General features: G+C 48.8%; 3 protein-coding genes across 3 annotated transcripts in view; all 3 read right to left on the reverse strand.

Annotated features, from left to right (window-relative positions):
* Positions 1–11,440, reverse strand: part of LOC125531065 (uncharacterized) — a 16,634-nt gene extending 5,194 nt beyond the window's left edge. The window contains exon 1 of the mRNA XM_087534735.1: positions 10,952–11,440. Within this exon, the coding sequence (XP_087390861.1) occupies positions 10,952–11,361 (410 nt within the window). The 5' untranslated portion in view covers positions 11,362–11,440. The remainder of the gene's footprint in view (positions 1–10,951) is intronic.
* A 31,603-nt stretch (positions 11,441–43,043) lies between these two features.
* On the reverse strand, positions 43,044–47,135 carry LOC147957588 (uncharacterized). The gene has a single exon (XM_087536686.1). It carries the CDS (start codon positions 47,133–47,135, stop codon positions 43,362–43,364), a length of 3,774 nt encoding a protein of 1,257 aa, XP_087392812.1. The 3' UTR covers positions 43,044–43,361.
* Positions 47,136–59,887: 12,752 nt separating this feature from the next.
* LOC147957589 (disease resistance protein Pik-2-like) lies at positions 59,888–61,967 on the reverse strand. Its single transcript, XM_087536687.1, has one exon. The coding sequence runs from the start codon at positions 61,581–61,583 to the stop codon at positions 61,161–61,163; it is 423 nt and encodes a 140-aa protein (XP_087392813.1). The 5' UTR covers positions 61,584–61,967; the 3' UTR covers positions 59,888–61,160.
* Positions 61,968–72,089: the final 10,122 nt, after the last annotated feature.

Below are 72,089 nucleotides of genomic sequence, written 5' to 3' on the forward strand. Positions count from 1 at the left end.
GGGCAGCATGTATTTGTAGCAGTATATTAGATATTCTATGAGTAGTATATTAGAATATACCAGATTTACTATTTTTCGTTCAACTGATTTCAATTCATCTTCATTCGAATTTTCTGGCCATCCGACTGCACACTAAAATTCATGCCGCAAAATGTAGTAGGAGGTTTTTGTCCTGAGTTCAGGTCATTATTTTCTCGTGTGTGTGTATATATCTCATGTATTTCATAGTTGATTTCTTTTATGCTGGGTTATATAATTTACCTTATGATTTTAAATTTTTGTATGTTTGGTTATATAAATTTAATTTCATATCTTTCAGAAATTTTCTATGTAGAGTTGTATCATTTCCCTTGTAACCATATAACTGATGTCTCATGTTTATTTTTGGGTTATGTCTATGTTTGGGACCCTTTTTGACTATGTTCTAAATTTACAAAAAAAAATTACCAGTCTTCTAGTCCATGAATTATTTTTGTCAGTCCATAATTTTTACAGTCCTAATGTATAGATATTACAGTTTACATTATGCTGTATTTTTACAGTCCTAAAGTAAAGTTACAACTTTTGTTGCATGTAATTGCCTTGTAGCCGTGTTGTAATTTGTTGCATCTTAGACTGGAACATTGAACTAAGTGAGAACTAGCCCTCTTTCCTCTTGACCCAATGTAAATTGCATCTAATACAATTATATAGTTAGTGTAGTTGATAATTTGCATACAGCTGTGAGGTTGCAGTTGAGCATAAGCTGGACCGGCAAAACACTATATACAACAAATCTTGTTGCTAGATTGATATTTTCTTGGTTATGATTTTTAGCAGTCACAAAACTAGTGGTTTCATGTGTTTTTTTTTTACTTTTTAACATGTTCTTTACGGTAGTATGCTTTTCAGCGAGAGAATGTTATTTTACGATTCTGCCAAGCAGTTTTGACAATTTATAGAGTTATTTGATATCCATGTACATCTCTAAGCTAAGCAAACAATCAATTCTAAGCTGTGAAAATGGTTCAAAATAATAAAATCTATATGTTCTTCCTCGTGGAATCGTTCTTAAAGATGACTTAAGATAGTTATTTCTTAGTCATCATAGGAATAATAAAAAGTTTAATAATTAAACTATGGTGGATAATTGCACCATGACATTTTTTAAACTGCTTTGACATAAAAGTATCCGATGCTTAACTGCTTGGCAACATCAATTACTCCATTAAAGTTTGTATGACCCTACAGGAAAAAAACTTCTATTACGCACTTAGTGTTGGAGCTGTGCGATTCATGTATGCATGTTTTGTAAGTGTTTGTGTGACATATCAGGCAACCAATTAGACAAAAGAATCATTATAACCTAGTTATTATGATGAATTAACTGGATCATCAGGCAATCCGTGAGTCATATTTCTCTAGATATACATTGATTTTCTTGATTTTATGCATGCAACAAATCCTGGGGCATGACATGATATCACGTGTGTTGCGTCATTCACGTCAAACGAATATGCACACAGCAAGGCCCAATCGCCACCATGGCCTAAAGATATATAGCTCTCAATAGAGATACATGCATTGAGCATTGTCTCGAACGCCCAGCCACCAACAGTATCTTAGGCAAATTGTTTGATTGTGCACCCTGTCTAGATATGCACTATATTGGGTTAAGTAGGTCAATCTAATTGTCATAAATATAAGAACCCTCATAAGTGCCACATGTGTGCATGAACACATCACAACTTCGAACATTTTTTATGGCAAGTTTAGTGGTGCAAGGATGACAATTTTAGTTGTCAAGCATGTCAACTTCCTTTTCGGATGGCAAGTTTCAGTTATTTTTGGGGTTTGTTTTTTCTTTTTGGATGACAACTATAGTTGTAAAAAAGTCAGGGCCAGAGTGCTTCGTGTCACATATGTGGCACTTATCATTTGGGGAAAATAAAAGTCGTGGTTCATTTTTTGAAATATAAAAATCTCATGGATATAATTTGTTGATGTATAATTATGTAGTACTAGCGCGTATGGCCTGTTTAGGTACATTTATGCACTAACGGTTGTGGTCTAATAATGAAGAGATGACTCGCTAGCTTAATGGTTGGAAGTTTTGCTTTTTATGGGAATTTTTTGCGCATCTCTCTATTTTTTCCATATTGTTCTTTTGCTATATAATACTCCTACATAATAGAGATAGTTTTTTTATTGAAAACATATAAATTTAATACAACTACCTGATTACTATAAAACTAGTTATATTTTGATGTTTGGCCTCTCGAGAGGTTATTGTTTCCTTCACCCCCGCACATATAATTCCTTGCCCTGCCTATAGCAGCCCGTCCTTGATCACGAGTACATAGGAGGCCCGTCAATGTGGATATTTTAGTCATCTAACTAGGTATTGCAGGCCACCATTATTGGTCATGCTGGAAGCACCTGCTAGTGGTGGCTTGCAATATAAGAACGAAAGCAATGCTCGCAGATGGCCAGTGTTACCGCCACATGCATCACCCCATTTCTTGCTCTCCAAATTCTTGTCCTCGCCCCCCTAGAGATTCCCATCTTCCCTTGCATCCTCTCCTGTACATCCCCTCTCTCTCTTCCATAGATATCCTATCTCCCGAAGACTTGCCATTGCATTGTATGCTCAGCCACACCAGCACGCAACATTACATGCATGCGGTCATCGAGAATATAACCAACGACCTGCACAACCACTGTCATACACCACTCTCATACCATACGCAGTGCACGTATAAAAACCACTCGCGCGCCACCCATGGAAAATCCAGCCACATTCTTCTCCACCTCCAGTCAGAAGAGACGCTACTTCCGCTGCGTTGCTACTGACCACAAGGTGGAACACTGTTGCAACCTGTTCATTGCGCTCGCTGTTGGCAGTCTAGCCATTGCAGCCATGACTGTGGGTCAGTTTGACTTTCTATATTTCCTTAGCTCCCGGATCTTCCGACATGTAACTTTCATTCTCTTCACGCCGCACCTTGGACAATGCCAACGACAACGATATTGGCCATGAGCGAGCTCTGCTCTCCCACAACGCTCGCTCGGCCTCTGGTGTCACCCTCGAGGCCCCCGGGGTTCCAATCGTCACCCACACTGCCGCTCGCATGAGTCGGCCCCCTGCGCCATACCCCTTCACCTGTGCTTGCTGGTGCGGCTGGCGTCTCCACTGATGCCCTCGCGTCAATCTTCGTGGAGCGGCAGATGGGCGTCCTTGCCACACCTGAGTCGCCCCCTCCCAGGCCACCAGCGGCTCGCCAAAAGACCCTGGCCGGTGTCAAGATTTCGACCAGAGGTAGCCTCACCCTGCAGAAGGTCAAGTGGACCGGCACCCCTGCTGTGGCCATGGCGTCTAAGGCTGCAGAGAAGCTCGTTTGCCGGACGATGGGAATCACCAAAAATGGAGAGGGCGTGACTGAAGCCATTCTTGATGAGTTCATGGCCAAGTTCAAGGAGCAGCTAACCCCTGAAGTGATTCTGGCAACGAGAGAGTTATTCCACCTCGACGACTCGGCCGTCAACGACGTCGAAGATGCTCTAATTGATCATGGCGGCGCGGGGGCTCTGGAGTTGGCCCAGGATGCTACAGCTCAGGACAACCAAGTATCGCAGCCGTCAGCGGCTTGAGCGCCATGCTAGTTCGTAAGGGCTGATTTAGTTTCAGATTTTAAGCAAACTACCTTGTATGTGGTTGGATGGTGCTTGTGTCGTCCGTGTAGTGCGTGTGGGTTATGTCTTCAGTACGTGATTATGCTTTTGGGTAGTTTTCCTCCAGTGCTTTCACGCCTCTGTGAGGTGTCTTCACGGCTATGCTGCTTTGCTCTCTTTCGGCTTCTGTACTAAGCAACGTGCTGTTCGTTGTGCTCCATGACAATGCAACCTGTCAACACCCTCAGCTGGAATGTGCGGGGTTTAAATTGCCCGGATAGGAGGGCTACAGTGAGTGCAACAATTGCTACATCATCGTGCCAAATAGTGTGTTTACAAGAGACAAAGCTTGATAATGTAGATATGTTTGTCGCCTCCTCCCTGGGTGGTAACAGACTCAAAAAAATTGCGCAGCGCCCGGCGACGGGAACCAGGGGAGGGATTCTTCTGCTGTAGGATGACAGCATTCTCGAGATCACTGACATCACAATTTCGGCCTTCTGCCTCTCTGCCAAGGTCCGAATCCGCGCAACCGATGTGTACTTCAAGAACAACCGTCTACGGTCCCACTGACTCCACGAGCAAAGATTCCTTCTTCGCCGAGCTTGCCTCCCACAAGCCTATGTCGGGCCTTGCTTGGCTCGCCATTGGGGACTTCAACCAAATCTACCGGGCGTGTGACAAAAACAAGAGAAATGTAAATCGGAGTACAATCAACCGATTCCGCGCAATCCTGCAATCCTGTGAACTCAAGGAAATTCACCTTCAGGACAGGCGCTTCACTTGGAGTAATGAGCGGGACAACCCAACTCTGTGCAAACTAGACTCCTTTTTCTGTAACGCCGAGTGGGACACGACCTTCAACACACATGTGTTGCATGCCTTATCGTCTTCCCTCTCCGACCACTGCCCTCTTCTGCTTGCCGACGCCAAGGGGCCTAGGAGACCACGGTCCTTCAAATTCAAACAAGGGGCGTTAACCAAATCAGTTAGAGTACGGTTCTTTCTTTCGGCCACCCCATTTGACTGAGGTGAATAAGGAGGCGTCCTCTCATGAATTATACCATATTCCGCACAAAAAGCATCAAATTCATTGGAAAAATACTCTCCACCACGGTCGGACCTAAGCCTCTTGATTTTTCGATCAAGTTGGTTTTCCACTTCGGCTTTATAGATCTTGAAAAAGTTCAAAGCCTCATCCTTAGACTTCAGAAGATACACACGGCAATTTCTAGTGGAGTCATCAATTAACGTCATGAAATATTTCTTTCCACCTTTTGTCAACACACCATTCATTTCACATAGATCTGAATGTATGAGCTCTAGTGGTGCAAGATTTCTTATTTCCGCAGTCGTGTGAGACTTACGAGGTTGCTTAGCTTGCACACACACTTGACACTTAGATCCCTTGACGGTGGTGAAACTAGGGATTAAGTTCAACTTCGCTAGTCGCGACATGCAACCAAAGTTAACATGACAAAGACGTGAATGCCACACATCGGATTCACTATTGTTGCAAATATGATTAACAACTTTATTGCAAACGTCTGATAAGGATAAACGAAACAAGCCTCCTGACTCATAGCCTTTACCAACAAAGGTTCCATACTTGGATATTACAAATTTATTCGACTCAAAAACAAGCTTGTAGCCATCTCTACATAGAAGAGATCCGCTAACAAGATTTTTATTGACGGAGGGGACATAATGCACGTTCTTCAACCGCACGATCTTCCCCGAAGTAAACTTCAGATCGACCGTGCCAACACCACGAACAGAAGCACTTGAACCGTTGCCCATCAGCACGGTTGAAGTCCCTGCGGTCTGATAAGACGAAAACATGGAAATATCACCGAGCCTCATGATTTGCAGGACCTTGATGATAGCATCACAGAAGACGAGGTCTGGATTGCCATTAAAGAGATGCCTAGTGATAAGGCGCCTAGACCAAATGGCTTCACAGGGATGTTTTTCAAGAAATGTTGGGGAATCATCAAGCATACAGTCATGAGGGCTGTGCAGTGTTTCGACTCATTGCAGACCTCCAATCTGCAGTTGGTCAACTCCGCCAATGTTATCCTCCTACGGAAAAAGGATGGTGCAGAAGGCATTCCTGACTACAGACCCATTAGCCTTATTCATGCCATCGCCAAAATCATTGCCAAAGTTCTCTCGCTCAGGCTTGCTCCCCACATGGATGAACTTGTGTCCAACGCTCAAAGCGCCTTCATCAAGGGAAGAAGCATCCATGAAAATTTCATGTACGTTCGGAATTTTGCCCGGCGCCTACACAAGAGGAGAACCTCTGCCCTCCTTCTCAAGCTTGACATAAAGAAGGCCTTTGATTCGGTCAAGTGGGGATACTTTCTTGAGGTCCTGCAATGGCTAGGGTTCCCGCCTAAATTTCGGGCATGGATTGCGGCACTTCTTTCGACATCTTCATCGAGAATCATGCTAAACAGGGTGCCCGGCCCTCCGATCAAGCACGGGAGCGGGTTCAGGCAGGGGGACCCCCTTTCCCCCTCCTGTTTGTCCTTGCGATTGACCCTTTTCATAAGATATTGGACCTCGCCACGCGGAAAGGGCTCTTCCATAAGCTTCGTGGCCGGGGAGCTGTGATGAGAAGCTCCCTATATGCGGATGATGCTGTGGTCTTTGTGGCACCCATCAAGAGGGACATTGACAACCTAGCTGCGATCTTACGAGGCTTTGGTGATGTGACGGGCCTCTGCACCAACTTCCAAAAAAGCTTGGTCGTGCCAATTCGTTGGAACCATCTTGACCTTGAGCGCATTCTTCGGAATATGCCTTTGATCCGTGCTTCCTTCTCGGTGAAATACCTAGGATTACCTCTCTAGGTTTGGCAGCTAAAGACGGTGGATTTCCAATACCTGGTGGACAAGGCAGCCGGAAAATTAACCACTTGGGATGGGCAAAACATCACTGCTACCGGACGCACGACTCTCGTCAAGTCCGTCATCTCCTCCCAAGCGGTTTTCTCTATCACGCCTCTAATTGTGCCGCAGGGCATTCTGGATACACTCAACAAGATTGAGAGGGCCTTCATTTGGTTGGGTGCGGAGAAGACCACGGGAGCCAAATGCAAGTTCAACTGGAAAATGGTGTGCAGACCAAAAGATTATGGTGGCCTTGGGGTGCTCGATACCGACAAGTTTGCACGGGCGTTGCGGCTTCGTTGGCTATGGTACGAATGGAAGGAGCCCCGCAGATTATGGGTTGGCTCGGGCAACCCCTGCACTGAATAGGACCTCCAGTTCTTCTATGCATCTACGACTATCACTGTCGGCGACGGCGCCAAAACACCTTTCCGGGACTCCCCTTGGCTCCTGGGGCGCAAGCCCAAGGACATTGCACCACTAATCTACGAGGCATTGAAGAGAAAGAAATGGAAGGTGCGTGAGGTTCTGAAGGGGAACGCTTAGATCCTCAAGATCAAGCATGACACTGCCATCTCCGTCAACCACATTTCGGAATTCTTTAACCTTTGGATGCTAGTGCATGACTTCCACCTTGATGAGCAAGCCGAAGACAACATCATTTGGAAGCATGCGAACAATGGGATCTACACGGCGAGCACCGCCTACAAAGCGCAATTTTTAGGCCTGACTCTGTCCCCCATGGACCGCATGGTGTGGAAGGCTTGGGCGCCTCCAAAGGTTAAATTCTTTGCTTGGTTGGCTTTGCAAGATAGGATTTGGACTGCCGATCGTTTGGAGAAGCGTGGTTGGCCAAACTGTGGCCTTTGCCCGCTTTGCAAAAGAGAACAAGAAACGGGGATACACCTCTTTGTCAAGTGTCGTTACACACTTAGGCTCTGGAGATCAATCATCGAGAAGCTTGGGCTCACGCACATGGACACCTCCGATTGGCAATTAGAAGCAACCGTCACTGAGTGGTGGCAAAAAAGAACCGACGACCGCAACCCTAACCGCCACGCAATGGCTTCCCTCACCATGCTCGTTTCTTGGACCATTTGGAATGAGAGAAACGCCCGCGTATTCCGTCAAAAAAGCGCACCACCGTCGGTCCTCCTAACCAACATTTTAGAAGATGCTAAACTTTGGGTTACTGCTGGCGCAAGAAAGCTAGGGAATATCATATTGTACGAGTAATTGTCATGCCGCTTATTTGTGAGTACGTTGTAAAACTCTAAACTCTACTCTTCCTTATTTAATTGAAGAGGCAAATCTTTTGCCTCCATTTCAAAAAGTATATTGGCCTGGCCGTCCCTCACAAAATCCTCATAGGGTGTCTATCGATAATCATCTCCTGGCCTTTCCCCACGCTCTAAAGGGCCCATCACCGATGCCGGCGGCATCTATCGTCAACTGAACTCCGATTGGATAGACGTGTGCGGTTTCTGCTCCTGTAGCAGACGTGGTGGTGGCTCCAACATCGCCTACTCGTGGCTTCTCCCCCGCCATAACATAGACCATGCATGCTCATCTCCAAGATGTCTTCATGGCATCGCACTATGAGTTTGGTACTCATCCAATGTGGGGACAGACGAGGTGTTGTGCGATGTGCCAGAGGCTTCACTCTTTCCTGCCCTATGGCAGGATGTTACTAATAATCGCACCATCTTGCCTGGTGTGTTGCCCGCATCGCTTCGTCTTCGCGCACATCCTCACCCCCGTCCACAACCCCCATCCAGATGTTAACCAGCAACCCGGGCTTCATCATTGATGGAATCTCGCGAGTAGCATCCTCCCTCATGTTCACATCCTCCCCATGGTCCCCGACGACATCTACCTGCACGGCCCTCTTGAGTTCTAGGGCAACGTAGTCACCCTCGAGCCCGTGGATTACACATACCACTCGATTACTATCTTCACCGACCACGTCGAGGTGGAAGCCACGAAGTGCCCACACGAGCTATCACACGATGAGGGCATCCGCTTCGCTTCCAACTTCGTCGAGGATTTGTGCATCTTCGACCAATTCTACCTTGATGGCGTGGACTACACCTAGGTTCATGCTCTCGTCCTCGCACAGGCAGACAAGCTAACCTCAGATGAAATCGTCATAAAGCTCCCCCATCAATAGGATCAAGGTTGCGAAAGCTACAGAGCTCCCTTACTAGACGCATGGCGAGGGCGCGAACCCGCCCGGCTCTGACTCATCAGACGGTGATTCTGTGACACTGTCCCAATGCATCACATTTGCACTGATGCTTTGACTCCTACAACTTGAGTGTGGCAGACGTGCAAGGCGGATGGCATGCGGATCCAATGTATGGTGGCACGTGCAGTGTTGTACTACCGCACGCCCCCAACAACTCCCCTGCAAGCACACTTGACGACATTGCATCATGTTCCTTCTTCCCACATCCAATGGCAGGGTAAGGAGTAGGTGCATCTGGTGCACCAGTTCGGCCGTTTGACAGTATACGCTCTCAGTTTCACTTATGTCGGAGCTCTCTACCCTCACAGTGGCGGTCGACTCAAGTGGTCTCTGTGGAACTTCTCAGGACAACTCGGCTCCGACAGGGGAGGGGTCCATACTAAGGCTGGGCACAACTTGGACACTCCAAAAGGTACTCGGTCGCAATTCAATTACTTCAGTTCGTAATATGCACATTTCTTTCAACACTAGCAATACTTGGATATCTCTGGCTCGTAACACGAACGAGGTTGCTTTTTCTATCAAACAATGAAACATATGGCGGTAGACTGTTTGACGGTTGTCCTAAAATTTAAATTGGTTTGGCCTCTCTTGATATTTTGCATTGTACTTCGTAGCTGCTTCACGGTTACTGTATGGAAGAGAGGTGCCGATCATGCAAAAGTATGCCCTTCGGATAGTTTCCCAATGTGTATCATCCAACGGCGCAAACGCAATTGGAGTGCATTCTCCTTGGGCCACAAAAAGTTAAGAAACGGGGTGGGTTAGGAAAAATGGGATGATCTTATGTGTGTGAATCAAAGTTTTATTCGGCTGCGAATTTCGGGAACCGCCCGGTTACCGGTTCTTGGCTCATTCCAGGTAAGTTGGACTACTGCCCAATTTTTGTTGTTTAAATTTGAATTTAAAAGCTGTGACTGAACTATATATATAGGGTGCGAACGCCTATGGTAACCCAACATAGGCGTTGGTGCGTTGGAAATGTCTTCTATCACGGTGGGCGAGGTCGCATGTTCTGGGCTCATCTCTGCTAGTATTATTATTATATAATGCTAAACATACAAAGAGTTACACGCAATTACACCCTGACTAGGATTTTTTTTCCATCTACTAACTAATCACAAACTTGCCCCCCCTGATTTTCGGGGGGGTGGGCCGCCTCCCCACCTATTGACAAATCAAATTAACCCTCTTTGTAAAACCTTATAACTCGTGTGTAGCATTACTCATTATTATTTGCGCTCATACTGTTACTGCTTCATTGGCCCAACGGTAAAAAACTGAAATCAAAACGGAACCACTAAGCAGGCAAACTAATGACCTTCCCAACTGAACATGCAGTGATCACTACATACTTCTGGCTTTGCATACTGACTAAGTCCAGTTCAGTCATTGCTTACGAGAAACTAATCAGGCTGCTCATGGACAGCTAAATTTAGTTTTGTTAATAATGTATCTTGTACTTGGGTCGATGAAACCCCTGATTTTATTCTTGGCTGCCCTCTGAACGATGTAAGCTTTTGCTAAGTTTTAATGAACTAAGCCATGATGGAATTTCACTAAAAACAGAGTAGGTACACTATATTGTCCTCAAAAAATTGTTTGAATACATTCGGATGAAAACGTACAAAATTACCAAGATATTTACGAAATCAGTTCTTGCAGTCCGCCCCGGTAAAACACCGAGAATGTGAAAAAAAAACTTGATGTGAATTTCAACCTGAGGGTTCGTATCCAACAAAAAGAGATTGAGCGGAAGGAGAAGGAACTTGATCAGGACTCCATGATGATGGATGTTGCATTGTTTGATGAACATAACCCGATAATGGAATTGCTGAATCATTCAATGAGTGAATCTATCCCACTTTTGGATGAAGAGGATGAACCAACGTAAACTTGTTGTTGATGAAATAAACTTTCTCGGATGAAAATGATGAGCCATGTCAACTTACTGTTGATGAAATAAATAGATGATGTAATTTATGTTACTTTTGATGTTATTTGTACTATCATGACTACTGATGAATAGATCAGAAATTTTTGTTGTAAAAAAAAAGGAACAACTTTGTATCCAAAACGTGGCCAGTGTTTTGACAATGTAGGGTCTAAAATACTTTGAATCCAAAACGTGGTACTTTGAGGATGTAGGTAGTACCTCAATCGCCGCTCACCGATGTCACGCGCCCGTTCCCTGAGCGCACGCAGCTGAATAGCCGCACGATGCTGCGCCACCATCTTGTGCACAAACCAGGGAAGCCACGCGATGTACCGCCGGAGGCCGCCCCTGGCTAGATGGATCTCGGGGTTGCCGCGGTACAGGTACAGATCGATGCAGTTGTTGCTGTCCTGGGCGAGCAGCCGGACCTGGTTCATCCAGGTGCGAATCTGCTCGTCGTGCTCGCCGCCGGCGGGTGCCTTCTTTGACAGGTGAGTCAAGAAGCTCTGCATGCTCTCCATCTCCTCCTGGATGAACTGCACGTCGTGCCGGACGCGGCCCAGCAGCAGCGCCTCGTTGCGGATGACGCCCAGCAGCGAGCTCACGGCGCCTGACGCGAGCTCCGCCATGGCTAGCTCCTCCCTCCGCCCGGCCGGTGGCTTCGTGTCTACTTCAAATCGGTTTTACTCGGGCTACAGGCCGACTGGTGATGTACTAATTCTGTATGCATCCATGTACGTGGCACGTACTTGTTCTTGTTCGCATGCTGAAGGCAAGTATATGTACCTAGCTAGCTTTTTCTCCAAAAGGAAAAGAATACGTACCTTGTGATCAGCATAAGACGTGTGGTTCTATGACACAGATCTACAGGCTAGAAGAACATATGCTCAAGCCGGCTTGTCTTGGCTTAGTTTGTTTTGATCAATTCGAGCCGAGAGCCTCCTAATTTGTAGCTCGTTTTCTTAACAAGTCGAGTCGAAGGTGCATCACCTCTTCCCTGATCGCAGTGAAAGACCACACTACTTGAGCCCGAACCTTAATGCCCTTTGACCATATTTTTTCTAGTCATTTTTTCATTTTTTATCCTTCCACCTTTTTTGCAGGTTATGTTGAGAGCCGCAAGGACATCCATGAATTTCGTGTGCAACCAACGGAAGGTGGCCGAAAGGATTAAATCGGTTTTGACGATGGTCCGGTTATAGGATATATGAGAATGAGTAATATAAATATACTATCTATCAGTTCCCTAAGACCTTTTGTCATTTGTATAACATCTGATTTTTACGCTGCTTTAATAAAAATGGTTGTGTGCATGGACCAATGTAGACACAAAGGGCTACCCTTCTTTTCATTAGAAGAAAACCTGGTGGAGGACCGTTAACAAAAATAGTGATAAATATGTTCTTTGTATGGTTACATGTTCTAATTTTCATATAATAGTTTTGCTCTTTTGAATACTTAAACTCGCCATCATCGCTCATAAAAAGTTAGACCATCCTCACAGGTCACGAGCCAAACGAGCTAAGCTTGAGCCATAAACCGAGCTAGGCTCACAATCCAGCATAATATAAAGTAACTGTGAAGGAAGGACAACCCTGCATGATGACATACGAGGTAGGGGACCCTAAGTCTTTCTTGAAGGAAGTGACAAATCAGAATGGTCCTAGATTAGCATATAGAGAACATCACTCTTTCTCCATCTTTATCTCTTTATCCAACCAACAAAACTCAGGCTAGTGACAGCCTTTAAATTGATTCTTTCTCTTTCATTAAAGTTTTGCTCTCTTGAACTTGTTTGCCACGCACAAGCCACGGGATGCAATACATGGAGGAATGAGGAACATAGCCGAGCAATATTGAAGTGCAAATTGATCGAGGGTTCATCGGCGGTGCTTGCCGTGGAACTTAGCCAATACTACATTCAAATGCGGATATTTCATTTACCTAAAAAGGCTTTCGCCCCGCTTTATATATAAAGCAACGATCCACAAGCACCACGATACAAACTCACGCCACCACCGCACAGGACACACACACCCAAGGCAACATACAAAGGTGCCGAGCACCACCACACCACCCCAACGACTTTCAAGCCACTACATATGTGCGAGGACGAACTGCTTGGAGCCAACGGAGACCTTCAATTCTCCTAGGAGAGATGGGACAGAAAACGGCAGAGCAAGGACTCCAGGATGGTGCCTCCTAGAAGGGAACAACCACTGATAGCCGTCACCATTCGATCCCAAAGATCGAGTTTTCACCCGGAGTGACTCGAAGGAGTAAGGACACCGCGATGAAGCCTTCATGAAGGATATGGTGTCCACGAACGCCGCCGCCTCTGGCCAATACAAGAGTGATGTACCCCGGCACGTCCACCCCTCCGACGCATCCTAGCTCTGCCAACCACCAGCAACCACACACTCGCGTGGCCATGGCCGCTCGCCCTCACCCGAGGCATAAGTTCCGCCCACAAACGCCATGCCTCCTGCCACCAGGACCGCCGCCCTGCATCCAGACACCCCCTAGACCGACCAAAGTGATCGGCTTTGAACCAAAGGACGCACCCAACCAAAGAGACCGCAGCATACGTCCCGCCTCGAACAACACGGAGCCGCGTCAGGCCACACACAGCGGGGAATAGGGGAGGAGGGAGCGGACGCATCCTGGCCGGCACACCCTTGTGCCAGCGACGGGTGGCTAGAGCTCATCGGGGCCTCTCATCCTTACAGCCTGCCTCCCCACCAGACACCTCCTCTGTCGCCCCACCTCGGCGGCGAATGCACGTCCAGACGAGGCCACGAACACACACCTGCCCCGTGGGAAGGAGAGTTCCCAAGTCCTGCCAATCGTTAAGGACGCTCACCGAGGAGCCCATTTGAGCTGCCTGCCGTCGTCCAGCTGCAGTAGCCCCTGGATCCCGGCTGGTCCGCCCACCGGCCAGCCAATGTTGCGTTGCACCACCACCCGCCGTGGCCATGGCAGGGGTAGAGACCTGTAGCCCGCGGTGCCCTACCCTAGATTTGGCCTTGACGCCATCGTCCCTGGCGAGCATGGCGCGCCTGAGGGAGTCCTGGATTAAGGGGTCCTTCGACGTCCGACCTATGTGACGTGGGCCGGACTAATGGGCTATGAAGATACAAGACAGAAGACTTATTCCCGTGTCCGGATGGGACTCTCCTTCGTGTGGAAGGCAAGCTTGGCGTTCGGATATGAAGATTCCTTCCTTTGTAAACCGACTCTGTAAACCTAGGTCCCTGCGGTGTCTATATAAATCGGAGGGATTAGTCCGTAGAGACAATCATAATCAGACAGGCTAGACATCTAGGGTTTTGCCATCACGATCTCGAGGTAGATCAACTCTTGTAAACCCCATATTCATTGAAGATAATCAAGCAGGAAGTAGGGTATTACCTCCATCAAGAGGGCCCGAACCTGGGTAAATATCGTGTCCCTGTCTTTTGTTACCTTCAATCCTCACACGCACAGTTCGGGACCCGCTACCCGAGATATGCCGGTTTTGACACCAACATTGGTCCTTTCATTGGGAGTTCCGCTGTGTCATCGTCAGAAGGTTCGATAGCACCATCAGTCTTCCACAACAATTCTGCCCTGAGGGAGATCTTTCTCCCCGGTCAGATCTTTGTATTCACCGGCTTCACACTGCGGGCCAACTCGCTTGGCCATCTAGAGCAGATCGACGGCTACGCCCCAGGTCACCAGATTAGTTTTGGAAATCTGGATTATGTCGCTGATATGCGAGGAGACTTGGTCTTCCAAGGGTTTGCGGCCCCAACCTTCGCTCTGGCCTTAGATCCGAAGCGCATCACCACGTCCAAAGACGGGATCCTCGAGCCCATCGGACTCTCTGCGGCTATTGAGCCTAGTACGGGAGAGTCGGAGGAAGTAGTGTCACCGTCAATCACCTTGAAACCGGACTCTTCTCCGAACACTGGCTCTGAACCCTCAGAGTCAGCACCGTGTGAGCTCGACCAAGGAGTTTCCTTCCCGCCGTAGTCCACATACTCTCTTCCCCCTGGCCAAACCTCGCCTTTAAGCGAGGTCCTAGACTTAATACGATCCCTCGTCATTATAGAGGGGCAACGTCCGAACTACGCCCATACCGGACTAGGGGCTGAGAGCGGGGAATTTTACGTCCCACCCACCACCCACTTCATAGCCATTGTCGAGGACTTAACCGACATGCTCGATTACGGCTCCGAAGACATCGACGATATGGACGACGATGACGGAGAAGAAGGCCCAAAACCCGCCGTTTACGAGATGCTGGACGGCCACCTCTACGTATGATGTGTACATGGTGGATACACCCAAAGAAGGTAACAGTGATAACGAGGAAAATCCAGTTGAGGATACACCTCCTGAGATACAACCAAAGCGCCGGCGTTAGCGGCGCCGCTCTAAATCACGCCGCGGAAAAGACAGTAATACCGGCACCGGAGACAACAATACTCCGGACGACGCTGAAGACCAAGGAAACCCCGTCGAGCCAACCTTCGAACAGGACGACCGGGAAGATGGGCAAGTTAGCCCCGATGAACAGGCTGTAAACGAAGACTCGGAGGACAGTAATTATTTTCCACTCTCTGAGGATGAGGTGAGCCTCGGCGATGAAGACTTTATCGTGCCTGAGGAACCCCTTGAATAGGAGCCCTTCAAGCGCTGGTTAATAGGCAGTGCAAGGAGCCTGAAAAAGAAGCAGCAGCGGCTTCAAGCTGACCAAGATCTGCTCAATGATAGATGAACTAATGTCCTGGAAGCCGAGGAATACGACCTCGGGCGCCCAACCAAGAGTTACCCGAAGCGTAAGCTGCTACCTCAATTCGACGACGAGGCGCGGGAGCCCGTACCATCAACGCATAACGTGGCCGACCGACCACCTCGTGGTCATGCCAATACGGCAGCTCAAGCCGAACACCAGCCCGTGCTACCTTGCTGTCGGTGTCAAAACCGGCGGATCTCGGGTAGGGGCTCAAGAACTGTGCTTCTAAGGCGGATGGTAGCAGGAGGCGGGGAACACAATGTTTACCTAGGTTCGGGCCCACTCGATGGAGGTAATACCCTACTTCCTGCTTGATTGATCTTGATGATATGAGTATTACAAGAGTTGATCTACCACGAGGTCGTAGAGGCTAAACACTCTGGTTTATATAGACACCGGAGGGGGCTAGGGTTACACAGAGTCGGTTACAAGGGAGGAGATCTACATATACGAATTGCCAAGCTTGCCTTCCATGCAAAGGAGAGTCCCATCCGGACACAGGACGAAGTCTTCAATATTGTATCTTCATAGTCCAACAGTCCGGCCAAAGTATATAGTCCGGCTGTCCGAGGACCCCCTAATCCAGGACTCCCTCAGTAGCCCCTGAACCAGGCTTCAATGACGATAAGTCCGACGCGCAGATTGTCTTCGGCATTGCAAGGCGGGTTCCTCCTCCGAATACTCCATAGAAGATTTTGAACACAAGGATCGTGTCCGGCTCAGCAAAACAAATTCCACATACCACCGTAGAGAGTATAATATTTCCACAAATCTAATCTGCTGACAACTTTTCATAACGTGACATCACACCATGGCCCGGTCATTATTTGAACCGTTTTTCTCAACCTGCTACTGCACATATTGCGAGGTGGTTTTCTTGGCACGTTTTGTCGAAGCAGAGATCGTGTCCCCTTATCACGGGATTCTCATCAATACGGGTGTGGGTAACCCAACCGCGCCATGAATCACGGCGCTTGGGGAATAAGCGAGTTTACCAGGCAAGTGGGGAGGCGCACAGTTTCTACCGCCCTTATAACGGGACGAGGACTCCTCTTTTCCACCCACGCCTTCTTCTTCCCTGCCCATCTATTCTCGCGCACTCGAGCTCCAGCGCCCAAGTTCGCATTTTCTCCGCAAAACCACTCCAAACATGTCCGGAGCGGGAGGCAAGTGGATGGTCTCCTCCGTTACGGAGGAGAACATTACGAAGCTCCGGGAAGCCGGATACCTGGCCGCAGATATCGCGCACCGGCTCCCAGATGCGGGGCAGCTCGTTCCCACCCCCGAACCCCACGAAAGGGTTGTATTCCTTCCCCATTTCGTCAGCGGGCTGGGATTTCCCCTCCACCCATTTGTTCGCATGCTCATGTTCTACTACGGACTGGACTTTCATGATCTGGCCCCCAATTTCATCCTCAACATCTCGGCGTCTATCATCATGTGCGAGGCCTTCCTCCGCATCAAGCCCCACTTTGGCCTGTGGCTGAGGACCTTCAACATTAAACCGAAGGTGGTGGTCGGCCAGCAAGCGGAGTGCAGAGGCGCCATGGTGGGTAAAATGCCCAACGTCACCTGGCTCGAAGGCTCCCCTATGGGGACTGTAAAGGGGTGGTAATCGCGGTGGTTCTACATCACCGAGCCGCGCGACACTAACTGGGTGGCGGCCCCCGAAATTAGATCCGGCATCCCCATGCGGCTCACCTCCTGGAAAGAGAAGGGTCTATCCTAGGGTTCATCGGTGGAGCTGACCGGACTACAGAACTATGTTAAAAACATGATAAGCAAGAAAATCAAGCTTGTCAACATGGTCCAGGTCATGCTCTTCTGCCGGATCCTCCCGTGTCAAAGACGGGCATTCAATTTGTGGGAGTTCGACCCGGCTAAGCACCAGACGCTGCGAGAGCTTTTCGACACGATGCACCAAGATGTCTGGAAGGTGTTGTTCAAGTCCGCCAAGGTACCTCCTCCCCTTATCGAGGATCGCGGACTCAGCACAAAGCGCCCTGCCAATCCGGTAAGCTCCTTATATCTCATAAGATGTTCCTTTCCCAGTATGATCATGCGAGGGATCTGAGCCTCCACACCATTTAACAGGACTGGGTCGCGACAGCAGAGCGGATTGATTGTCCGACCCCACTGCCCGAAGATCCAGCAAGGGATCTCCTGACGGAGATGCTGGTTCCGGCGCCCTATGAGGCGCTAGAGAAGAAGGCCAAGAAGAAGGCTGCGGGGGGAGACAAGAAGAGGAAGGCCGCCCCATCTCGGGAGGCCGAAGGGTCCAAGAAGGGAAGGACCCTCCTTCCGGACTGCTCCACAGCGGCCGCTTTCAGCGACAAGCAGTGGTTACCCAGGGACAAGCCCCTTGCAAAGTCGTAATTATCCGGATACCATAATAGTTCTGGTATATCTCGTTCTATTGCTTCTTAACATGCCAAACACGATCATGCAGTCCATCCAATCCCCATATCGACGTATCCTCTTCGGATGGATCTTTGGGCCCGTCGGCGATGAACAGCGATTCGCTCCCGACAGCCACCTCCCCCCCTGCCCATGGACGACACCGAGGTGCTGTCTCAGAGGATACGGGACCAAGGGGAGATAGTTCTGGAGGCACCCCAAGGCGACATTCCAGGTGCCGGGCGCGTGGGGGGTAAGACTCCCACCGGTTCTGATGAATGGGGCCGCAGCAGGTTTGGCCCTCAGCCGGATACTGCACCGGAACCTCTAGTGGTTCCGAATTCTGACAAGCGACCCCTCGCTAAGGGGGGCGAGCCATCTGTGCCGATGGCCTCTGTCTAACCAGAGGCATCGGACAACTTGCTGGAAGCGCTTCACGGCGCTTCCATCAACGAAGAGCACCGCACTATCATGAGTGCAGTGGTCAAGAAGGTTCTGTCCGCCAAAAGCGGATTGACCGAAGCCTGTGCAGCCTCCTAACAGGCTTTGAGGTAAGTAATCAAATTATGAGAATATATCACAACATAGATAGTAGCCCCTGATGCTCTGTTTGGTGTTCGGAAAGAAAGGCCGAACAGAGGATCAAATAACAATCATAGGAGTCTAATCAGAATATGTCTATGTGAATAAGTAGGCTTCGTTGCTGGCCGCTGCCGCTCGCACGGTAGAGGTCACCGCACTGAAGCGGGACCTTGAGCGATCCGAGGAAGAGCTCGCCTTGCCAAGAGGCAGCTCGAAGAGAACAAAGGTAAATAATACCCCGTCTGTTTATTGGTAAAGAAAAAAGGAAGGTGGTTTGTTAGATCACAGGATCGTCATGAACTTTGCTAGGGGCTACGACCGAAGTGGCGGCCCTGAAGAAGGCGCTGTCCGAGGCCGAAGGCAAGGCGGCCACGGAGCGCGCCGAGCGCGAGAAGCAAGAAGCCCGAGTCAGCGAGGTGCAGCAAGAGATCCAGGACTTTGTCAGGAAGTACGAGTCCTTGGAGCGTGACTCTAAGACGCAAGGGTCCGAGCTTGCGAAGGCCCTCGAGAACGCACAAAATGCCAAAGTCGAAGCCCAAAAGGCCCTCCAGGTAATTGAGGCGGTCAAGAATATAGGGGCGGGTAAGGCATTCATTATGCAAAGCAAGCATGTGAAGGAAACTTTCCTTTTACTTACCCGAATTCGGAGCTCTCCAGGAGCGTTCGCAGATCTACCCAGCAGTCTGTCGGATGCCGCAGAGTTCTACCGGGCCAAGGAAGGGAGCTCGATGGAGAAGTTATTCGGGTCTCAGTATACTGGGACCGAACATCCGATGCCCTTGAGCGACCAGTTGAAGCAACTAGCCGAGCTTCACAAGGCGGCCGAACTGGCCATGAAGGGTCTCATAGTCCGGATGTGGCCTGGCGAGCCCCTGCCTGGCAGCTATTTCGGCCTGGTGAGGCGACTTGTGAACGTCTGCCCATGACTTGAAGTCATAAAGCGGTCCGTCTACATTGAGGGTGCGCGCAGGGCCTTTGCCCGGGCGAAAGTGCACTCGGTAAAGATGGACGCCGAAAAGCTGGTGAAGGAGGTGCCACCAGAGGGCAAGGAGCAACGCCACCCCGAAAAGTATTATGACAGTGTCCTGAAGGGTGCGCGCCTTGTGGCGGAGGAATATGCTAAGGATGTAATATTTGTATGAATGTACTCATGTAATCCTGTAATATGAAACGAGTTCATGTGCGCTATGTAACGCTTGTTAATTTAAAATATTACCTTATGTGCGGCCGTTTATAAAATCTGAGAGTTGGCCAGTCGTCGGCTTCTGCCCCCATTTAACTAGTACTGAGGTGTTCGGGATAAACCTGATCACTCTTTATCCCAGTTTTGGATCCTTCGAAGGAGGTGTTCAGCACAACGAACCAGGCAATCGAACTATAAAGATTTATCACTCTCACTTGGTCATAGAAGTCTACAATTTTAAATTTTGGCGAAGCCCCTAGTATTCGGAAGGCCGAACTTGGGGCGCTATGTACGCCTAAATCGGACAAGGCCGACTCCTGGCCCGAAGCAGAAAAAATCTTTAAGGATTTGAAACCTCTCGAACAGTGACCAGCTCTCGCCGCATCATGATAGTCAGTTTTCGCCTTTCTCTACTGAGGTGCTCGTCCGGAAGAACCTGGACACAATCGCAGTAGTTCTCTCAGTGCTACCTTAGCTGATATAGTGGAATGTAAGGTACCAAAACATGGGAGCCGGGCAAACCCAACTATTGACCCAAGACATGATTCGGAGCTGATGCATATAATGCTATAAGTTCGGGGTGCCGCATTGTCAAAAGTGTTCGGACTTTTCATGCCGTGTTATGGGGTACACTGAAGCCCCTGGCGCACTGGACGTATCAGAATGTACGGGTGCAATTTGTCATAAATAAACAGACAAGGAAAAAAGATGAAGAGATGTAATAATAAGCTAACGCTGTATATTGTTATTTAAATGATACGTCAAAGCGTATGTGTACAAGTAGTGCAATAAGCGAAAAATAGGACTATTTGACATGTCCTATCCAAGGGCAAGCTGCGTGTGGGTATGCAAAACAGGTATAGCGATCGTTATCAGAGACCACCTGGGGATTCCCTTGTACGTCAAAGCTTCTTGCATCCTTGGTGTTTCCTTCCCATGATGGGTCCGATAATCAGACGATCGGAGAGGGCCTTCAGAGAATAGGGGCCTGAAAGGAAGAAAATGTTAATGGTATGCGGGTTCTGAAGCAGTCGAGCCGCATTGTGGTCCGTGTCGTAGCCATGCCTCCGCCTATGCCCATGGTATCTTGAGTGCGTAATTACGTACGTGTGGTGCAAATTTCGCCGCTTGACTGGGACTGAGACGGAGGCCGAATTGCTAGGCGAGCTCTGAACGTGCCTGGTGATCCTTTTGCAGGGTACTCCGGACTCGCTTGAAGGTGTCCGGGGGCTTTTTCGCCAAATTGGTGGTTTGCCTCAGAAGGCTGCTTTGCATTTCTATTGCAAGGGCAGCGGTGTGCTCCTCCGTACGGAGCGAGTGTTCTATGTTTCCATTAACTGTTATAACCCCGCGAGGTCCTGGCATTTTGAGCTTGAGATATGCATAGTGCGGTACCGCATTGAATCTGGCGAATGTGGTTCGTCCGAGCAGTGCGGGATAGCCACTGCGGAAGGGGACGATATCGAAGATTAACTCCTCCCTTCAGAAGTTGTCCGGAGATCCGAATACCACTTCCAGTGTGATTGAGCCCGTGCAACAGGCCTCTACACCTGGTATGACACCTTTAAAGGTGGTTTTTGTGTGTTTGATCCTCGAGGGGTCTATACCCATTTTGCGCACTGTATCCTGATAAAGCAGGTTCAGGCTGCTGCCACCATCCATAAAGACTCAAGTGAGATGAAATCCGTCAATGATGGGGTCAAGGACCAATGCGGCAGAACCACCATGACGGATACTGGTGGGGTGGTCCGTGTGATCGAACGTGATCGGACAAGACGACCATGGGTTGAACTTTGGGGCGACTGGCTCCATCGCATAGATGTCCCTTAGTGCACGCTTTCGTTCCCGCTTGGGAATATGGGTTGTGTATATCATGTTCACCGTTTTCACTTGGGGAGGAAATTTCTTTTGTCCTCCTGTGTTCGGCGGCCGGGGCTCCTCCTCCTCGTCACTATGCAGCCCTTTTCCTTGTTTTCGGCATTCAACTTGCCGGCCTATTTGAACACCCAGCATTCTCTGTTAGTGTGGTTGGCTGGTTTATCGAGGGTGCCGTGAATTTGATACGAGCGATCGAGTATGCGGTCCAAAGTGGACGGGCCCGGATTGCTTCTTTCGAACGGCTTTTTCCGCTGACCGGATTTAGAGCCACTGAATCCGGCATTAACTGCCATGTCTTCGGCGTTGTCGCCGTTGTTGCAGCACTTGTGTCTGTTGCGACGCGGCCTTCTGTTGGTATCTTTGGCATCTGAATTGCCAGGGTTTCTTGATATGTTGTTGCTGCGAGCCAGCCAGCTATCCTCGCTCGCACAAAAGCGGGTCATGAGTGTCATGCGGGCTGCCATAGACTTCGGCTTTTCTTGGCCGAGGTGTCGGGCGAGCCACTCATCGCGGATGTTATGCTTAAATGCCGCTAAGGCCACGGCATCCGGATAGTCGACAATTTGGTTCTTTTTAGTTAGGAACCGCGTCCAGAATTTCCTGGCTGATTCCCCTGGCTGTTGGGTTATGTGACTCAAGTCATCGACATCCGGTTGTCGCACATAAGTGCCCTGGAAGTTGTCAAGGAATGCATCCTCCAAATTCTCCCAACTGCCAGTGGAGTTTGCCGGCAGGCTATTGAGCCAATGCCGAGCAGGTCCTTTGAGTTTTAACGGGAGGTACTTGATGGCATGTAGATCGTCACCGTGGGCCTTGTGGATGTGGAGGAGGAAATCTTCAATCCATACCGCGGGGTCTGTTGTACCGTCATATGATTCAATGGTCACGGGTTTAAAACCTTCTGGGAATTCGTGATCCATTACTTCGTCAGTGAAGCATAGGGGGTGTGCGGTGCCTCTGTGCCGGGCTATGTTACAATGCAGTTCGTACGAGTCCTGTCTGCTGTATTCGGCACTGCCGGATTTGCTTTTAGTATATCCGGCGTGACGGTCGTCGTCACATATTGGGGCGTGCTCCATGATCCGTAGATCGATCTTGAATGTCCTGCTTTGTTTTCCAATACGTCTTGCAGGTCCTGCGTGTTACCCCGTGCCTTGGTATTTTGGTTTAACCGGCGACGGGGTGCGGGCTGGACTTCGGCCTGATATGCCACTTTGTCTTGGCCACGAGGTGGCCAGTCAGCCGCATCATACGCTGGAAGTGTAGGTTTTAATGCTTCCTCCCCGAGTTGGGGTAGCAACCTGCGCTTTGGGTAACTTTTGGTTGGGCACTCGAGTTCGTATTCCTCGGCCCCCAGGACCTCGGTCCATCTATCTGCTAGCAGATCTTGATCATCTTGAAGCTGTTGTTGCTTTTTCTTCAGGCTTTTTGCTGTGGCTATAAGCCAGCGCTTGAAGCGCTCCTGTTCGACGGGATCCTCCGGCACGGTAAACTCTTCGTTGCCGAGGCTCGCCTTGTCTTCGGAGGGAGGCATGTAATTGCCATCCTCTGATTCTCCGTCTGCTTCCTGTTCCTTAGGGCTAGCTTGCCCATCCTCCCGCTCGAAGCCTGGCTGGAGGGGATTGTCTTCGTCTTCGGCACTATCCGCAGTGTTATTGTCTCTTGTGCCGGTATCGCCATTTTGGCTATGGCGGGGCTTAGAGCGGCGTCATTGACGCCGGTGCTTAGATTGCTTCTCGAGGGGATAATCCTCTGTTGCCTTATAGCCATCGCTTTCTTTGGGGGTGTCCACCATGTATATATCATATGATGAGTTGGCAGTCCCGCCCTATGTGGGCGGTGGTTCCTGTTCTTCTCCTCATCGTCGTCCATACCGTCGATGTCTTCGAAGTCGAAATCGAGCATGTCGGTTAAGTCGTCAACAGTGCCTATTAAGTGGGTGGTGGGTGGGGAACGAATTTCTTCGTCGTCCGCTTCCCACTCGAGCCGGACATAGTTAGGCCAAGGGCCTCCTGACAAGGAGAGAGACCTTAATGAATTCAGCATGTCACCCAGGGGCGAGTGCTGAAAGATATCTGCGGATCGGCGCCCAATCAGATTCGATAGGCACGGACGCAGGCGGTTCGGAGCCCGTGGCCGGGGACGAATCCAAGGGTCCGGCAACACAGGCCTCGTAGGAGGTGAAGTCAGTATTCGGCTCTATCGCCGCTGAGTGTGCGGCCTCTGTGGTGGGGTCCATCCACCCATCCTCGGACGGCGTGATCTGCTCCGGATCGAGGGCCGGAGTTGCCACAGGGGTGATCTCACGAACACTGTCTGGCAGCAGAGCTAAGTCATGCTCGTCGTGACTATGCGGCGCACCTGACCCGGGCTCGAATCCGTCGAAGATCAAGTCTCCGCGGATGTTGGCAGTATAGTTTAAGTTTCCAAACCTGACCTGATGGCCAGGGGTGTAGCTCTCGATCTGCTCCAGATGGCCAAGCGAGTTGGCCCGCAGTGCGAAGCCGCCTAATACGAAGATCTGTCCGGGGGGAAAACCTCTCCCTGGATCGCATCGTTGCCAATGATCGAAGGAGCCATCAAGTCTCATGGAGACGGCACAGTGGAACTCTCAATGAAAGCACCAATGTCGGTGTCATAACCGACGGATCTTGGGTAGGGGGTCCCGAACTGTGCGTCTAAGGCGGATGGTAACAGGAGGCAGGGGACACAATGTTTACCCAGGTTCAGGCCCTCTCGATGGAGGTAATACCCTACTTCTTGCTTGATTGATCTTAATGATATGAGTATTACAAGAGTTGATCTACCACGAGATCGTAGAGGCTAAACCGTAGAAGCTAGCACTACAAGAAACCTGTTAATCCATGACGGATTTCTGATGACGTTCTCGGAATCTGTCACAGATCGACCAGCTGAGCCTAAACTTTTTTTTCTAAACCATCCAGACCGTCACGGACTGCTCGTGCTGACGTGTCCTGCTTCCCTCGATCATGTGTGTTGCCGAAGCTGTTTTTTGATTGGTTGATACGACTCTCCCACGGATCACGCATAAGCACCGTCCATTCCCCGGGATCCAACGGTAGGGACAACCGCCTCTCTCTCTCTCCTTGCTTCTCCACCCCGAGCCGCCGGCTGCTCTTCCACCTAGAGGAACGAAGCCCCCCGGCCCCCCCGGTTTTCTCTCCCACCTTCCGTGATCTCCGCCGTCCCACCTCCCACGATTCATTTGCAGGTCGAGGAAAGGACGTCGCCCCACCGCACCTGCCGGATCTACTGAGCCAGCGGCCGGATCCACCGAGCCAGTGGCCGGATCCGCCGAGGCAGTGGTCAGATCTCGATCTTCTAGTCCTCCCTGCCTACTCCTCCGTCGGCGGCAGGCAGCAGAAAGGCGTGCGCGACTGCTCCGGCCAGAGGAAGGCACGAGGTGAGACGCGACGACGCGTGTTCGAGCCGGGCATGACACGGGCGGGCACCACCTCACCGGGGCGCGAACACGGCAGCCAACATCGGCGCCCAAATCGCATCCACCGAACCCAAGCGTGGGCTCCGGTGGGCATGCCGTTCTGCGTTCAACAGGAGAGCGTGCGCGAGAAAGAGCGCTGCTAGCGTCTTCCAGCGAACCCCAAAGAGAGCAGAGGAGGGGATGACCAAGGGCGAGGTTCCGTTGATCGGCATCGACCTTGGGACGACCTACTCCTACCGTCCTACGTCAGTGTGTGGCAGCAGGTCGAGATCATGGCCAACGACCAGAGCAATCGCATACCACACCACGCCCTCCTACATCGCCTGAACCAGCTCGCAATGAACCCCACCAACACTGTCTCCGGTACGTGCATCCATCTGGAATTTCTTCTAGTGGGTGCAGTCGTTGTTCTATTCCCATGCACTGGATATGATTAGTTGGGGTTGGAACTATGGTTATTTGATAAACCAACGGTAGCTGTTGTCAAATCCCCTGTTTCTAAGATTTACTACAGATTTATTAGTAGTTCGTATCTGCATCCCTACTCTCTGTTCTGAGATTTGTTTTGCTATGTTATGTTGTCAAATTAGATACTTCAGAATTAAGTTGGGATGCTTCCTTAGGATTGAAATAATGATGTAGTATTTGATTCTGCCGTTTCAGATTGAAGTTGAACATAGATTAGTTTGGCAGCACCGTTTCTGAAAAACCATAGTAATCTGAAACCTCAGTTTTTAAATGTGTGGGAAATGAATACTTAAGTTTCTAAAAACCATATTTTCCCTCAGTTTTGATAAAACCACCTATGTGTTTGGCAAGTGTTGTTTTGACTTGCTGCGCCTTGCTCAACTATACTAATGGAGCTGATCTGCATGTAGAAACGACGCCCAATGCATGTAGCATGTCATGCACGTCAAATCCCCTCCTAGCTAGCCGGGGCAAAAAAAAATTGTGCGTGTACGGGCGCATAGCCTATATGCGTGTAGAATTGATTGGGTAGGTAGCTTTTAGCCTACTGCATACAAGTGCTCCAACGACCAATGGATATACTCCAGGAGCAACTTTGTTTAAATCATGCGCTACTTGTGTAATTTGCAGCCATCATTCCAATAGAAGCATGCAAGATCGTTAGAAGAATGTAACAGGCGCGCCGTCTCTGTAGAGAAACGAACTACCAAACCTAAAGCGCCTAATAATCAGGAGCACTTCATTGAAAAGACAATATATAGAGGGATCAGAGGCGGCAATCGCATTTTATCAACTTTGGATGTAGACGAGCCGACGAGTTCTCTCAGTTCAGTTTAGAAAAAAGAGGTCCCGACCTCTTTTTTAAATATCGCAAAAAAACAACAGTATGATAGATACCTTGTTATGTGAAAGTACAGTATTTGTTTTATCCAAACACCTCAAAAGTATTTAATACCAAAGTTATTCAGAAACAACATTATTTTAAAAAAAATGCAAAAATGCTTTGCATCCAATCACAGTATGTGAAATTACCTTAGGATCAGAATTACGCTATTGAATGATCCATATTTCGAATTGAACATTAGTTTCAATGCATTTCTAGGTTTAATATTCCCAAATTATTTCCAACTTAGATATCAGGTAAGCACATGGACAAGATTGTGGTTTGAAGACAAATCTAGTGCCCTCCAACTTTTTGTCTGAAATATTTTTTCGGAAACTGTACTTCAAAACTAAAAGTGATTGATAACTTGATTTGATGCACAAATCACAGTACAAAGTTAAGCTGCCAACGAGGTATCCCTTTCCATCCATCATCCCTGGTTTACACATTTGGTCCAGGATTGGACTCGCCTACTCTGAACAATTGTTTTCTGTTCTGAATTTCATCAGCCCCCTGAATTTTTGGCTTGTGGAATTTCAATCTGAATTCTTGTTCCACTGATAATTTTGGTTTCTATTTAGGTTTAGTGGGGTTATATTCAATACGCATGCTACTGAACAACTTGCCTAGGATGTTACTTAGAATTTTGGCATGGTACTGTGGTAATTTGCAGGTTGGTTGTTTTACTTACCATGGCTTCTTGCTACAGCTTAACTAGAATTGTATAAATGGATAAGAACCGAAATTACCATACTAGACTTGAGTTGTGATTTGCCACAGTAAAGTGTTTATACTGCTAGTTCTTTATTGTAGTTTTAAATAGACATGTATATTGAGTGTATCTGTATTGCCTCTGTTCGTAGTGATCTACTTCACTTACATTGCCTCTAAATGCTGGAATAGTGAATGTTTGGTAGGAGTGGTAAATACTAATGAATTTATTTTGTTGAGTCAAGTGTAGTCATATTTGTGAATGTGCCTTCTATGAGGTTTGCGAATTTGCAAAAAAAAAACTACTTTTATTCTGCAGTGTGATCTTTCATTTATGTACTTAACATCAAATAGGAAAATACATATTGCATTAGAATTATATATTTTTGAATAGAAAATAGGTCTTCTCACAATTGTAAACTCGGTTTGTCTACAAAATAGTAATACAAGTGAGACGTGTGATGCACATTCTCTTTGAGGCACAATTGTTTCCTTTCCTCCATAATATGTATTGTACTGTGCATATAATGGTCATTTCCTATTTCCTTATTCCATATCAGCTAGAAACCCATTGGTGTAGTATTTTAACAGCTGCACAGGAGCTGCCTGAACCAAAGCAAGAATGACATCATCGACTTCTACCTGCTTCATCTCAAGGACAAATCTCATGCAACCCATGGTGCTGCATTTGACACGCACATTTGTAATTTGTTAGTGATTATTGTGTGTAATGTCTGATGTTTTGGACATTTTTTGTAAATGATGGCAATGTGGCTTCAGCAATGTACCTCTGATGGTTATTGTAATTGAATGAAACAATTTAATGTAAATTTGTGGGCTCGGCAAAATTATGTGTTTTGCTGATGGAGAAATTTTTGGCTGTGAAAACTTACTTGTATTATATGTATTGGGCTTTGCAAGTTGGGTGATTTGAATGGGCTGTGCTATTTGGGCCGTATTGGAATTATTGGGTTGAAATCTTAATTATAGCCAAATGTAGTGGACCAAAATTTTAACTGGGCCGGTGACCAAATTGGCTGCCACCTCAGATTCATGGAGGCCGCCACGTTAGATGATGGTGTGGAATGCATCTTAACGTCGTTATGAGCGCGTCCGTTAAATATTCACATGTGACGGAAAAAATCCGTCATGGATCCATGACGGCCAATATTCGTCATGGACTGCGTGGTGGATAAATTATGACGCGATATACATGACGGATTTCAAATCCGTCATGGGCGCCCTTCCATGATGGTTTTGAGCATATCCGTGACGGTCTGAATCTGTCATGTATTAACAAGTTTCTTGTAGTCTAGCCTATGATTATGATTGTTGTTGTCCTACGGACTAAGCCCTCCGGTTTATATAGACACCGGAGGGGCTAGGGTTACACAGAGTCGGTTACAAGGGAGGAGATCTACATATTTGAATTGCCAAGCTTGCCTTCCACGCAAAGGAGAGTCCCATCCGGACACGGGACGAAGTCTTCAATCTTGTATCTTCATAGTCCAACAGTCCGGCTGTCCGAGGACCCCCTAATTCAGGACTCCCTCACTCGCCGTAAAAGTAGAGACACAACAGCTCGGGATATACGTACGACCTACGGCAGGACTTGGGCGCGAGGATGGCTATCTAGCCAGGCGCGACAAGCATAACCACATCCGGGCCGAAAACCGCAGACGGACTCCATCCGAACTGCATCGCAACTTGGCCTGATATAGAGGCGCCGCACACCCCCTCTGCTTCACTGATGAAGTAATGGAGCACGAATTCCCAGAAGGGTTTAAACCCATGAATATCGAATCATATGATGGAACAACAGCTCCCGCAGTATGGATTGAGGACTTTCTTCTCCATATTCATATGGCTTGCGGCGATGATCTTCACGCCATCAAATACCTCCCGCTAAAATTCAAGGGACCAGCTCGACACTGGTTAAACAGCCTGCCAAAAAACTCTATTGGCAGCTGGGAGGACTTGGAAGACGCCTTCCGCGAGAACTTCCAGGGTATATACGATCGACCTCCGGATGAGGATGGCTTAAGTTACATAGTTCAACAGCTCGGAGAGTCAGCCAGGAAATTCTGGACTAGGTTGTTAACTAAAAAGAAACAGATCGTCGTTTGTCCGGATGCTGAAGCCCTAGCGGCCTTTAAGCATAGCATTCGTGACGAATGGCTCGCCCGACACCTTGGCCAAGAAAAGCCGAAGTCCATGGCAGCCCTCACGGCACTTATGACCCGCCTTTGCATGGGAGAAGATAGTTGGCTAGCCCGTAGCAACAACAGCGCAAGCAAACCTGGCACCTCTGAAGCCAGAAATAGCAACGACAAGCCCCGACGCAATAGGCACAAGCGTCGTAACAACGATGACAATATCGATGACACGGAGGTCAATGCCGGATTCAGCGGCTCCAAGTCCGGCCAGCGGAAGAAGCCATTTAAAAGAAACAATCCGGGCTCATCCAGCTTGGACCGAATCCTTGATCAACCATGTCAGATCCATGGCACCCCGAATAAACCCGCCAATCATACCAACAGAAGCTGTTGGGTCTTTAAACATGCCGGTAAGTTAAATACCGAGAATAAGGAGAAGGGGTCGCCAAGTGAGGACGATGACGAGGAGCCCCATCCACAGAACATAGGGGGACAGAAGAAATCCCCCCCCCAAGTCAAAACGGTGAACATGATATACGTTACTTATATTCCCAAGAGGGAGCGCAAACGCGCGCTCAAGGACGTCTATGCAATAGAGCCACTCGCCCCAAAATTGAACCCATGGTCATCCTTCCCGATCACCTTCGATCGCAGGGACCATCCGACCAGTATGCATCATGGCGGTTCAGCCCCACTGATCCTCGACCCAATCATTGATGGATTCCACCTCACGCGAGTCCTCATGGACGGTGGCAGCAGCCTTAACCTGCTCTATCAGGACATAGTCCGCAAGATGGGCATCGATCCGTCAAGGATCAAGCCCACAAAAACTACCTTTAAAGGAGTAATACCAGGTGTAGAGGCCCGTTGCATGGGCTCAATCACATTGGAAGTTGTCTTCGGATCGCCGGACAACTTCCGAAGCGAAGACTTGATCTTCGACATCGTCCCCTTCCGCAGTGGCTATCACGCACTGCTTGGATGAACCGCATTTGCATGCTTCAATGCGGTGCCACACTATGCCTATCTCAAACTCAAGAGGCCCGGACCACGCGGTGTCATAACAGTCAACGGAAACATGGAACGCTCCCTCCGTACCGAGGAGCACACCACGGTCCTGGCAGCGGAAGTATAGGGCGGCCTTCTCAAGCAGAATATCAATTCGGCGGCCAAGCCCCCAGACACTATCAAACGAGTCCGGACTACTCCGCAGCACGACAGTCCATCTCGTCAGGAGTTGGACTAGCAATTCAGCCTCTGTCTCAGTCTCGACCGAATTGCGGCGTACTTATCGCGCATACATAACTACGCCCTAAAAATACCATGGGCAAAGACGGAGGCATAACTCGATCATGGTCCACAATACGGCTCGACCTTATCTGGGCACTCATACTTTCCCTTTTCTTTGTATCCTTTTTAGGTTTCTTTTCCACCGGCCCCTCACGACGGCCTGATCGTCGATCCTTTCGAAGGATAAACATACCAAGAAGGCAAGCAGCATAGACGTGTGGCAGATTATCTAGATGATCTTTTTGACGATCACTTTACCTGTTTTCAGGACCCGCACGCAGCTTTCCCTTAGGTCTCGCCATGTTAAATAGCCTTGTTGCTTATTGCATTATTTGTACAAATACGCTTTGACGTATCAATCCGATTATAATGGAAACAATTTGCGGCCCAACATATGTGGCACGGGATTAATCCTTCATTATATTTCGCTATTCTTATCGATTGCACCAGTACACTTTGGTACGACTTAACTCGCCAGGGGCTCCATTGCGCTCCATACGATGGAAACAAGTCTGACCACTTCCTACAGTATAGTTTGGTGCCCCGAATATAGCATTATATGCATCGGCTCTGAATCTTGTCTTTGGTCAATAGTTGGGTTGCCCGGCTCCTGTGCTTGCTACCTTACGTTCCGTTCCATCGGCTAGGGTAGTAAAGGGAGAACTACTGCGATTGTGTTTCTGGTTTATCCGGATAAACAACTCAGTAGAGAAAGCCGAAAACTGACTGTCATGATGCGGCGAGAGCTGGTCAGCTATTTGGTGGCTAAACATAAATCTGTTGTGATTTTTTCCGCATTATGCGACGGATCGGGCTCCACCTAATTAGGTGTCCACAGCACCCTAGTCCGGAAAAACAAATACTAACTAGGGGCTGCGCCTACACTCCTATTGTCAAACTCCTATGGCTAAGTGAGGGTGATAAAACCACATAGTCCGATTGCCTGGTTCGCTGCACTAAACACCTCCTTCAAGGACCAATCTCTTGGGTCAAGTGTGTTTAGGTTCCAACCCGAAAACCCCCGTACTACCTACGTGGGGGCTGAAGCCAACGACTGGCCAACTCTCAGATTTAATAAACGGCCACACGGGAGGGAATATTTTCACACAACAACAAGCAACATATTACATATAGGCTTTGTTCCATAATACAGGACTGGATAACATGAATACATTCACTCAAAGATAGTGTCCTTCGAACACTGGCCCTCTACAATGTGGGATCCTTCTAGGACATCATCAAAATACCGCTCGGGCGTGCGGTGCTCTTTGCCCGCAAGCGGTCCCTCAGTTGCGAGCTTGACGGAATTCATCTTCGCCCACTGCACCTTGACACGAGCGAAGGACATCCGTGCAACTTTGATGCAGACCGGCCGCTTTATGGCATCAAGCCGAGGGCAAGCTTTGACCAGCCGCCTCACCAGCCCGAAGTAGCTGCTGGGCATGGCTTCAGCCGGCCATAGACGGGTTATCAAATTCTTCATGGCCAATTCGGCCACCCTGTGTAGTTCAGTCAGCTGTTTCAGCTGATCGTTGAGGGGCACCGGATGCTCTAGCGCAAGGTATTGCGACCAGAACAGCTTCTCCGTTGAGCTCCCCTCTTTGGCTCAGAAGAACTCCGCAGCGTCAGCCACACTGCGCGACCAGAACAGTTTAGTCATCTGTTTCAGCTGATCGTTGAGGGGCACCGGATGGTCTGGCGCAAGGTATTGCGACCAAAACAGCTTCTCCGTTGAGCTCCCCTCTTCGGCTCGGAAGAACTTCGCAGCATCAGCCACACTGCGCGATAGATCCACAAACGCTCCTGGAGAACTCCAAATCCGGGTTAGTAAGAGGTACCTTTCCTTCACAAATTGGCTTTGCATAATAAAGGCCTTACCTGGGCCTCTTGTGCGCTTTGGCGGGCCTTAGCAAGTTCAGACTCTTGGTCCGTAATCTTGCGCTCCAAGGACTCGCATTTCTTAATGGCGTCCTTGAGCTCCTGCTGAACCTCACTGAAGCTTGACTCGTGTTTTTGCGGGCGGATTGTTCCTTCTCCGCTTTCTTCTGGGCCTCGGCCAGCGCGTTCTTGAGGGACTCCACCTCGGCCGCAGCTCCTGTGAAACATCATAATAACATGATCACCACAAACAATTCATATTATTTTAGATCTGAATAGGCCATTGCATACCTTGCTTTCCCTTTAGCTGTTTTTTAACACGGCCGAGCTCTTCATCGGCCTGCTCCAGACTCTGCTTCAGTTTGGAGACTTCGGCAGCATGGGAGGTCGCAGCCAGCATCGACGCCTGCTTATTCACATAGACACATATGATTAGTCTCCTACGAAAATTATTCAATCCTCTGTCCGGCCTTTATTTTCGAACACCGGACAGAGTCTCAGGGGCTACTGTCTATACTACGACATTCTTTTTGTGTAATTATGTCACATACCTCAAAGCCTGTTAGAAGGCTGGCGCAGGCTTCGGTCAGTCCGCTCTTAGCAGACTGAACCCTCTCAACCACCGTACCCATAATGATACGGTGTTCCTCAACAATGGAAGCACTTTGCAGCGCTTCCAATAGAGTATCCGGTGCCTCTGAATGTACAGTGGTCACCGACGGAATAGGTCCACCTCCTTCTTTTGAAGGAGGCTGCTTACCTGATTCTGGAGCCGTATGGGCCTCCGGAATAGTATTCAGCTGGGGGCCGAATTGGGTATGACCCCCATCGCCAGTTTCCAGGGGGATCTGCTGCCCCATGTGTCCAGCGGCCGAGGTATCACCCTCCGGCGCTACCCTGACGGCCTCCTATACCTCTCCCTGGCCTGGGATGGTCCTTCGCGACAACACTTCGGCGTCGTCCTAGTCTTCGGGGAGGAGGCCGGCGGAAGTGACCCGCTGTCCATCACATTTGGATCCAGCAAATTCCCCGAAGATGAGGATCGCTGGGGGCGGGCGTGAGCCGGACTGCAGCGCATGATTCAACATATTAAAATCACGAAATAAAGAAGCTGGATATATATGTATAAGTGCCTTTGAGTACTTACGATTTGGCCAGGGGCTTCTCCCTGGGACGCCACTCGGAGCTGCTATCGGTGTCCAACACAGATTATCCGCAAGGGAGACCCTGCCCTTCTTGGACGCCTCTGCCTCCAGATCCGTGGAGGCCATCCTTTTATTCCCCCCCCCCTCAGGGGGAGAATTGCTTTCGTCCTCCTCGTCGTCGTCCTCGGCGGGGGAGGAGTGGGTTTCGACGTCTTCGGACGTTGCGTCTGAAGTGCCTTTACGGCGAAGGCCGCTTCTTGCCGCCTGGCCCTTCTTCTTGGCCTTCTTCTCCGGCTCCTGGTAGGGTGCCGGAACCAGCATCTTCGTTAGAAGTGGGATAGCTGGGTTTTCGGGCAACGGAGCCGGACACTGGATCCGCTCCGCCTTCTTTGTCCAGCCCTGAAAGGATAAATGGAGAATCTTAGACATCTTCCCTGAATACACAGGTAGAGGATATACCTGGAAATACGAAAAAAATTACCGGACTGGCTGGATGGGTCAGGTTATACCCACAGTCCTCGGTCGTCTTCTGCCACGTCTGATTGGTCTTGAAAAGCACCTTCCAGATGCCTTCGTGCATGGAGCCGAAGAACTATTGCAAGGTCTGGTGCTTGGCCGGATTGAATTCCCACAAGTAGCAAGTCCGGCTTTGGTAAGGAAGGATCCGGCGAAAAAGCATCACCTGGATCACATTGACAAGCTTGATGTTCTTGTCCACCATGCTCTTGATGCGCGTCTGCAGCGTTGTCACCTCATCCGACGATGCCCAGTCCAGGCCCTTTTTTAGCCAGGAGGCAAGCCGCATTGGGGGCCCAGACTTTAATTCGGGAGCCGCGGGCCAGGTGGTGTCACGGGGCTCTGTGACGTTGGACCATTGTTGTTGCCACCCTTTGACGGTCTCCACAAAGGTGCCTGTGGGCCATGTGATGTTGGACAGTTTACACACCATGGCGCCTCCGCACTCTGCATTGACCATCCACCACTTTCGGCTTTACATTGAAGATCTTCAGCCATAATCCGAAGTGGCGTGGGATGCGGAGGAAGGCCTCACACACGACAATGAATGCCGAGATGTTGAGGAAAGAGTTTGGGGTAGATCATGGAAATGTAGCCCGTAGTAGAACATGAGTCCGCGGACGAAGGGGTGGCGAGGGAATCCTAACGCGCGGATGAAGTGGGGGATGAATACCACCCTCTCGTGGGGCTCCGGGGTGGGGACGATCTGCCCCTTGATCGGAAGCTGATGGGTGATTTCCTGGGCCAAGTACCCTGCCTCCCGGAGCTCCGTGATGTTCTCCTCCGTGACGGAGGAGGCCATCCACTTGCCCTGCACTCCAGATCCGGACATGGTCGGAGTGCTTTTTGAGGCGGAAAGGATGGAAGCTTGGGCGCTGTAGCTCGAGAACGGATGGGCGGAGAGGAAGAATGCGTGGGTGAAAGAGTGAATCCTTATCCTCTTATAAAGGCAGCGAATATCAAGCGCCTCCCCACTCGCCTTAAAACTCGCCTATTCCCTAAGGGTCGTGCAGACGGCACGGTTGGATTACCCACATCCGTATTGATGAGAATCCCGCGATAAGGAGACACGATCTCTGCTTCAACAAGACGTGCTAATGAAAACCACATCTTGAAATATGGAGTGGGAGGCTAAAAAAAGGTTCGAAATAATAACCGAGCAGGGACGTAACGTCTCGCTACAAAAGTTGTCAGTAGATGGGACTTGTTAAATATTATACTCTTCGCGGCTGTGTGTGGTGCCTGTTTTGCAGAGCCGGACACGTTTTCTGTGTTCGAGGACTAGTTTGAAGTATTCGGAGGAGGAACCCCCCTTGCAATGCGGAAGACAAATCTGCGCGCCGGACATGTCATCATTGAAGCCTGGTTCAGGGGCTACTGAGGGAGTCCTAGATTAAGGGGTCCTTGGGCTTCCGAGCTATGTGACATGGGTCGGACTAATGGGCTATGAAGATACAAGACAGAAGACTTCTTCGCGTGTCCGGATGGGACTCTCCTTCACGTGGAAGGCAAGCTTAGCATTCGGATATGAAGATTCCTTCCTCTGTAAACTGACTCTGTAACCCTAGGTCCCTCCGGTGTCTATATAAACCGGAGGGATTAGTCCGTAGAGATATTCATAATCAGGCAGGCTAGACATCTAGGCTTTAGCCATCACAATCTCGAGGTAGATTAACTCTTGTAAACCTCATATTCATCCAAGATAATCAAGCAGGAAGTAGGGTATTACCTCCATCAAAAGGGCCCAAACCTCGGTAAACATCGTGTCCCTCTCCTGTTACCTTCGATTATCAGACGCACAGTTCGGGACCCCCTACCCGAGATCTGCCGGCTTTGACACCGACAGCGCCCGCCACCGCCGCGCTGCCCAACACACCACCGCCACGCCGCCGCCGTCGACTAGCCCCGACGGCCGTCGTGCTGCCGCGCCCGGCACCCAGTGCGACACCGAGGCTCAGGTGAGCCTCCCTGCGTCACGCCAACCGTGCGAGGGGAAGAAGAGCACCCCGCCGCCGTCGCCGGCCGTCGCGCTCCCTGGCGGCAGCGAGGGAGGGCAGAAGGTGCGCCCTGCCGGCGGCTAGGGTTAGCCTCCCATGCGCCCGCGGGGGCCTCGCAGGAGGAGGATCGGAGGGGTCCTAGTTGGCTATATATTATTTTAATAGTGTATGTCGTCTAGTGTGCCCAAAGCCCCTCCGGATATTTCATTTCGGCTCTCACGTTCAGATAGTCTTGATATCATCAACGACCTGCTGCTTCGTGATTCATGTGATTTGTTGTATCCCGACATGTATTTCCAATTCTTGGAGCAAAGATAATATAATCAACTTCTATCTGTATCCTATATATTGTCGTTTCATCCATAACCAATATAGTCCACTTCTGATTATAATAGATCGGCATATAGACAACATTACTATTTCCCTATCTTTGATCCTTTATTGAACCCAAAAATTCACACCAAGGACAACCTTTAATCAGATTCATTGTCTTTCGTTAAAGTTTGCTCTCGAAACTTCTCTGTCACGCAAAAGTCAGGGGTGCAGTACTGGGAGGAATCGGGGACGTAGCTAAACACAGAAGTAATCATGCACAATGGGAAGTCATGGAAGTTACTTGCCAATACATTGAAGTTTGCATGCACCTAAGGTCGTAGTAATAATCTGCAAGGTAGGTGATCATTTTTTTTATCAGTTTTTGATGAGATTTTCTTTCGAGCCGGTCAATTCTCTTGTACATATGAAAATTCAGAGCTTTTGCCGATTGCCAAAAATAAAGCTACGTGGTGCCTGGTGGTACTTATATATACGCACCCCCTTGCGCATGAACCCACCTCTCTCTATAAATATACTAGTCGCCAACCCGTGCATTCGCACGGGCTAGTTAATTAATATTGCATTTGAATGTATATTGAGGTAGTTGGACGTACCAACCTTAATTAATAAAGTGGAACCTAAAAATAGTTTACGTTAAGATAACATAATAAAAGCCCATTATAAGTATGAGGAAGGAAGATTGCTTTTTTTTATCTCATCTCTGTAGCATGTAAAGTTGACACGCTTAGCAAATCTTATGTTTTCCTTAGTGATAAATGATTGCTTCCTTTATAAATTTAATCCAGGAAAAGCAATAAATAGAACATTGTTAGTTACTTCGTATGTTTGCATTGCCTCTTCATATATCCTTCATATAAATTGGGTTAGGAAAACATTTGGTAAACAAAGAACACACCATATTCACGTGAGATATGTAGCTAAGAAACCGTACAACAAATAAGTTGAAAATGAACAAAGAACACAGTTTATTCCATCTGGAATTTCAAGAACGCTACAACCTCTAGAAAGCTTTTGTTGAACATCATACCAAAGATCCTTACATATAATGATTTTTATTAGATGCACTTGAACCACATATTTGCGTATATGTAGAATTTAAATTTGGGACATAGATAGTATACATGTACAACAGCGATGATGGACTTACGTGAAAATGTGCTTCATAGTTTAATTACAGAGCACATCACACGCTATTGTTAATTTTTTTTAAATGGCCGTGGATGGTCGCTCCAGATTTTCCTCTTGTATAACTCGCCATACTTTGCTTAGTTATAAGCGGGACTTCAAATGGTTTGGTCATTGTCATCATGTTTTTTGCGGCAGTACATAATACAAATCCAAATTAAAACAATTGAATAATGGGAGAGCATTGGACTTGTACGTCTACTGATAGTCATATGCATGCATTTTTCAAAGACCATCTCAAATAAGAGAAATTATTCAGTCTACTATTCATCTAGTGCTGTGAGAACGAAGAATTACTAAAACATGGAATACTTATTTGCTCATTTATAATTAATTACAAACTCATACCTTATCGAGCATCGATCCTCACCGTGTGTAATCATCCTTGGTCATGACAGACCGCAAGCAACAACCTTGTGTCCGCCATCACCCATGCATGCTGAATATGGAGGACCAAAATTAAGGAGATACTGGAAATATGTGGATTTATAGCACATTTGGCCACATCAATATGATTAGCATCGTCCAACGTAAAACTGCTAATTACATGTCTGTTGTCAACTTTTGATTAAGTATGTACAGTTGCACACATGGGCTTTGAGTCTTTACCCGTGTACGCATAACGCCACTGCAGGCGTTGATTGTTCGACACTGGTGACTCGGGCGAATGTCCAAACCTAGATCACCGGTTGACTTCTTGTGCAGAACCCACATGAATATAAACTGAAAAGAGAGAGCGTGAACAAATTTAATATTTTATATATAAAGGATGTGAGATTTAATTACCACCAGGGTTGCTTGCATCAATATGGAAAAATAAAAAAAAACAGAAGCTTCCATGAGAAGCACCGGATTATATGGAGAGCAGCCGGAAAAAAATGGATCAAAAATTTTAAGTCGTAGTGCAACACACCACTGATTCGTTTTTCCTCATGACAGACACAATGCCTATGTTGGAGACACCAATTCATATGTTATGGGGGATGGGTCGGCGGACGGATAGAGAAAGAACGATTTAGCTGCGTAGTCATTCTCTCACCATCAGCCTTCCATTGACATCATTGTTTGTTTTTCCTTATTCTGGTTGGTCTCCATGCAGCCATTGTTGCCGCCATAGCTAGTACGAATGGCTTCCTCCTCGTCGACCAAATTTCTCTCTCTTGGCGGTTCTCTTTCTAGCCACAGTTTTCTCCTCGAGCTGGTGCTGTAATCGTGGCTATACTCCATTGTTTTCTCATCTCGAATCAGTGGTGATACTTCCGAACAATATCTCTCCCTATCCGTTTATGCATTTTCAGTTCAAGGGAAAATTGTATAAAGCGATCTAAAACATTGACAGAACCTTTTTGAATAGAAAACATTGACAACACACATAATGTAACAACAGAAAGGTAAGACAATATACGTTTCCACCAAATTTTTCTGCTTATTTTAGTTCTTTCACTTTTCAAATCATGAACAAACACTGTCTAGCATTGCATATGCAAAGCAGCACAATTGACTTCTTGCTTTCTTACAGGTTTCGGTTACTTCTTGCCTTCTTCTACCATGTCTATATGGTAACCCCTTGTATTAATTTATAATTGGGGACATATTTGTATTGGGATGGCAGGGAAAGATACAGGGGTTGTGGTTACAAATCAAACCCATTTTAGATGTATTAAAAACTCATTTTATTTATAACAGTTTTTGCATGCACTATATATCTGCACTTACATAATCTGGGACTGCAAAGATGAAAAAGAAATTGTGCAATGAATCTGGGAAGTACCTATTAAAAACCGTGGATTTTAAGACTCCAAAAAACGACATGGACTGAAAGTTGTCGTGAACATAGAAGGCAATATATCTAACATCAGGTTTGAGGACGGATTGTAATCACCTAGTTCAAACCTGCATTACTCATAGCATTGAGTGGCAGAGAGGAATGAACTGCATCGCAGTACTTTGCTGTAGCATTTCTCCATAAAGGTGTCAGAGGACTTCAAATAAAAGCTTGAATATATGGCATGGGTGCACGAATCTCTAACAAAGATGGACGCCTCAGCCATGCACTGGATATCCCGTGCATGGTAGAATCACTTTTCTCATACCCACGGTAGCAATTTCCTTTGCATGGGAGGGTGGTGTAGCAAGAGCGGGCCCCCTCTCTGATCGACGCGGTGTAGTACTCCACACCTGCTTTTCTCCATGCATACCATGAAACCTAGTGGGGGGGAGAGGGGGTACTCATCACAAACATCTTCTTGCAGAAAATTGTCACTATTACATATACGACAATCTTCATCAACAAACTATCATGTAAGTTGCACTCATATGTGATGGTTTCCTTCTGGCCCGACCTTATGTCAATCATCCCACACGACTAATTTAATTTATTATATCATCGTGGGTGGGTGTCATTTGTGACACAAGACCGTGAACCACCGCTGATGAGATATCATTGTGATCCAATATACACTAGTTTCAGTTAAATTTCGCCTTTGGAGTGTCTAGAATTCAGTTGCATGAATGTTGGCATGCACCCTACGGCTAAGCCTTTAAGTGAAATCCTGGCATTTGTGACTTTTGGCAATTAGGAAAACAAGTACTTTTTCTAACAACCTGATTAGATCTGTAAAGAATGATTTACCTATACAGCCTTAGAAATATCAGCTGTTGGGTAGTTCCATTCATCGTTGATTGAATACCTTGTGAGACATGTGAAGCTCAAGCTCATCCATATTTTCTAGTGCCTTGGAGTTCCTTCCATTTTCGTTCTTATTTTGCGTTGGGAGTTATGGATCGACAAAAGAAAAGCCAGCATCACCACTCGGGGCATTGTCAAAAGCTGGTCACGACAAATGGTGAAGTTGGTGACGTCCCTATATTTTTATGAGAGAAGTCCACGTTTCAACCCTCAAATAATCACCCCTCTTAAAATTCAATCCTGAATTACAAAACCAGTTGATCTACAACCCGAACTAACCATGTGGTTCACAAATCAACCTTCTCACCGGTTTTGACTCAGTCAAGCAGTTACGGCCGCGTTGACTGCTGGGGGGAGCTCGTTGGAGGGGCATTACCCGATCTAGGAAAGCTGACTTGGCATTGCATAGTCAGCAGTCAAAACCGCTTGACTAAATCAAAACTGAGAAGAGGGTTGATTCCTGAACTACATGGTTAGTTTAGGATCTAGACTTGACTATTTCTTGCTGGAACGCAGCGGCGGTGATGTGGCAACAAGGAGATGTCGCGACTAGGATTTGTGTCGATCTATGTATTTTAGATTGTGGCATTAGTGAGAATGTATTAACATCCAAGGTATAGTATTTGTAATATCTAATGCATAATTTGACTTATTGAACTTATTGTTACATCTTTTGTTTTATTTAGTTTGTTTAGAATGTTTCTCTTCTTCCGGCAATGCATTTTGAGTACATGTATGGATTTTCAAGTTTATCTAGTCAAGCTGAAAGCTACATATGGAAATGCATTCGAGAGTAAAGACAAATTCATGGGCAATGCAAGTACTGCTATCATTGATTCATAGACCATTTCCCCATGAAGTTGTACTAGACAACTATGGCTAGCCGGGTAATATAAATGGTATTGCTTCTAACCATGTTTCAAATGGCACTACAAATGTTGCCTCTATAAACATGTTCGTGTAAGAGTATCTTGATACATATGTAGTGGGACTGGTGGATACTGGGAAAATTGTACAAGGTAAAAACTCTCCTATGTACCTCGCACCAGGTGTCTTCATCTTCTGTGCGAGGCAACCATGCCTTCTACCTATCATCTGATGCACCTCTATCAACATCCTTTCTATCGACAAAATTGGTTACATTCTTTTATGGCCAATGGGTAGTTCCAAGTTTACTTAGTTTAATATGTAGGTACACATTCACCACTGATAATAACTACACCATAATGGCACAACAATTATTTAGCTTGTCAGAGAATTACACACTATGTTTGGCTAGATAAAAAAGTGGCAACAAAACAGGTAGTAGGTCGCACAAATGAACTGTTCCTTTTTTCTGTGAGAGGAAAATAAAATCAAAACTCGCAAGCGTGCAAATGAATTGTGATCAGATAGCATCATTCAAATGAAAATAAATTCGAAGTAAAAAAACATGCTAAGGAATTGCCATTAACCAGCCTCTTTCGAATGTAACTGCTTCAAGGACATGTCTGTACGAAATTTTACAGGACTTGAGCTTTGGTCGCGTGCTTTGTGCAAACGGCAGATGGAAACATGCATGTCTCGGAAGACACTGCCGAATCTGAACGAGTTGTATGATTGTATCGCCATTCACTATACGATGCAAGCTAGTGCATACCCAGATTTCTAGGATCCATATTTCCTCAAATATTCCTCTGTGTGCGAGGGTGGTGCAGCAAGACCGGGCCCCTCTTTGATCGACGTGGTGCAATATTCCACACCTGCTTCGCTTCCCTAAGAAAGTCAGGAATTTTAGCTTTGGTGGCTTGGTTGGTACGGCTGCGGTCAGAGCTTCTTGTTTCGCTCTATCTGCTATGTAGGCAAGTCATAGACATATTTATTGTTGCAACCATTGGTTGATGGATGCCACGCCATCTTAATATTTTTCTGCTTGCTACATAATCGAGGACGAATGTCTGCTCGTCATTGGTTGTGAAAAGAGGTTCAGTGGAGGAGATGCTATAGGCGATGGAGCCAGAGCCTGCCAAATTCTGTTATTGCCAGGAAGAATGACACTCGGTTTGCCAACCAATATCTTTCATATCACTCGATATTTCAGAAGTTGAGTTACTATGTCCCATCAAAAAAAAAGAGGGAGAGATACTCGATTGGATCTATTAATGAAACATGACGTTTAAATTGAACAAAATCTAGACGTAAATGTAGTTGAACAAAAATGGGACGAGTGTTTTGCAACGTCCAAAGCTTGGTTTTGCTGTTTTGGATAGGGAGGAATCAGTAGTACAGAGTGAACACCCGAAACTGAAAACACCACCCTGTCCTGACCGGTGCCTGGAAGTGCACAGTTGCAAAAAAGACAGGTTACTCGTGAGTAGACCGCGAGAAAATTAAGGGCGACACGGCCGGTCGGCGGCACTCCAGCGCCAGCGGCTCTCGACCGGAAGCGAGATTCCGGCTCTGAAAGGTATGAATTCTGGTGCTTGGGGTAGCGGGCTATGTTGATGTCTGCCCAGTAGATCCGATCCGTATGGGATTGAGATGTTAAGAGAAAGTAGGTTTATCTTGAGTGGGAAGGGAGTCGATCTTGATCGATTCGAGACGCGTTGCAAGGAACGCAGCGACGGGGATCTGATTCATTTGGTCCCTTTGCCTAGATCTCTAGTAGAGTCTGCGGGAACTAAAAAATCAGAGAGCACTCTTGGATGAACAACTCGGCAACCTGGAGACGAGGGGATTAATCCTCAAACCTTCTGATCGTTCATTCATGCAGACAGTAGAGACCTCCAAATCCATGGGCACAAACGGCACACCATTACATTTGCTCAATCTTAATTAGTTACAGGGCACACCATTACATTTGCTCCTTCTTAGTTACAGGGCACACATGTACACACCATCACATATGCTCATTCTTATTTACAGGACACATATGTAGAATAAGTAGCAGGGACATACACTCACTCAATCCACATATATAGATACATAATATATCTGCCCACGCATGCGCGGCAGACAGTAACACACAACGGCAAACCAAAGAGCACACACAAACCACACCATGGGATGGGAGCCGATGAAGATGAACGGATGATGGAACGGCACATCCGGCATCAATCCTCTTTCTTCCTCAATAATGAGAATCTTGGAGGATCTTTCTTTTCTAGTATGTTTCCGGCTTCCTGGTATTGGTTTTCCGGTTTGTTGTATGTAAACTTGGGTTTGTTCTTGTGTTTCTTCAATGCTTCTTCGACCTCCCCGGGGACAAAATCACCATTGAGCTCGAGCTCCTTCAGGTTTGGAAGGATGTCAATGCAAGAGATGGAGAGAGTACCCACCGTGTCCTTTGTGAAGGACCAGATGATTTTCTCGAGCTTAGGAGCTGATCCGTCGGTAATGATAATCTTGGGGGTGACAGAGAAGTCGAGTGTAAGAAGGTTGAGCTTTGGGAAGTCACCTTTGTATAAGATAAGCTGGCTTTGTACACAAAATATGTCCTTGAGTACTAGGTTGCGCATGTTAGGCATCTTGGCGAGAATCTCTACCTCATATTGACTCACAGAGGTATGACAAAGAGTCACCTTGGATATGTTTTTGGCCTTGTCAAACAATAATAACTTATTGCAGTTCTTCAACTCGACCTCCTTCAGTTCCAGAAGGTCTTCAACTCCAGAAATTGACAATCCTTCAGTGGAGCACAGAACGATTTTCTCTAGTTTATGTGCTCCACCTCCAAAGTTGAGGACAGTTATGTTGGAACCCTCAATAAGAAAGCACTTGAGATTTTCGAATTCATCCTCGATGAAGTTGAGGTTGCTATCAATGTATGCGTTGTCTCGGAGCCTGAGACATATTAATTTGGGCAGCTTGGCAAGGACCTTCAGATCAGCCTGACTCAGCCGGGTACCAGATAGAGTTACCTTACCAAGTTGCAGTTGGCCATTATCTCTGGTCAACAACCGAATAAATTGCACCGTTTGTGTGGTTCCGGTAATGCTTAGGCTCTCAAGAAGCTTGGGAGTGTTTTTATAGTGTTCAAGAACATAGGGTGTGAATTCTTTGCTGCCCTCTGTACTGGAAAGAGTAATTGACAGAGACTTGAGGCACTCATGCAGATCACTGATAGCTCGAAGAAAATTTCTGAGGTGTGGCTCCTTGTTTTCAATAACCACACCAAGCTTCCTCAGCTGCCACAACTTTCCAATATCTTCCAAATCTTGTCTGGTCCGTCCCTTGACATTGGACAATACCTCCATGTTTATCATTTTTTCGACCTTATCAGGAATCACAACACTAGATAGTTCAGTACTACTTGCCCCTGAACTCAAAACAATGCGACCAGCCAACAAACGCTTCAACTTCAGGAGTAAGACATTTACTGTTGCATATGGAGGCACATTGGTCTCTCTGATATCCAATACTTCCAGCTCACGGAGGTTGTTGATTTCAGTGGGCAGCTGGGTAACATCTGTTCTCCTTAGGCTCAGATACTTGAGCAGTAACATCTTGCTACATATGTCCATGAGGTAGCTTTGGTTCTTCCCTACAAAGCATTGGCAACCTTCAAGATCTAGCACCTTGATCAGGGATACTCGAGATGATTCTTCATAGAGCTTTTCAAAGAATCTGTCTATTTTATCTGAACCACGGAGTCGAAGGTCATTGAAAATGGAGAAGCGGAGAGCCAAGTGATGTGACAGGCGTGTTTCCACAATGCGCCGTTTTCTTGCGACCCTGGTAATGAATGCATGAACTAGATCGCCAATCACACAGCTCTTTATCTTTCCTGTAGCACCAATATCAGCTGGATAAATAAGCCACCGATTGACGAGCACATCAAAACATCGATTGGCATGACGCACAGAACTGGCCCAGTCTTCCTTGGTAATCAGCCCTTCTACAACCCAACGTCCAATTAAGGTTGACCGCCTGATGGGTTGTCGCCGAGGGAAAATAGCTAGGTACAGCAAGCAGGACTTGTATTCATTAGGTAGATCACTATAACAGAACTTGAACATCTTGTTAGCAACGTTGTCCAATGAGTTGTCTGGAAGCTGCTGCAGAGTGCTGTCCAATTTGCTTAGCTCTTCCTTGCTCCTCTTGGGGTTGGCGTTCAAAGCATGAACGAAGATCTTCATGCAGAATTCATATTTCTTACACTTCTCCAAGATGTCAAGAAGAATCTGGGTGCTATCTTGTTTCATGTGTTGATTTGTAAGCTCGAGTGCAATATCACGGTAGAGGCAAATAACAGAATAATCTATAGGCTCCTGAGGCGGGCAACAGTATTCTTTGGCTTCATCTCTGTTTTCTTCGAAGGTCAACATCAGTGCACCGGCTATGCAACCAAGCATGCTGAAAGCATTTTTTGTCTCCTCCCATCCGGATACCCAGTCATTATCTAGTTTGAGTATAACCAGGATCTGATGGTGTCTCTCCAAAAAGTTACTGAATCTATCCATGATCCCTTTGATAACCAAAAGCTGCTGTTCAATCTTCCAATGGATTTCTTCGATCTTCTGTATGGTTTCTTCAATAAGAAAATCCGGGATACAATCCTGGCTTTGTTTACCATCAGATATATCTAGTTTGCTGATGGAGTTGTCTTCCTGCACCTCCTGCATTATTTTGCGGATTATTTCTTTGAATGGCTCCTCAACCAATATACTAGTGCCTGTTGGGGTGGCTTGCTTTGAGTCTTGCTCCCGGTTCACCGGCCGAGGGAACACCTCCATTAGAATGTCTGCATAATGGCCTTCCTCGAGACGAATTTGCTTTGGGGATGCTTGTTCTTCCATGTCCTCTTCAGGCTTCAGTTTTTCCTCTTCTTCCATATGCTCTTTAGGCCTTAGTTTGTCATCTTCTTCCATGTGCTCTTTAGGCCTCGATTTTTCATCTGCATCTTTTTCCATATGACCTTTAAGCTTCTTGGCTGTTTCCTTGATGATATCATCGTGTGTATGTGTGGCCTTCTTCCTCTCTGAACGTGTGGGTTCCTTCTTTTCTGAACGTGTGGCTTTCTTATTTTCATGGCTTTGCTTGGTAGCAGGCGCACCATTAGCTTCCATGGGATTGAGCTGCCACAAGGCTTGGAGGAGTACGCCTAAGGGTTCATCTTTAACAGACTCCAGCAGGCCCAGCTGGTATTCATTCATTTGGTTGAGCTGCAGCTGGCCTTCTTTCATTTGTTCAATAGTTTTCTTGATTTTTGAAATCTTGTCGGAAATATTCATTCCTTCAATTTTTTCAGTAATTTCAGTAAGCAACTTCTCTTTTCCTGATCTAATGGCACTTTTTATTTCGTAAGCGTCCAATTTTTCCTCTCCCATGACTTGACCTTTCTGTGGTTGGTGTTGGAGTTCAACAGACTGCAGCTCCCGCAGGATGTAGTAGACAATGTCCTCGGCTTCTAGAAAATCAGAATAAAAGTGCACTGCTGGTATGTCGATCAAGGCGACACTGCGGGTGCCATGATGTTCTTCCCATAAAGCCGATGCTTCAGCTGCAATAGCACTGGTTTCTTGCTCATCCGGTGCCACAATTGCGATGGATGGTATTGGTTTCACCGCAGTAGTGTTGCGTTGTGCAACATTGTTTATCCATTTAGCCAGGTTCAGCCTAACATTGTCCTCCGGCCTACGGGGCTCGAAAAATGCCCCTCGTAAAACAGAATGATCGGTTGCTGCCATTGCCACCACGAGTTGTTCGCGACCGTCTTCTTCTTCATCTCCGGAAGCAGCAGACCACGTGGGCACATGCCCCAATGATGATGATGTCGCTGCTGGCGTGAGCCCAGCCCCTCCAGGTGGCTGCTCTGCGCCCGCCCCTTTAGATGGGACTTCAACGCCGTACCTGTACCATGAAGGAAATAATTTAATCTCCGCCATTATTCAGATAAAAAGATATTGTCACTACCAGAATAACTCGCGATGCCGACGGCCGAACCTATGCCGACGGGCCCCATCGGCATAGATTGGCCTATCCCGAAGGCCCAGCCCAGGCCGTCGGCATAGAAAAGCCGTCAGCGTATATCAATCTATGCCGACGGCCCCCGTCGGCAAAGCTCACCCGTCGGCGTCGATAGAAATATGCCTACGGTGGCCGTCGGCATAGAGAAGGCCGTCGGCATAGCTCGTGGGCCCGGCTACCCGGACGGAGACGGCCTTTTGACGGCGTCAATCTACGCCGACGGGCTAACGGCGGCCGTCGGCATAGACGCCACGTCATCGATCCGCGTCGCTCCCCACGTCATCGATCCGCGTCGCTCGCCTGTCCGTGGGGTGGCAAATCTATGCCGACGGCCTGGCCGTCGGCATAGCTCTGGCCCATGGATGTTGCCACATCACCGATCCGCGCCCTTAGGCACGTCATCGATCCGTGGCCATGTGCGCAGGTATGCCGACGGCCTTGCCGTCGGCATATCTCTATTTTTTTATTTATTTTTATTTTTTTACTTATTTTTATTTACTTTTCCCTGTTTTTTTCACAACATAAATGTGCCTTGTCTAACACAAAAAAACATACCCAGATGGTATATCGATTGCCCCCCTCACGGACGTTGCTGCCGTCGCGCCGTGCCCCATAGCGACGCCGGAGATGGGGGGCACACCCCGGAGCTGCGTGCCGGGTGCCTGCGCTAGCCACCACGCTTTCACAACCGTAGGAGGGCCCAAAGCAGCACCTAGCGGCATTGCTACCCCCCAGGTACACCCTCCTGTCTAACCGGGCCCTCATACATGCGGGGCGGTGTGGTGCCATGTCTGAAGAGGCAGGACGGGGGCCCTGGGGGATAGCAATACCACCGGAGCGTCGCACCGGGCCCTCATACATGCGGGGTGGTGTGGTGCCATGTCCAAATTAGAGGCGGCACGCGTCTCCGGGTTGTACCCCCGCTCATGGACGGCGCCGCCGCCGGCACCTGAAGGGGGGAAACGGACGCGTCGGGTCTACACGGAGGGGATCTTACTGTGGGTTTGGCCCGGATGTTGCTCTAAAGTGTTCGTATGGGCTGACCTAACACGACCGGGTGGATAGTTCCACTGGTCAAAACCCATCCGTGCAAAGTCAAAGGGCTAGATCCCGTGGTCAAACGCTACAGGGTTAGGCGGGACGGGGGCCGTGGGGGTAGCAATGCCACCCGAGCATCGCACCGGGCCCTTATACATGCGGGGTGGTGTGCTGGCATGTCCGAAGAGGCGGCACACGTCTCCGGGGTGTGCCCCCGCACACGAACGGCGTAGCCGCCGGCACCTAAAGGGGGAAACGGCCGCGTCGGGTCTACACAGAGCGGATCTTATTGTGGGTTTGGCCCGGATGTTGCTCTAAAGTGTTCGTATGGGCTGACCTAACACGACCGGGTGGATAGTTCCACTGGTCAAAACCCGTCCGTGCAAAGTCAAAGGGCTAGATCCCGTGGTCAAACGCTACAGGGTTAGGCGGGACGGGGGCCGTGGGGGGGTAGCAATGCCACCCGAGCGTCGCACCGGGCCCTCATACATGCGGGGTGGTGTGCTGGCATGTCCGAAGAGGTGGCACGCGTCTCCGGGGTGTGCCCCCTCACACGGACGGCGCAGCCGCCGGCACCTGGAGGGGGGAAACGGACGCGTCGGGTCTACACGGAGGGGATCTTACTGTGGGTTTGGCCCGGATGTTGCTCTAAAGTGTTCGTATGGGCTGACCTAACATGAGCGGGTGGATAGTTCCACTGGTCAAAACCCGTCCGTGCAAAGTCAAAGGGCTAGATCCCGTGGTCAAACGCTACAGGGTTAGGCGGGACGGGGGCCGTAGGGGGTAGCAATGCCACTGGAGCATCGCACAGGGACCTCATACATGCCGTATAGTGCCCTGGCATGTCCAAAGAGGCGGCACGCGTCTCCGGGGTGTGCCCCCTCACACGGACGGCGCCGCCACCGGCACCTGGAGGGGGGAAACGGACGCGTCGGGTCTACACGGAGGGGATCTTACTGTGGGTTTGGCCCGGATGTTCCTCTAAAGTGTTCGTATGGGCTGACCTAACACGACCGGCTGGATAGTTCCACTAGTCAAAACCCGTCCGTGCAAAGTCAAAGGGCTAGATCCCGTGGTCAAACGCTACAGGGTTAGGCGGGACGGGGGCCCTGGGGGGTAGCAATGCCACCCGAGCGTCGCATCGGGCCCTCATACATGCGGGGTGGTGTGCTGGCATGTCCGAAGCGTATCTGGAGTTACATCCTGACACACCTGACCCCATTGCGGCGCCTCTGGACGACATGGCGGTGGTGAGGATGGGGCCCAAGGAGCACGGTCGGGAGGCGGTTCTCGATGCTGTGATCACTCCTAGTATCTCCTACACACAGCTTCGTCGGATCGACCCGAGCCTGAGCCAGCGCACGAGCCAGCCAGTGACGAGTGCACAGTCCCTCTTTCAGGAGCAACAATCTGTAAGTATTTTCCCTCTTATCTTCATTTCTCACTTCATTTTCCGCATTTAGTAGTTTTATGAGTTCCATCATGTCATACCGTAGGCCTACATGGAGTACACACGCCAGGAGACCATGGCGTGGCATCAGAGGCTTTATGAACACCAAGTGCAGAGGGATAGCCAGATGCAGCAGGCTTTTCAGGATATGGCGGCCGGCAGGTGTCCTCAGTTCCCTACAGCACAATGCCCTCCAGCACAACCAGTGCTGATGAGCTTTGAGGAGTTTGTGGCACAGAACGCTGGCCCCTCGCCGGTTAGTTCATCCCCAATCTATTCACCCAAAGCATGTCATGCCTTTCAACATAGTCATAGATCTCGTGCATATGTCTTTTCAACATGCAGGGAACAGGTGGATCTACCGTTGGCGGTGGTCTTCGCAGCACTCCGGAGACACGGAGCCCGACCACTCCGATCCACGGAGGCGGAGGAGGAGGCGGTCTTGGCGGTAGCGCTGCCGCTAGCACTGATGACCTGGACTTTGGCCGTCTTGGCGGTGACGACCTCCGCGGTGCTCGATGATGCTTGAGATGTGATGATGATGCTTGACATGACTTGTGTGTGCTGATGATCATTTAGCTGACTTGTGTGATGATGCTTATGCTTACATTCGTTGATATGCTTTATGCTTGTGTGATGATGATCTATTGTTGTGATGATGCTTATGCTTACGTTTGTTGATATGTGCTGATATGTGCTGCTGATATGTGCTGTTATATAAGTGATGTTATTTGAATTGAACTGATCTGAAAACAAACAGAAAAAAGAAAAAAAAAAGCAAAAGCAAACTATGCCGACGGCTAGGCCGTCAGCATAGGGCTAGCGTGAGCTCCCAGTAGCTGACACGTGGGAGCCTATGCCGACGGCCTAGCCGTCGGCTTAGTTCAAAAACTGTGCCGACGGGTAGGCCGTCGGCATAGGCGGCCACGTGTCAGCTACTGGGAGCTCTGTATGAAGGACTATGCCGACGGCCTGGCCGTCGGCTTAGTTTCAAATTATGCCGACGGCCAGGCCGTCGGCATAGCCCTGGGCCTAGAGCAGCGGCTGGTCGCCACGTTGCACACCTATGCCGACGGTCGGGGCGTCGGCATAGTGGTGCCACGTGACGACCGTTCATTGGGCAGACTTGACGGCGGCCGCCGTTAGGCGTGGTAGTTGCCGACAGCCAGGGCCATCGGCATAGATGTACGTCCCCCGTCGGCGTACCATATATGCCGACGGCCTTTCTATGCCGACGGCGTCCCTGGCTGTGCCGACGCATATGTTGCCGACGGCCCTATGCCGACGGGGACCGTCGGCATAGGCCTATCCCGACGGGACTCAGGCCTATGCCGACGGCCCTAGCCGTCGGCATAGGGGGCGATTCCGGTAGTGTGTGTTTGTTCTCTTAGTAAAATATAAATGTATATCTTGCATACAACCAAATCTCGTTGGAAAGCATTGCTACAAGCTCCCACCGTAATTATCTCTGTGTCATCTAGTTTTAAAGAAAAGTTCGACCATAAGTAGAGAGACCCTTGTTGCGTTTATCTTGTCAAAAACTGGCAAAATGGCATGGTGGTTTATTTTGTTGAGAGTCTGGACGAGGTAGTAGGTACAACTTTAAACCATTTACTTTCAGATTTTGTATGAAAAAAATAACCAAAATAAAGGCCAGCTCTGCCAAACTCCCGCATCCAGTACCCGTCTGGCACTGCATTAGGCCACCCGTCGGACCATGTAGTCCTATGTAACATGCACAACATATTTGCTCTCTCTTTTTCACGTGAAATATCCATTTATCTGCTAGATCAATTTTGTTTAATTCTGTAGATATAGGGTGAGTTTGATATATTTGATGACAAGTTGCGCTGGGAGCCTGGGACAACAACGGACTGGAGCCATGGATTAATTAGTCCTATCATAATATATTTTTTGTTAATTTTGAAGTGCTGGTCCATTACATACAAACAACATGTAAATGTGCATTGCTTGGACATTATTCATGTGACTTCTATTTATCTGCTTTTTAGATGAAACGTGCGGTCTCGCATTTGTAATTTAATAAAGCCACAAACGTGTACAAGGTGCTCGTAAAACAGCTTAGAAGCAACAAAACAACAAGCACACAACAATCCCTCAAAAAGAAAAACAAGCACATACAACAAAATGAAAAAAGGAAAATTAATATTGATGCACCACTGCTCGGGCGGAAGCATGATCTAGAAGTCCAGACACAACCAACAGAATGAAACGTGCCGATATCTACTCCAGGGGAGGTGAGCCGCCGCCATCGCTCACGGGAGACACTCCCCACCCTCTGCGTCAGCTCGTTCGCGACCCAGGGTTAATACTAGCCTCCACCGCCCCCTCCTCCTCTACCACCTCCCTTGCCGCCGCCTGAGGGTGTGGAGGGGAGAAGCCCGGTCATCGCCAACAACATCGGGGATCTGTTCGTCTCCTAGCACGGAGGCCTTCGCGTAGGCCGAAGCGGACATTCTAGGACACGATGCTTGGTGGCGGGCATGGCGGTGTTGAGCTTGTAATCCTTTGCCTGTTAGGATAGTTTGTTTTTTCAGTTAGCACAATAACAGGCTCTGTCTCGTGTGCATGTACACGCAGAAGCTGTTTTCGTTTTCAGTTAGTAGCTAGCTAGATTAGTGCGGCCGTTGAGAGCGCATGGGATGGCATGCAGCGTAGGACTCGGCTCGCGCTCACCTCGCGCACGACGGGCGACGTGGGATGGCACGTCCGGTAGGCTCGGCAGCGTGGAGGTCTTTTTCGGTTTCTCAGTTGTTGTACAAATAAGCTGGAGATTAATGAGAAAAGCTGCAGACTGTGCGCAGCACAAAAACTCCCGTGTCTTCGTCTACCTCTGGTTCTCCTCGCGATAGTGATCTAGGCCTCGCTGGTGTTCTAGGTTCCAACAAGTGGCATCAGAGCCGCGTTGTTCCTCGGTGACCATGGCCGGCTCGACCTCTCCGGCGAACTCGGCAGCGGCGCGCACAGCAGCCCACCAGGGCGATGGCAGCGGCAGCGGTGGCGCGCGCTCACCGACCCCCGATCGCGGTCGTAGCCGCGGTCGCAGCCGCACACGCCGGTACGGCAAGGAGGTCGTCGTCCACGAGCGCACGGTCCAGGAGCGCCTTGTCCCGAGCGGCACCACGGTGTGGCCGATGCTCACGCCGACAAATTACTTCGAGTGGTCTATGCTGATGCAGATCAACATGGAGGCAAACATGATGTGGGACGCGGTGGAAGGAAACCCGTCGAGCGTCCCCAACGACAAGTCGGCGCTGGCGGCCATCCTGCGATCCATTCCGCCGGAGATGGTGGGCACGATCGTGGTGAAGAAGACCGCGAAGGAGGCATGGGATACGATCAAAACCATGCGGATGGGAGTCGCGCGCGTGCGAGAGGCCACGGCGCAACGGCTGCGCTCCGAGTTCGAGGGGACCACGTTCCGCGATGGCGAGACGCTCGACGCGTTCGGCATGCGGATCACCTTGCTCGTCAACAATCTGCGCTCGCTCGGCGACACCATGGACGAGGTGAGAGTGGTACAGAAGTTTCTACGCGTCGTCCCGCCCCGCTACATGCAGATCGCCCTCGCCATCGAGACGATGCTCGACCTCAACACGCTCTCAGTTAAGGAGCTCGTCGGCCGTCTGCGCTCCGCGGAGGAGCGCTATCTCACCAACGATCAAGGTGGAGGCAGCGGGCCCCAGCTCCTGATGACGGAGGCGCAGTGGAACGCGCGCAAGAACCAGCGCATCCAAGGCCAGGGCGGCAGCCAGAGCGGCGGCCATGGTGGCTCCGGCGGGCCAGGCGGGTCCGGTGGACAAGGCGGCGGCTCGAATCGTCGTCGCGGCAAGCCTCGTCGGGGCGGCGGTCAGGGCGGCGGCGGAAACGGCGGCCGCGACGGCGCGCCGAACGGGGAACGCGACATGTCTCAGGTGAAGTGCTACAATTGCAACAAACCTGGGCATTTCTCGAAGCACTGCACCGAGCCGCGTCGTGAACGCAAGGATCAGGCGAACTTTGCGGTCGCGGGCAACCAGGACGACGAGGCGGCACTTCTGCTCGCCACGCTCACCGCGCTCACTGTCACCACCGAGCGCCCGGTTGAGCGGATTCTTCTCAACGAAGAACGCTCCCAGGCGCGCGCTGCACAGGAAGGCGGCAACTGCGACACCTCCTGGTATTTGGACACCGGGGCAAGCAACCACATGTCCGGTCGCCGCGATATCTTCTCCGAGCTCGACGAGGGGGCGCGGGGGACTGTGAAGCTCGGCGACGTGTCCGGTGTGCAGATCGAGGGGAGAGGAACGATCCTCTTCGAGTGTCGCAGCGGTGAACATCTAATGCTCTCTGAGGTATATTACATACCACGTCTGTGCAGCAATATTTTTAGCATTGGTCAGATGGATGAGCTCGGCTGCGAGACGGTGATCCACGACGGGGTCCTTCGCCTCCGGAATCCGGATGGGCGGCTCCTCGCTCGCGTGACGCGCAACGCCGGGCGGCTCTACGTCCTCTCGCTGGCACTGACGAAGCCGGTGTGCCTGCTGGCGAGTGGCGACGATACGGCGTGGCTTTGGCACTTGCGCTACGGTCATGTGAACTTCAGGGCGCTGCGCGATCTCGTGCGCCTGGAGATGGTAAACGGCGTCCCCCTCATCGACCGCGTCGACCAGTACTACGATGGATGCGCACTGGGGAAGCAGCACCGGCTCCCGTTCCCGCAGGCCTCGACGTACCACGTGGAGCACGCGCTCGAGCTCGTCCACACGGACCTCTGCGGTCCGATCAAGCCGGCGACAACCGAAGGTAATCGGTATTTCCTGCTGGTTGTTGATGATCACTCACGTTACATGTGGCTGGAGGTGATCAAATCCAAAGACGAGGCATTTCAACGTTTCAAGACGATCAAGGCCCTTGCAAAGGCTGAATCTGGACGCCGGCTCATGGCTTTCCGCTCTGATCGGGGCGGCGAGTTCAATTCCACTGAATTCCGTCTGTACTGCGAGGATGGAGGGATCAAGCACTGCACCACCGCGCCATACACGCCGCAGCAAAACGGCGTGGTCGAGAGGCGCAACCAGACCGTGGTGGAGATGGCGCGGTGTCTGCTCAAGAGCATGGCCGTGCCCGCCATGTTCTGGGGCGATGCGGTCAAGACCGCGGTGTACCTGCTCAATCGATCTCCCACGCGCAGCGTCGACGAGAAGACGCCGTACGAAGCATGGCACAAGAAGAAGCCGGCGGTCCATCACCTGCGCACCTTCGGGTGCACCGCACACGTCAAGCAGATCGGCCCCGGCATCGATAAACTGGCCGACCGCTCGACACCGATGATTTTCATCGGGTACGCTGAAGGAGCCAAGGCGTATAGGGTGTTTGATCCAGCCACGAACAAGGTGCACGTCACGCGCGATGTCGTCTTTGAAGAACGGAGGAAGTGGGACTGGACGCCGGCTCCAGGTGCTGCGGCGAACCCCATGGACGAACATCTTGTGGTCGTCTCGTCGACGTGCAGTCTGCCTTGTCGAGCTCAGGCAGCTCGTCCACGGCATCCTCTTCATCGAGCTCTTCCGCGCCAAGGGGCTGTCCACCTACACCAACAACGCCAGCGCGTTCTCCAGTCCCAGATGACGACGGCTGGGCTACGCCGCCCAGTGACGACTGGGAGCGGCACGACCTCGACCATACGCTAGCGCGCTACCGCAAGATGACACATGTACTGGCCGAGGTGGAAGCAGCAAGAGAGGACCAAGTTGGTCTCTGTCTCATTGCTGCTGAAGAGCCCGGCGGGGTGGATGAAGCGCTGGAGGAGGCGTGTTGGATGCGCGCCATGGACGCCGAGCTGGTCGCGATCCGCGAGAACAAGACCTGGGAGCTCGCCGCGCTCCCGCCCAGGCACCGTGCGATAGGGCTCAAATGGGTTTTCAAGGTTAAGAGGGATGGCGCCGGCAAGATCGTGAAGCACAAGGCGCGCTTGATGGCAAAGGGCTACTCGCAGCGGCAAGGCGTGGACTATGATGAAGTGTTCGCGCCGGTGGCCCGCATGGAAACAGTACGGCTGCTGCTGGCTTTGGCGGCGCGGCAAGGGTGGCAAGTCCATCACATGGACGTCAAGTCGGCGTTCTTGAACAGCGACCTGATCGAGGAGGTCTACGTGCACCAGCCGCCGGGTTTTGTCATCGCCGGCGAGGAGGGAAAGGTACTGCGTCTTCGGAAGGCCTTGTACGGCCTGAAACAGGCGCCCCGAGCGTGGTACGCCAAGCTTGACGCGTCGCTCCCGTCGCTTGGTTTCGAGCGCAGCCCCTCGAGCATGCGGTGTACAGGAGGAGCACCGGCGCAGGGACACTGCTGGTCGGCGTGTACGTGGACGATCTGATCATCACCGGCGGCAGCATCGACGACATCAAGGCATTCAAGGAGCAGATGCGCAGTGTGTTCGACATGAGCGATCTCGGACTCCTGAGCTATTACCTTGGAATTGAGGTACGTCAGAAAGGCGGAGAGATCACTCTCTGTCAGAGCTCCTACGCCATGAAGATCCTCGAAGCTGCTGGGATGAGGGGGTGCAACGCTAGCGACACCCCGATGCAGAATCGTCTCCAGCTGTCCAAGACTGGGGCTGGCGACGCCATGGATGCCACTCGGTTCAGAAGCGTGGTCGGCAGCCTTCGATACCTCTGCAACACTTGACCCGACATCACCTACGCCGTCGGCATCGTCAGCAGGTATCTGGAGGCGCCTGCAGAAACGCATTGGAATGCGGTGAAGCAGATTCTCCGTTATGTTAGCGGGACTTTGGAGTACGGTTGCTGCTACAAGCGGGGAAGTAATTCAGCGCCGGAGGTGATCCGCTACAGCGACAGTGATCACGCCGGCAACGTTGATGATCGCCGGAGCACGACTGGTGTGGTATTCTTCCTCGACTCCAGCGCGATCATGTGGATATCTCAGAAGCAAAAGGTCGTCGCCATCTCATCTTGCGAGGCTGAGTACATGGCGGCGGCATCCGCAGCATGCCAGGGCGTGTGGCTGTGCAGGCTCCTTGGTGAGCTCACCGGCGACGCGCCAACGACGGCGAAGCTGCGCGTCGACAACAAGTCGGCGATCGAGCTCAGCAAGAACCTAGTGCATCACGAAAGAAGTAAGCATATTGACATACGATATCATTTCATTCGTGAATGCATTGAAGATGGCAAGGTGGATGTCGACCATGTCGGCACTGACGGACAGCTTGCCGATGTTCTCACCAAGGCGCTGGGTAGAATCAAGTTCATTGAGCTGCGACAGAAGCTCGGCGTCGTTAACGTGGTCTCTGGGCATAAGGATTAGGGAGTGAATTGTTGAGCTTGTAATCCTTTGCCTGTTAGGATAGTTTGTTTTTTCAGTTAGCACAATAACAGGCTCTGTCTCGTGTGCATGTACACGCAGAAGCTGTTTTCGTTTTCAGTTAATAGCTAGCTAGATTAGTGCGGCTGTTGGGAGCGCATGGGATGGCATGCAGCGTAGGACTCGGCTCGCGCTCATCTTGCGCACGACGGGCGACGTGGGATGGCACGTCCGGTAGGCTCGGCAGCGTGGAGGTCTTTTTCGGTTTCTCAGTTGTTGTACAAATAAGCTGGAGATTAATGAGAAAAGCTGTAGACTGTGCGCAGCACAAAAATTCCCGTGTCTTCGTCTACCTCTGGTTCTCCTCGCGATAGTGATCTAGGCCTCGCTGGTGTTCTAGGTTCCAACAGGCGGCACGTTGATGCAGAGGTGTGGCGGCCGGTGGCGGCGGCGCGACAAGCAGCGCGATGGTGGCGCACGTGAGATAGACAGGGAAATCATTAGTAACTGACTTCGCTGATGACGCTTGGATCTGAAAAGTGCGTGGTGTGGATTGCGGGCGACCTCGGCTATGGGTGGCAGCCCCCTGCCATGGCAGTCTGCTGGTGGTGATGGCGGCACAATAGTGCTGGTGACCCCTTCCTCCCCTTCTAGGGTGATTGGTGCGTTGACCGATGGTGGCGTCTATTTGGTATTGTCGGGCTCTCAACACGGGGTGCGTCAACATCCAGTCCATGGTTACACGGGTGATCCGGGGAGGGAGGCAAGAAGCCTTGGGCCTAGCCGTCGGCAAAATCTAGAGGATCCAGATGGGTCGTGGTGGTGATGCTAGTCCCCGGTGGTGTGGTGTGGTGCGGTGGCCGCGGCATGGTCGGCTTCCCACCAATGCATGCGGTTTGGGTTGCAGCACCTTTTTGCCTTCACCGGTCGGCGGAGTCTATGTGCAGTGGTCATGGCAGTGTGGTAGTCTAGCCTTGTTGGCCAGGCGGCGGCCTTGGTGGTGGCAGCCGCGGGCGGAGCTAACGGGTCAGGTGCAGGCGGTTGCCATGGTCAAGTGGGGGGCGTGGTGGCCTATGCTTGGCTTTTGGTGAGGTGATGTGACATGTGTCCACGTGGCTGTTCACACCACATTCCGGAGGCAGAGCATTCTTGCTAGGGTCAATCCTTGGCTGGCTTTGGCCAGGCGAACGGCGGCAGCGTCCGTGGGCGTCGTCGCCTTCTTGAATGCAGCATCGTGACTACTCTTTGTCCTTTGGGTGAAGACCTAGATCCTTTGGATCCGGCTGTGACAACAATACGGTACCGTACCCTTTTTGTAGGAACTTCCTTGGAGTTCCTAGTGTGTCGGGCGCGGCTCCATTTCTTTGTGATGTTCAGTCATGGTGGAGGACCCCGATGACTTTCTTGCTCATTTCTTGACGTTGCTTGGAGTTGTTTGGGGTGGTGTAGCCATTCTTCTACACCGTTGTATCTTGCCTTGGGTGCGTGTCATGTGGTGTCGACTTGTATGTGTTGGGTTCTGTGGTAACTTCTCTATCTATAAAGCAAGGCGTGTGTCTTACTTCGGAGGTGAGACGCTGGCAGATTGAGTTTGTTTTGAATCTGTAGAGGCCCCTTGCCTTGGCTCGAAGGACGCCTTGCTGTCTAAAGAGAGAATTGCTCACTCAAAATCTTTGTTGGGTTCCAACCCCGGGCCACCAGGGAGATTCTTGGCACGGCCACACTCCTATGTGGAGCTCGCCTTGAGAAAAGCCTTGTAATAACTCATGGTTACATCCACAAAAAGAAGCAGATGATGACAAGGATGTTTGAGAAGAATATCCAGGTAGTTGGGCTGCCCCATCCGTTGCTGGGAGCAAATGCAAGTCTGTAGTGATCAGTATCGTCCTTTTGCCAGCCCACCATAGATCTGCAGCTAGGGAGGGGAACCCTGCCCAAACAAGGGCACCGGCGAGAAAACCCACACGGGCCGAGCAGAGAATGACCATATTGCATTGCGGTTGAGACCAAAACCTACTGAGACACGACACCAAGATAATAGCTCGAACCACGCCACCACTGAATGCCTAAGAAGCAGACCACATGGCGTTTGCAGACCCTCACGCCCAAAAGGGTACCTCCAAGAAGGTGATGATGCACGTCGCGTTGGTGCTACTAATCCCAGGAAGTATTAGGGTTTTTACCTGGGGAATTAGGATATTTTCAATCGGTTTGGATGGCGGTCATGTAATAGGATAGGCATGTAGTTTACCTATCTAGTTTCAGCCAGCCGGTTGTGGCATTTATTCATGGCTAGTGGGTGTTTCTAGCCCCCTATGGCTCTGTGTGAGCTTTTTTCCCTTCTTTTATTATTACTTTTGAAGACCTTGGTACCATGTTGGCACTGCGTTATTTGGTTAATAAGATGGCCGTATGCATCTTTCTGATGCAGAGGCCGGGGATTTTCCCCTTTTCGAGAAAACCTGGGGAATTAGGAGGGGAGGGGAGGTACCTCGACAACTCTTCCAACAAGGTGATGACGCACTCTGGTGTTGACACTCAAGATGGCAATGGGGAGGAAACCCACCGGGTTTTACCTGCCTTAACCCATCCCCATGAGAAAATTGTAAACCCGTTCCCGTCTCCGTCACCATGCGCGGGGCTAGTTTTTTTCCCGGCCCCTAAACCCGTCTGGTTTTCTAAACCCACGGCGAAATCGTCATATTTAAGCAAACATTGTAGCGACAGAGAATAGCATTTCAGCAGCAAAAGGAGCATATTTCAGCAGCATAACTTGGGAAAATGTCAGAACAATACAATATTACATGGTTCAGGAGCTACAATGGGCAGATGTCAACAACATAACCTGGGCAAAAAGAGCAATAACAACAGCTACAAGGAGCTTTTTTCAGCACAATACAATACCCCATTTTAGCAACAAAGATAAGCATACTTCAGCAATAAACATGGGTGTATTTCAGCCATACATGGTTCAACAATGAGGAAGATGGCTATCTATGATCATCATCACTCTCAAGATTGTACTCCTCCAACAATGTGCATATCTTGGCCAGGTATTGTCGGGTTTCCGGTTCAGGGATTACCGTAACAGGTGTAAACCCACAAAAAATGCCGGGTTGTATAATCTGCCAAGCAACAGCCCCGCGGGGATGAAAAGAGGCCCATCCCCATTCCCTAATTGGGAAAAACACGTGGGGACCCGGGTTTCGGGGGCCCATTGCCATCTTGAGTTGACACCATCATGGTCAGCAAAGCCATCCAAGGGTTTCCCATTGACTGAGACTGAACCACCCCTCCAGCATGTTGACTGGTATGTCGACCTTGACCAATGCTAGATCAACTGTTGGCCACCGATCACCGCGAAGGACATTCGGAGGGGGCGAAAATAGTGGGGGTGATGGTCTAAAGGGGAATGACCTGTAGATCAGGAATAACCAACCGACGACATAGACAGCACATTAGGCCATCGATCGACGTTGCCTCACCACCCTAGGCCGTCGCCTCAGCCTACAAAGCTCTGCGCAGGCGAGATGACAGGACGCGGGCGGCAGGCGGCGGCGTTAATGCGAGCAGACGTGTGCTGCAAGCGAGGCTACAGCGCAGCAGCCGAGAAGGTAGCAATCGACCGCTGGCAGGCGAGGCGACACATGGCTGCCGGCTGCGGTGCACGCCATTAATGGCGGCGGGAAAGACGACGGGACGTGGGCGGCAGGCATAGGTGTTAATGCAAGCCGCCGCACGCGGCAGCAAGGCAGCTGGACCGGTCAGCGAGGCGGCGGCAGGGACGCAGGTCGCAACGGCATTAACGCCGACAGGACAGAAACCTCCTGCATGTGGCGTGATTCACGGGATGTCTCGTGCCGCACGTCTTTCCACGCCGAACAAAAAAAGTCCATATCCGTATATATACACGCCTAGGGCGCGCGGGCACTTCTTTGAAATGTGCACATCGCGCTCCTCGTTATCAAGGGGTATGCGGTAATCTTAGCCCTCTTTGTATTTCGGGGTGTATTAAAACAAAAGTGTATTGAAAACACTTGAAAATACTTTGTATGCAAACGTGGACAGTGTTTTGAAAATGAAGGGTAAAATACCATGCAAAAAAATGAAGTGAAAAATACAGAGCTTATATACTGTACCTCAATCGCCGTTCACCGATGTCACGGGCTCGTTCCCTGAGCGTCCGCAGCTGGGTGGCCGCCCGACGCTGGGCGATCATCTTGTGCACGAACCAGGGAAGCCACGCGACGTAGCGCCGGAGGCCGCCCCTGGCGAGATGAAGGTCGGGGTTGCCGCGGTACAGATACAGATCGATGCAGTTGTTGCTGTCCTGGGCGAGCAGCCGGACCTGGTTCATCCAGGTGCGGATCTGCTCGTCGTGCTCGCCACCGGCAGGCGCCTTCTTTGACAAATGTGTCAAGAAGCTCTGCATGCTCTCCATCTCCTCCCGGATGAACTGCACGTCGTGCCGGACGCGGCCCAGCAGCAGCGCCTCATTGCGGATGACGCCCAGTAGCGAGCTCACCGCACCCGACGCGAGCTCCGCCATGGCTACCCCCTCCCTCCGCCGGCCGGTGGCTTCGTGGGATCTAGTTATCCTCGCGTCTGTATCGAAGATGCACTGGTTGCACCACAACGGTGCCGGCCGGTGGCTTCGTGTCTAGTTCAAATAATTTTACTCGGGCTAGAGGCCGACTGGTGATGTACTAATTCTGTATGCATCCATGTACTTGTTCTTGTTTGCATGCTGAAGGCAAGTATATGTACCTAGCTAGCTTTTCCTTCCCCCAAAAAGAAAAGAATACACACCTTGTGATAGCATAAGACGTGTGGTTCTATGACACGGATCTACAGGCTGGAAGAACATATTCTCAAGCCGGCTTGTCTTGGCTTAGTTTGTTTTGATCAATTTGAGCCGAGACTCCTATTTTGTAGTTCCTTTTCATAGCAAGTCCAAGGTGCATCACCTCTTCCTTGGTCGCTGTGAATAACCACATTACTTGTAGCTCAAACCTTATTGCCCTTTGACCATTTCATTTTCCTAATAGAAAGTTTGTCCAGTCATATTTTTTTGTCCTTCTAACTTTCTTGCAGGTTATCTTGAGAGATAGAAACTGGGTGTGGTGTTTGCGCCACAACAGTGCCGGCCGGCGGCTTAGTTTGTTGGGTTTTTATCAGTTATGCCACCGGTTGTGTCCCACTACTCAGTTTTGCCACTAGAAATTTCAACTGCTCAAAAATGCCATCGCTTTATTAGACACATGCTCAAAAATGCCACTAAACATCATTATTGTGATCTCAAATCTCTGTTGCCATGTTATAATGACATAAATACCTATGAACCAACATGCCAGCTCTCCCTCTATCTCACTACAATAAAGTATGGGGCCCACTTGATCCCAACAGCGTTCTTATTTTCCCGTAAAATTATTTGCTTGGTTACTCTTGACAAGTGGGGCCACACATATCATTGTGAGATAGAGAGAACTGACATGTGGGTCTAGACTTATTTTTGTCATAGAACATGGTCAACGGGTTTGACGTAAAAATAACAATGTCTAATGGCATTTTTGAGCAAACATCTAATAGAACGATGGCATTTTTGAGCAAGCATCTCATGGATTGATGGCATTTTTAAGCAGTTGTAACTTTTAATGGCAAAACTGAGTAGTGGGATACAACTAGTGGCATAAATGATAAAAACCCTTTTTGTTGTTTTGATCAATTTGAGCCGAGCCTCCTATTCTAAAAAATCTAAACGAAGTTGTTCATTTTAGCTGTGCAACTGCAGCACTGATTTCAGCCAACCGTCGCCACATAGACTATTAAGTACTAAAACTTCTCGTAAGACTCGTAAAAACTAATGGCACTGCTCATGTCAGAAATCCACAGGCTGGCCTCGTTTGCTTTGTTCGAGCCGTGCGAACCGAGTCCTGATTAGTTCTTTTTCGTAGCAAGCCTCATAGGGGACCTCGTCCCTATTTCGTGGTGTACCACCCAAAACTTCTGCTAGGTTCCTAAAAAACTCTTTCAGTGGTATCCTGTCTAGTCTATTTTAGCTACCCCATAGTGCTTTCATATAACGGTTTTGTTGGTCACCGTTTTGCATATTTGAACCTAACACCGTGACGAACAAAACTGTTATATGAGTGCCGATGCGTGTATATTGTATATTCTGTCGGACCTAAGGGTTGGATCATATTTATGGATATATATTTGTAATTTTCAATTTACAGTTTCGTTCCTGACCGGTTTGGATATTAGAACTCACCCATCAACGCACATAAAGTAAAACCATTCTCACAGATCAGCCAAAGTAGCTAGCTCGAGTATAGGCTCCATAATCCTATCAATCACGGTATAAGTAACCTTCAGGAGGCAGCACGACCCATCATGATGACATACGAGGTAGGGGACCCTGGGTCTTTCTTAAAGGAAGTAGTAACCAGACTGGCCCAAGATTAGCATATAGGCAACATCACTCTTCCTCCATCTTTGATTGTTTATCGAACTGACAAAAATCAGGCCAGGGACAGCTTTGATTTCGATCCTTTGTCTTTCGTTGAAGTTTTGCTGTCTTGAACTTGTATGCCACGAACAAGTCACATGGCAGGAATCAGGAACGTAGCCAACACATTGAAGTGTACATGGACCACGGGAGGAACCTCAAACCCATCGCCATAATGCATTAATGCTGCAAACTGGTCCAGGGCTCACTAGCAATGCTTGGCGTGGAACTTTGCCAATTCACTGAAGTGCACATGCACCTTAATTGGAGGTAACAGTCTGTAAGGTAGATGAGTTTCAATGGTATTTTATTCGATGTTTTTACTAACCAGTTAACTCTTTTGTACATAATGAAAATGCAGGGCTCCTGTCCGTTGCTAGAAAACCTTCCTGGTAGTACTATATACTAGATCATTGATGGCGCGCGTTGCCGCGCCCATTTATTTTGACAATAAAATGGTATGTATTTATGTATTTATATATATGTGTGTGTGGGGAGGGGGGGACAGTTGTACTCATAGCTCATAGAACAAAATGAATTTTAATTAAACCAAGCTACAAAACATGAATATTAAATTTGAATAAACTTACCCATAATTGCGTAGTAATTTTTTTAAATAATTAAACAAATAAAAAGAGACACATGTGATGCGCTCAAGTAAACATTCTTTTAATTTTACATTTTGTTTCTGTCACAACATTACGAAAAGGTATAAGAACTGAAAAAAGGTACCCTTTACGAAGGGAGTAGTCCACAGATTATGTCCAATAGCATAATGATGGCAACCTCTATATAGCTACAATTGATATTAGATGCAGTAGCATGAATAGCTGGAGCTCAGAGAAAGGCAAGCATGATCAATACGCCCAAAGAAATTCCCATTGTCTTTCGTGTCATATGAGCAAAAACAATCTAGTTTTCAGACTTTATTGCATCTGATTCTGCTGCAAATGAATGCCACAAGGAGTAACACATCACTGTATGACCAATTATCAAGCACGGATGCCTTGCATAGCCATATCCTCATCAAAATAGCATGAATAAATAAACACAGTGTGATGGAAGTATATTAAATTGACAAAATATACCACTTTTATAAAATATATCCAAGTGCCTTGTTGTAATTGATCCCAGATAACCCAGAGTACATGGATAATATACATGTGCAAGCGATCACGGAGCTTTGGCAGCCAAGAAATATTTCAGTGCTCTGCAATCAGCTCCTTTCTCCCTGTTTGCCGAAACAATACGTGCGAAATTTTGGAATATATATTCAAGAAACAGAATACATTATAAAATAAGACAATCTACAGTAATAATCTGAGATTGCTATACAAGACTACAGTTTCAGATTTCCTAGTTCGAAACCATTTTTTCACTTATGAAGTACATATTGCAAACGTGTGATTCTTTCTTGGATCAATCTCCTAAAAAATACGAATACAAGTTTGAGAATGACTCATCACGTTATTACTCTAATCTGCAAGACAAATAAAAAGTGAGGCATCACTCAGTACAAAACTGATGTGTTATTTCATATAGACCACCAGTTTATCTTTAGGTTTAAGTTTTCCAACTGAAGAAATTATACACTGAAATTGATGAGCAATTAAATAGTACAATCAAACCTTCTTTTCGACACTACTCTATTTCTAGCTATAGGGTTTGACATGGATGAACTTGATTGGACGATGGTAAGAGTAGTAGCAGGAAGCTATAAACCATATCAAGAGCAATTATACAGTCCAAAATGGTCATCATCAACATGCAAAAAATAGGGAATTTAAAAAAAATGGAGCTCAAATTTGAGAAGGACTTTCAGTTGTGGCCCAGTCCCTACCACCGGAAGAGGTACAGGACCAGCTAACCCCACATATGGACGCAACGGTCAACAGCAAGACCGCCCAGACACACAGTTACTTCAACAGAACCATCTCACATCTGAAGTTCGTCGTCTCCAACAGTAGAATGCCAAGATGTCTGACTGCCTACTTGGGCTTGGAGTCACAGGGAGTGCCTAATTTTTATGTATCTAGCTTAATTCACTTTTTTAAGGTTCTAGCTCCCAACTAAGTAATCTAATGCAGAATGTTGATTAGTATGTTGCTCATAGGATTTTTCACATCTAATAAATCTTCTATGTTTTTATGTTAGATTCAGATGAACCAGATTTTTACATAATGCTAATTTTTGGGATACTGCATCACATGATTCTTTTGAAGATGCAAGGCACACGGAGCACCTTTGCCTTGCCACGGTGCTCAAGAACTGCTGATGGTGCTCCAATCTGCAACACCTCACTACCACCCTGTGGAAAAAATGCCTCTACTCCTCTAGCTAGAACGAATCTTCCTAATTAAAATTCTCTTATAGAAATATTGACTGGAGGGGATGGGGATCAATATAACACAACTTGATTCAGATCCAAAAGAAGAGGTGGACAAACCACTGGCGGAGGAGCCCAGTGGGCAAGGTGTGGCAGCCGCCACACCTTGATTTGACACCATATATATATATATATATATATATATATATATATATATATATATATATATATATATAAGCATATACTTTTCTTCATGTAAATATCTAAACATATACTGCTTGTTAGTTTTAGACCAAGCTAGATCGATCCACCCAAACAAAGCTAGATGAAGCATATAAGTTACTTCCTCCATTCCAAAATATAGTGTGCCCGCGCTTTCTGAGATCTAACTTTGACCATAAATTTAACTATCAAGACTGATTGCGGCGGGATCAAAAATTATATCAGTGAATTCGTATTCGAAAGATGTTTTCAATTATATAATTTTTTGTCCCGCCGCAGTTGGTCTCATTGGTTAAATTTATGATCAAAGTTAGATCTTAGAAAGCGCGGGTGCACTATATTTTGAAATGGAGGAAGTAGATTGGAAGCACACAAGCAGGCAGCTTGATTGGTCTGCTGCCCAACACATACCCATCTCACTACGTAGACGTACCAGCTCGCTTCCGCTGCACAACGATCAGATCGATTCTCTCCACGACTTGCTCCTGATGGAACTTGTGACTAGGCGATCCAAAAGATAAAATTTTTGATGCGCGCAACTTGTATTTTTTTTTACTACCAACACGACGCGACCCAATGTTAGGTTTAAGAGCATCTTCAAGTGAAGATGTATATGCAAAAATAAATATCTCTGAGGCCAAAAACACCTCCCCAACAGATGGTGTTGATGCAAAAAAATTGTATATTCACCTTCCGGAAATGTAAACTACAACACCTCGCGGTGCAAATTTGCTTCTCCACCTCTAGGAGATGTAAAACTGATGGCAGCGCGCCAACCGTCTTCATTTCACTTCCGCCAGTCCGCCCGTCGGTGATTGTTGCCCTGAAACGCGTCGCCGTCGCCCGTCGGCCCATACCCAACCCCGCCACCGGCCGCGCAGTTGTAGCCGCCGCCGACCCGCCGATTTGAGTCTGCTACGCTGATGACTGCCCGCCTCCGCCGCTGGCGATTTGTGCCCGGAAACGCCACCGCCGTTGCCCGTTCGTCCATCCCTAACTCCATCGCCACCTAGCCGTGCCACTGCATGCGTCTTATAGATGTCAATAAAAGCTTTAGTATAATGTGAATTGACTATTATGTTTTTGCATTAAATTTTTTAGGAGGCATCAATTTTGTTTAGTTGACAGTTTGCCACATCTTAATTTTTTTTTCGTCCTCCGCCTCTGGGACAAACTACACGTGTTGAATTAGCTGGTGAGAAGATGAGACGAAGGAGTAGTACCTGTTGGGCGGAAGCACAACGTCCATCTGGACGATTACTCACCTAGGGACACCGGTTCCACCAGCGGATCTGCCGCTCAAGTTGAAGGTCAGCGTAGGGGGATACCCTCATTACCATGGCGCTGGTCCGGGTCGCTAGGAAGTGCAAAGGAAAAAAGTTAAAACCCTTGAATTTTGTGCACTGAAAATTAATATGCATCCATACAACAGGGAGTTAAAGTTCAAAACTGATTGAAAAAGACGTAAGCAAAATTGTGTAGTTGAACAGTTTCTGAAATCTCTAGCAGTTGATTCTTTCAGCCATATGAAAATGCCTGTTAGTAGGAAATTAGTGTTAGACTATATCCACTATAGATTAAAAAAGGGACGTGCTTAGTTGGAGCATCAACCTAATACTGAAAGACCCTTTTCATCTAGATAAACCTGCAACTGCAAGTATACATCTGACCAAAATGAATTCAGAAGATTCTGGAAGAAAAAAGATCTACGAAGCAACTTTGTGGAGATGAGATTCATTCATTAACACAGTATTCCCAGAACTGTACTACCTTCAAGTATATACCGGCCTATTTATCCATCTCTCATGAAAAAAAGTTAGGGTCTACACACTTAAGGTTCGGTGACGCTAGGGTTGTTGAGATATTAGTATACGGTAACCCAAAAGTTGTTCGGAGTCCCGGATGAGAACCCTGACATCACGAGGAGTTCCGGAATGGTCCGGAGGTGAATATTTATAGATAGGAAGTTAAGTTTCGGCCATCGGGAAAGTTTCGGGGGTAATCGGTATTGTATCGGGACCACCAGAAGTGTCCCGGGGGTCCACCGGGTGGGGCCACCTGTCCCGAAGGGCCCCATGGGCTGAAGGGGGAGGGGAACCAGCCCCTAGTGGGCTGGTGCGCCCCCCTTGGGCCTCTCCCTGCGCCTAGGGTTGGAAACCCTAGGGGTGGGGTGTGCCCCACTTGGCTTGGGGGGCACTACTCCACCCCCTTGGCCGCCGCCCCCCTTGGAGATTGCATCTCTTAGCATCGGCGCCCCCCTAGGGGTCCTATATATAGTGGGGGAGGGAGGGCAGCCGCACCCTAGCCCCTGGCGCCTCCCTCTCCCTCCCATGACACTTCTCCCTTTCCCTGGGCTTGGCGAAGCCCTGCCGAGATCACCGTTGCTTCCACCACCACGCCATTGTGCTGCTGGATCACCATCAACCTCTCCTTCCCCCTTGCTGGATCAAGTTGGAGGAGACATCTTCCCAACCGTACGTGTGTTGAACGCGGAGGTGCCGTCCGTTCGGCGCTAGGTCAACGGTGATTTGGATCACGACGAGTCGACTCCATCAACCCCGTTCTCTTGAACGCTTGCGCTCGTGATCTACAAGGGTATGTAGATGCACTCCCCTCTCCCTCGTTGCTAGATGACTCCATAGATTGATCTTGGTGATGCGTAGAAAATTTTAAAATTCTGCTACGTTCCCCAACAGTGGCATCATGAGCTAGGTCTATGCGTAGTTTCTAAGCACGAGTAGAACACAAAGCAGTTGTGGGCGTCGATATTGTCAATTTACTTGCCGGTACTAGTCTTATCTTGATTCTACGGCATCGTGGGATGAAACCGCCCGGACCGACCTTACGCGTACGCTTACGTGAAACTGGTTCCACCGATTGACATGCACTAGTTGCATAAGGTGGCTGGCGGGTGTCTGTCTCTCCCACTTTAGTCGGATCGGATTCAATGAAAAGGGTCCTTATGAAGGGTAAATAGAAATTGGCATATCACGTTGTGGTTTTGGCGTAGATAAGAAACGTTCTTGCTAGAAACCTATAGCAGCCATATAAAAACTTGCAATAACAATTAGAGGACGTCTAACTTGTTTTTGCAGCATGTGCCGTGTGATGTGATATGGCCAAAAGGATGTGATGAATGATATATGTGATGTATGAGATTGATCATGTTCTTGTAATAGGAATCACGACTTGCATGTCGATGCGTATGACAACCGGCAGGAGCCATAGGAGTTGTCTTAATTTATTTATGACCTGCGTGTCAACATAAACTTCATGTAATTACTTTACTTTATTGCTAAAGCGTTATCCATAGTAGTAGAAGTAATAGATGACGAGACAACTTCAAGAAGACACGATGATGGAGATCATGGTGTCATGCCGGTGACAACGATGATCATGGAGCCCCGAAGATGGAGATCAAAAGGAGCAAATGATATTGGCCATATCATGTCACTATTTGATTGCATGTAATGTTTATCATGTTTTACATCTTATTTGCTTAGAACGATGGTAGCTTAAATAAGATGATCCCTCGTAATAATTTCAAGAAAGTGTTCCTCCTAACTGTGCACCGTTGCGAAGGTTCGTTGTTTCGAAGCACCACGTGATGATCGGGTGTGATAGATTCTAACATTCGAATACAACGGGTGTAAGCCAGATTTACACACGCAATACACTTAGGTTGACTTGACGAGCCTAGCATGTACAGACATGGACTCGGAACACGGAAGACCGAAAGGTCGAGCATGAGTCGTATAGAAGATACGATCAACATGAAGATGTTCACCGATGTTGACTAGTCCGTCTCACCTGATGATCAGACACGGCCTAGCTGACTCGGATCATGTTTCACTTAGATGACTAGAGGGATGTATATCTGAGTGGGAGTTCATTGAATAATTTGATTAGATGAACTTAATTATCATGAACTTAGTCTAAAATCATTACAATATGTCTTGTAGATCAAATGGCCCACATTGTCCTCAACTTCAACGCGTTCCTAGAGAAAACCAAGCTGAAAGATGATGGCAGCAACTATACGGACTGGGTCCGAAACCTGAGGATCATCCTCATAGCTGCCAAGAAAGATTATGCCCTAGAAGCACCACTAGGTGACGCACCCATCCCAGAGAACCAAGACGTTATGAATGCTTGGCAGTCACGTGCTTATGATTACTCCCTCGTTCAGTGCGGCATGCTTTACAACTTAGAACCGGGGCTCCAAAAGCGTTTTGAGCAACACGGAGCATATGAGATGTTCGAAGAGCTGAAAATGGTTTTCCAAGCTCATGCCCGGGTCGAGAGATATGAAGTCTCCGAAAAGTTCTTCAGTTGTAAGATGGAGGAAAATAGTTCTGTCAGTGAGCACATACTCAAAATGTCTAGGTTGCATAACCGCTTGACTCAGCTGGGAGTTAATCTCCCGGATGACGCGGTCATTAACAGAATCCTTAAGTCGCTTCCACCGAGCTACAAGAGCTTTGTGATGAACTTCAATATGCAGGGGATGGAAAAGACCATTCCTGAGGTATATTCAATGCTGAAATCAGCGGAGGTGGAAATCAAAAAGGAACATCAAGTGTTGATGGTGAATAAAACCACTAAGTTCAAGAAAGGCAAGGGTAAAAAACTTCAAGAAGGACGGCAAGGGAGTTGCCGCGCCCGGTAAGCAAGCTACCGGGAAGAAGTCAAAGAATGGACCCAAGCCTGAGACTGAGTGTTTTTATTGCAAGGGAAGTGGTCACTGGAAGCGGAACTGCCCCAAATACTTAGCGGACAAGAAGGCTGGCAACACTAAAGGTATATGTGATATACATGTAATTGATGTGTACCTTACCAGTACTCGTAGTAGCTCCTGGGTATTTGATACTGGTGCGGTTGCTCACATTTGTAACTCAAAGAAGGAGCTGCTGAATAAGCGGAGACTGGCAAAGGACAAGGTGACGATGCGCGTCGGAAATGGTTCCAAGGTCGATGTGACCGCCATCGGCACGCTACCTCTACATTTACCTACGGGATTAATTTTAAACCTCAATAATTGTTATTTAGTGCCAGCTTTGAGCATGAACATTGTATTAGGATCTCGTTTAATTCGAGATGGCTACTCATTTAAATCCGAGAATAATGGTTGTTCTATTTATATGAGAGATATGTTTTATGGTCATGCTCCACTGGTGAATGGTTTATTCTTCATGAATCTCGAGCGTAATGTTACACATATTCATAGTGTGAATACCAAAAGATGTAAGGTTGATAATGATAGTCCCACATACTTGTGGCACTGCCGCCTTGGTCACATAGGTGTCAAACGCATGAAGAAGCTCCATGCAGATTGACTTTTGGAGTCTCTTGATTACGAATCATTTGACACGTGCGAACCATGCCTCATGGGTAAAATGACTAAGACTCCGTTCTCAGGAACAATGGAGCGAGCAACCAACTTATTGAAAATCATACATACTGATGTGTGCGGTCCAATGAGCGTTGAGGCTCGCGGTGGCTATCGTTATGTGTTGGGGAACGTAGTAATTTCAAAATTTTCCTACGCACACGCAAGATCATGGTGATGCATAGCAACGAGAGGGAGAGTCTGATCTACGTACCCTTGTAGATCGCAACGGAAGCGTTGACACAACGTAGAGGAAGTAGTCGTACGTCTTCTTCCCGATCCGACCGATCCAAGCACCGTTACTCCGGCACCTCCGAGTTCTTAGCACACGTTCAGCTCGATGACGATCCCCGGGCTCCGATCCAGCAAAGCTTCGGGGAGGAGTTCCGTCAGCACGACGGCGTGGTGACGATCTTGATGTACTACCGACGCAGGGCTTCGCCTAAGCACTACAACGGTATGATCGAGGTGGAATTTGATGGCAGGGGGCACCGCACACGGCTAAGGAACGATCTCAAGGATCAACTTGTGTGTCTAGAGGTGCCCCCTGCCCCCGTATATAAAGGTTTCAAGGGGAGGGGCTGGCCGGCCAAGGTGGGAGGCGCAGGAG

Source organism: Triticum urartu, chromosome 7A (assembly GCF_056163025.1).
Source record: "Triticum urartu cultivar PI428250 chromosome 7A, HENAU_Tu73, whole genome shotgun sequence".
In the NCBI taxonomy this organism is placed as follows: domain Eukaryota; kingdom Viridiplantae; phylum Streptophyta; class Magnoliopsida; order Poales; family Poaceae; genus Triticum; species Triticum urartu.

Bases quoted from the DNA above. Each gene is read 5' to 3' on its own strand.
- LOC147957588 (XM_087536686.1), bottom strand. From the start codon at position 47,135: ATGGCGGAGATTAAATTATTTCCTTCATGGTACAGGTACGGCGTTGAA.
- LOC147957589 (XM_087536687.1), bottom strand. From the start codon at position 61,583: ATGGCGGAGCTCGCGTCGGGTGCGGTGAGCTCGCTACTGGGCGTCATC.